The sequence below is a fragment of the Athene cunicularia genome (genome assembly GCF_003259725.1).
Source record: "Athene cunicularia isolate RWA chromosome 6 unlocalized genomic scaffold, athCun1 chr6_part1, whole genome shotgun sequence".
NCBI classification, from domain to species: Eukaryota; Metazoa; Chordata; class Aves; order Strigiformes; family Strigidae; genus Athene; species Athene cunicularia.
In genome coordinates, this window is record NW_020799105.1 from 3968061 (window position 1) to 4026967 (window position 58907).

At 39.5% G+C, this 58907-nt stretch overlaps 1 long non-coding RNA gene across 1 annotated transcript; it reads left to right on the forward strand.

Annotated features, from left to right (window-relative positions):
* Window positions 1-1466: 1466 nt before the first annotated feature.
* On the forward strand, window positions 1467-13956 carry LOC113481609. Its single transcript, XR_003398712.1, has 3 exons — window positions 1467-1598; window positions 9173-9287; window positions 13780-13956. It is a non-coding gene; the product is annotated as an uncharacterized LOC113481609 (long non-coding RNA).
* Window positions 13957-58907: the final 44951 nt, after the last annotated feature.

Genomic DNA, 58907 nt, shown 5'->3' on the forward strand with positions numbered 1-58907 from the left:
GGCCGCGGTGCGCCTCAGGCGCGCGCAGGCGCTGCCTCGTAGCGGGTCCGTAGTCCCAGCGCCTCCTTCCCGTGGTCTGAAATCGTCGCCCTTACGGGGGTTTCACGCTTAATTGGGTTTACTGATTATTGCGAAGAGATGCAGTTTTATTTTCCTCTGTTACTAAAGCAATTCGATAGTCATGAACGCAAACCACAACCCTATTAATCACTCAATGCTAATTAATTAGTGATTAACTCTGCCTGGTTTGAAAAAAGTAGTGTAAGTGGGAATTTGTGCGTAGTACTTTTCCCACCAATCTTTATTACACCTGTTTGACTTGCCAGTTTCTTTCTTCAGTTAGTAAAATTGAGGCAGCATCAATGAGGTGGGATTCATTTATTTTATCCTAATTCTACCTTAATTCTTCTGTGCCATTTCTTAGAAGAATATCAGAGATTTAAACATGGATGTTATGGTGGTGCAATCCTAAAATGTACTGTACAACCCCTTACTTAAATATATGGTAATGAAAAGTGTTTTGGGTCTTGGATGAAAGCACAAACTTTCCAACCTCTCAGGACATTCCTGCTCCTTGATCCATGATTGTGATTATCTTCTGCTTTTAACTCAAATCATGTTCAGAGGTCAGCTTCCAAGTGAGAGGCATTTTGTATACTACTTCAAGACAGAATGTGCTTGGACTGACCTAGCGAAGCAGTTAGGTATGCTCCTTTGCAGGATCAAACCTCGTGTCATTATGTTATATTAAATTCTTCCTGCCTACCCCATGCAGTGAGAACTGAAGGAGTCCTGGTTTTTTGGTTTTTTTTCTTCCCCCGGGGAGTGTGGGGCAGAAGTGTGGCAGTGCTACTGTCCTTTCTGTGTAATCAACATGAATAAGTAACCTCTGGCAGGCAGCCTTTAACACAGTGTCCCTTTGTCTGGTAACTTGCTGCTCCTGTGATTGACTTAAAAGCATTTTGTAACAGAGCAGTGCTGTGCCCTTTAATACCTACTGACATCCAAATAAAATGAAGTATAATGACACTGATAGCAGATAAGTATGAAAGTTCTTGTGCAGGCAGATTTTGAATACGAAATATTTCTAACACTTTTAACAACTAATGTGTCAGTGTGCTCTCTGTTGGGAAAATCATTTCTTTCCCCAGTCACTGTTCTTATAAAATCACTTTACAATTTCACTTCTCTTATCAGTAACCATGTCCTTTCCTTGGTATCCTTTACAGCATGGGTCAAAGTCACCTCTTTCGATACATTTGAGCCCAGAGCAAAATTGCATATGTCCTCAGAAGCATTGAACTAGACCTTTGGGACTGGCACTGTTAGTTATGTCACTCAGAACATGGTGTCTGGAGATGGAATCTTCATGCAGAAATGAAGTAACTAGACTGAAAAATACATTACTTCATTTGATGTTGTAGGGAAGCCTGCTGAGAGATAGAATGGCAAAAATGTTGTTTTGTGAACTCCAAGGATTATATGATCACCAGAGTCTGACAGTATTGTCTGTCCCTTCACAGCTCTGTGCTTTTTTTCCAGTATGAGGCAGCTGCATCATGATGTGCCGGATGAATAAGCGGGCAGTAAGGGAAAAGGTAAGAAAACAATTATTTACATACAGAAATGGGAACTGAAGAGGAGCAGCAGTAATGAAATTGATGGGACAGTTTCTGTTTAGGAGCCTGGGAGACCTGAGAGCCCATTGCATTTCTATTACTGGCATCTTGGGTGATGTTAAGGCAAGTCATCCATATAACTGACGTAATGACAGACATGCTTTGGCTAGTGTTTTAGCTCTTTCAATGAGAAACTTTTGATAACAGCTAGATAGTATCATTCTCCTCCTATCTGTGCCACTAACTTTGGGGAAGTCATTTAACATTCAGATCTTGGTTGTTCACTCCTGCAAAATATGACTAATGATATTGTAGTGGCTAGGTGTGTATATAGGACATGCACAGACTGTCTACTGAGAAATGTCAGGAAAGCCCTTACCATTTGAGGAAACTGCTTTGAGAGGAAGCAGAAGAGTGCATTTCCTGATCCAAAGACCGTGCTTTGGAGACAGAGGAAGCATTCAACTAGCCTAAGCAGGAGGAGAACAGTAACTGCCTCAGTACTGTTTTCCAATAATAAATGGAAATAGTTCTTTAGCTGAGGTGAGTTCATGCTGCTGAGACCTCAGGTGTAGCAGCAAAATTTGATTGCATTTTGTATCTAACTTGTTTATCACGAAAGCTTGGACTATACTATAGTATTTGCAAGCGCTGCCTTTGCTAAATGCTGTCCTAACCAATCTGTCTGTAGATTTGAAATACCCCAAGTGCTGACATATAAACTTGCCTTGTATATTCTGTTTGCCAATTTGTCTTTCTGCATCAGAAAGCATGATACAACATTGGGTAGTTTGACTTGTCTGCACAAATTGAGAATTGATTCCAAGCTGCCCAGTACTGCAGCCAAATCAAGCATTTACAGCTCTGCTCAACTTGAGTTATTTTTTTGTGGCAGATAGGGGAGTACACAAACACAATTAACTAGGCTGTTCAAGTGAGATTTCCAGCTCCCTTCTGAAAAGTCAAATTTCTGTTTGCAGCTACAATTTAACAGCTAAGTTCTTTCACCCAGTGTAACGACCTAAAAAGCTCATAATTTCCAGAGTTGTTTTTAGATGTTATGGGGATTTTCTGTTATAATTCTCTCAAACATGTGAAGTTTGCCATTTACTATTCTGAATGACATCCCTTTTCATCTCTTCTTTTTGCATTGGAATAAATAACAAAAGCTGATCCATCACTGAGATACCATCACAGTCATTTTTTTCCATAGCTGCCAGCAAGGCTGCCTTCTGCCAATAGCAAAATTTATGGGAGATATCCCTCACCATGCCAGTCATCTTCCCTTAGCTAGCTCTATCTAGAAGTCTTTCTTTTTCATTCTCTGCCCTCCGAAGTCTAGAGTGGATTCTGTCTTTCTCTGAAAATACTGTAAAGCTTGTCTCCTAGATCTTTTGTTGTTAAGCATTTTCCTTACTAAATATGAATAAATTGCCTAGTTTTTACATGTGCCAGTATCTTACACTTCAGTGGTATACATCTTGAGTTATTCTATAGAGTTCATTAACAGAATGATCATTCAGTAAGTACATCTTATCTTAAAGACAGTGGAAGTTACAACCTTTTGCATTTTTTTGTCTTGTCACAGCTTAGCAAACATGAGAAGCAAATCCCTCATTTCTGAAAGAAAATATTTTTGAATGGTAGGAGAAACGTAGCCAGAAAAAGACATTGCTTTGACTTTCTAGTGAGGTGTCCCAATGGCTTTAAAATATAAGCATATGTAGGTCTTGCAGTCTTACTATTCAGTTTTCATTCCTCTTATACCTCATTTGATGTTTTAAAAATTAGATAGCCAGAAAGTTACTGGGTTTTTAATAACTTCTGGCTAAGGGACAGAAGCATGGATAGTATTTCCATAGTCTATCTTCTGTCCTGGGTGATTGCCTATGTTTGGAGCCTGGACTCTGCGTGTTCTCTCTGTAGCCAGTGGTAAGAGAAGTGTCTCCAGAAAGCAATCCAATCACCTTGATGAAGTCTAACATAGATGCTCATAGTTGCCCTCTTAAGGCAATTGTCACTCTGAGTATTGATTTTATGGAGAGCCTACAGAGCTTAGATGTCTATTGTAAGCATCTAATTTACCTTCTTTATGCAAAACATCTGAACACAGCCCTAACCTGTGAAAACAGGATGACAGCATGAAACAGAGAACTGAGGTGGCACCAGCTTGTGCTAGTGCTGGCCAGCAGTGGGCTAGCTGAATTCTTCGTATTTTGGAATGAAAGGAAGGCTGGCCTAGCAGCTTGGTTTTCTGTTCTTGCTTCTGCACTCTAATCACTGTACTCTAGTTCATTAATGCATTCTGTCTTATTCTGGCTATGCCTTCCCCTATGGCTTCAAATATCTCTCATCTATATAGCTAAAAAAAAAAAAAAAAAAAAAAAAAAAAAAAAAAAAAAAAAAAGTTTTATTTCTATCAAGGATCTAATTTTGGGTGAAGGACTTTGTTTCTGTATTTTTTCCTTTTTAAAAAATATTTTTAGTTTTAAGAATTGAAGAAGTGATTAAAAACAGAAGAACAGAAGCTTAAAGACTCCTTTTGGTGGTAGCACAGCATCTCTCCAGCAAAATGAAACATGCTCTCAGAGTGGCAGAGGTTAGACATACACTGTGCCCCGTGGAACTGAGACAGATTTTACTCTAGCCCCTGCATCAAGTCCTGTATTGGCTGATGTGGCCTTCAAAGATAGTTATCTGTAGGAAACACTAAACTTAGGGGCATGGATGAAATATTGGTCATCTGAATATAGCCTAGATTCTTTCTGCATCAGTGTAAGATATGGATAGTAACACCACCTTGCTTTGCAGGAGAATTATGCTGAGAATTATTTTAGTTTGTTAAAAGCTCGGATATTCTGTCCTGGAAGATGTATGAGGACAGTAGATAGAAGGAGTGAAAAAAACTTCTCCATATTTCTTCTGTAAATCATTTCTGAGACTGGCAGTCTGTAACCTTTCAGCAGTGTTTAAATTCACTCTCTTGAAAAGCATAGCATCTTGCTTTCTGTGGTACTGTTTGCTATTTCCCAGTTTGAAATCAACTAGTAGAACCCCAGAGGGTTTCTCAAACAGTTGACCATTAAACAGTAAGGAACAAAGATCAATTGAAAACACATTTAGATTTAAGCTTCCTGGCCTGCTTTTAATTTCTTCAAATTAGCATTGGGAGTTATTACTGTGGTCAGTCTGGCCTTTTATTTGTTCTATGGTTTATTCATATAAACAATCAACTTCAGGGATGCCCAATTACTTTCTGTTTTTTTTTTTTTTTTTATATATAATTATCTTCTAAATATTCCCAAATTTATCAAAGATTTATAGTCTTAAATGAAGAAAACATGTTAAATAGAAACATGTTATTTGAAACAGAACTATCTGAGTCTACAGGGAGTTTGCAACTCACTTTGCAAGCAGAATTTGGGTCATGGCACTTTAAAACTTCAATAGCTTTCTTGAGTCTGGGGTCTGGATTTGTGGCAGCCTGGAGTATTGTTTCTGTTCAGATGGAGCTGTACAGACACAAAAGGATATATAGGTCCAAAGAGTTTGCAGTTCAGATAGAAATTGGGAATAGTCAGCTGTTTGGCTGAGCTTACTTATGCCTTTAGGGGACAGGAGGGGAATCCTGAATGTAGTTTGTAGCAACCTCTGCACATTAAAATGATTGAAGCACCTGCAGTTCTGTCCATGGATGTTCTGAGTCCTGAACCTCCTGTCTAAGGTGCCATGCTACTCTATTGCCACCAAAAGCATGATGCCAGACACATTGTTTAGTTGCAAATCTTGCAATAATTGCTGGTTTTGGCTTTGGTTTTGTTTCTTTTATTTTTTTTAAGACACACTACTGTAGTCCTAAAGTAAGTGATAATATCAGCTTTTAGAATTTTGTATTGTGTTTTTAATTCTCAGTGTTACAAAAGAAAATTATGACTGTAGGAATAATGTATCAAGCAAATACTGTTTTGTCAATATGCAAAACCTTTCACCTACTTTCACAGTTTTGGGGATTGTTAGAAAAGATATTTGAGCATTGAAAGCTGATGGCAATGTAGCGTCACTGTCAAGAAGAAAATAAGAATTACACATGTATGTTTGTGTTATATATGTTAGAAAAAATACATTGACAAATACATTGCAATGTAGACACACTCAAAATAGTTTAGATATGAGAAGCCCTAAGGCCATGTTAGTACAGCAGCCTCCCTGGACTAATACACCCTTCACAGGGGGGCCACTGAATTTCTGTGCTCAGTCAGCTATATGATTTCCCATACCTAAGCTAACTTGCTCAGGTACCTCAGCTATCACTGTATGGCTATGTAAGTAATGCAGGCATATAACTTCACAGACGGACAAGCACACAGGAACAATCAACATCCCCAGAAGAGATCCCAGGCTCTGAGTCAGTATGCTAAATCTTTTTAAGGGAATAGTGTTAGTGATAGCTTCAGTATACAACAGGGTATTCATTATGAATAATGGTAGCCCAGAGCCAGCTAATTCTATTTGCAGAGTGGTTTCCCTAAAAAGCAGATGTTGGATAGATGGTAGTCAAATGATCAGTCATGTCACCACCTACAGCACGTCCAAGGGTTGTGGGGAAAAAGATAGTGTGTGGAACATCTCAGTTTTGTGGGAGCTTTGTACATTTTTACAGGTATAAAAAGGCTCACAAAGATATTATGTTGTTGGTTAAGAATTGTAGAGCTGTGATGGTTGGCTATGGCAAGTTAGCAAAGCTTCACCTTGATGTGCTTGTTACTCTTGTGTGACTGTAAATCATATAACAGAACTCTCCAAATGTGATGAGATTGCATGCTAGCCAGAGGTTTGCAGAAGCCTTTTTTAGGCTGGAACACTTCTTGCTTCTCTTTTTATTCCTCTTCCTTGAAGACTTTTTAATGCTTTTTTTCAGTCTATTTTCTTATGGAAGTTCTCTATATGCTGTTTTGTTGCATGTCAATAGCACTGGAAGAGTATCCTTTCAACTGAAAACTAGTTCAACATTCAGTCACAACTGAGGTATTCAAAGCAAATACGACTGCCTGCATAGATAGTGACTTGTAGCATAGTCCAGTATTTAAGAGGGCTTATGTAAGGTAGTGTTCAGTCTTTATCATCTTTGTTCAGCATGGGAACTAGATTGTATTTCCTGTGTAATAGCAAGCCTTTCCCAAGACCTAATTCTGACCATGGGTTCATAACAGATTTTAATGCATCTTAATTTTTGCTAAATCCGTTCATTTTGCCAGCTGAACTCAAGTTAGAAGACACATGCTATGCAAATAGAACATGGTACTTAATTGTATTAAGTGGTATGTCCAGTTTGTGTCACCACAGGAGAAGCTTCTTCTGGGTCTTGGGTATAACTTTTGCAAAGGCTCAAGACTGCTCTATTAAAATGAAATCTTTGGTTTCCATTGCCCTTTAATCAAACACAAACCAGAGCTTCCAGGGATTGTAAAGGATTGTAAAGGATTGTAATAATGTCTCAAGTTGAATTTGGCTCTTTTGCAGCCCATCAAAAGAAGTTGTCCTTGACAAAAACAGTATTTTAAATATCTGCTCACAAGCACTGGAGCCAAAAGGTTGCTATTTCATTTGGCAAAATACCTTCCCAAGAACAAGACTAAGATCTGAAGCTGAGCCAAAATAAGCTCTAACAGATGCTTAGCCTAGAAAGCACTAGACTGAATGGCTAAAATTGTTGATAGAGTGTACAGGAAAAGGGAAGGACAGCTAGCTAGTTCTGCTTCTGAGTTACTGTGTGGGCAAGCTGCATCCCCTATGTCCTAGCGCTCTGCCAACCAGAGGACCTATTTCATCTGTCTGCCACCTCACTTCAGCTTCTGGGGCTTAATCCATTTCTGACTGTGAGTACTGCTGTAGTTAACAATAGACCTTCATAATAGCTGAGGAGGCTAATCTTGTTCTTTCCTAATGGACTCTGTTTTAGCTTGAACAGGAAAAACCCTTTGGATGAAGAGATTCTGCTGTGGCCTTCCACTCACACTTTCCATACCACATCTAATACTTGAGCTTGCAAAAAAAGAAGAGTTTCAGATCCTAGTGAGATTTGAGAATTGCAAAAGCTGTGCTCCTGTGGTGACTGAGATTGATCTAATTGCCCACACTTTCCTTTCCATTTGCTGGTTCCGGCCTTGATCTGTCCTCATGTAATGCTGTCTTTGCTCTCAGATCTGGTGACAAAGTTATTAACTTTCTTGGTGTCTTTTCTGTTAATGCAAAGAAAGGGTGTGGAACTCTGAGGCAAGGACAGAGCAGGACTGTAGTGGTGTTATAAACGATCACATCCAAATTTAGTCATAAACAAAATTTCCAATTTATTAAATAAACAAATAAAGATAAGCAAAAACAGCGCTAGACGGACCGGGAGCCCCTGCTCTACCTGGCCCGCACCGACCGGTTTTCCTCCTCAGTATTTATTCTCTCTCTTCTCATACATAATTATAACCTTTAATACATATTCATAGGATTTCCGGGAAAAGGGTGAGTTTATGGAGCTCTTTCTCGCGAATGCTCTCCTTGTTTGTTGGGGTCTTTTTTTTCCCCTCTCTGGTGGTCGTGGGATGAAGTAAACACTCTTCCTTTGCCTGTCCTTTTGGTGACCCCGAACTTCGCGAATGCATCTTACAAACAACTTATTTTTGGGCCCGGATAACTGTAAACAACACTTACAGAACCAGTTGGACCGGCCCATTAGAACACGGAGTCAGGATGGCTTTGCAAAAAACAAAGAGAGCTATTTACACATTATGTCACCCTGCCCCCTCAAACCTGCAGTTATACAAAAACAGTTCAGTCAAAAATATATATAAGAGCAATATTTTAAACTTATTTTATACTGTGCAAAACCATATGCTGAGGTAGGTGAAAATGGACTAAAAAGCCCTAACATTATTTTATAATAACACGAATCATGCAAACTTATTTCACAGTGGCCAGCAGTTGGAGTGATTCAGGTTGTTGTAAAAGTACAGCTTGATGATGCTGCTCTATGGCAGTTTCTGTGAAACTGCAGCTTAAGTACTTGGTCATTCTCCAGATCCTGGCAGCGAGAGGAGGTGAGGGCAAACAAGCTAAACAGTTTTCCTGAGGTACAGAGATGCCTGATCCATAACCAGAACTGAAGTCCTGGGTTCTTAAGTCAGACCACCAGGATATAAGTAGCTAATTGCCGGTCTTCTGGAAACAGTCAGTCGGTCTAGATCGCTTTGTTCAAGTTAAATACCAAGCATCAGTGCTTAAGGGAAAAGGTAAATAAATCCTGGTTGTGCTCCAGTAGAGGTTGGGACAGATTCTTATCTCATTGACTTTGATGCATGTCTGGAGTAAGCCTTCTATCTGGTGTAATTGATACTAGGGTGTCTTGTGAAATGAAAATTTTCTAGAGCTTGAGGTGGAGAGGAGAGCAAGTGCCAAGAATACCAACCTTGTTCATAAATCTCTAAATTCAAAGAAGCAGGTATTTGTTTGTGTATATGGCTTTATTTATTTAGACTGACTTTGACACTGCGTTTCCTCCGTAGGCAAAATTCAGAAGGAACTTTGCCTTAACTGCTCCTGTGAAGCCTGTGCCCATGGAAATACAGTATGACAGTGCTCCTCTCCATAAACTCCAGCATGGATGAATCTAAGGAACAGGTAATCTCATCCCATAACTGTAACACCTAACATCTGAAATCCAGGATCACAGTGGAGTATAGTGGTGGGAGAAAGACAGACTGCTTTAAAAAAAGTTATTTGCACTTAAAAATAGCCAGCATATGTTTTCTCAGGATCATGCTGTGCTGTGCTGTAATATATAACGAACTGAGATAACATTATAATGAACAGGAAATATCCTTTGGAAGGTGTTGGTTCACATTGATTTCAGTATCTTTTATTGGACAAAGGGAGTTCCAAAAGCACTAACTTGGGTTTGTCACAATCCTAGTAAATTATTATCCTGATATTATGCTAATGAGGTGGTATGAACATGGTGGTAGCAGGCAAAGCTTCTGGGAAGTTAGGACCCAGGGGAAGCCATTGAAAATCTCGACTAAGAGCATCTGACTCTCCCTAAAAGACTGACATAGTACTAAATATGTGGCAGCACTGTGTTACCATGGGTGCATCTTGAGAAAGAGCGCTGCCAGAAAAATTTTTCCCCTTATTTCCTAGGAGTCAATTTGACCAGGTCTTGAACAAGATTGCTGCACTGCAAACAGCTTGGTTTGTATGGCTTGGCTAGAGCTGCTTTTGGGGGACATGTGAGCTTTGATTTGCTCACTGGTCCAGACCTTGTGAGGTCTGGTAGAAGAGGTTTACTCCATCCTATTTAAAGAAGCCTTAGTGGGTTGCTCTAAAGAACTGGGGTATTGGCATCAGCTTCAAGTTAATGAAACCATAGCAACATGCTGTGGGATGCAGCAGTTGACAGGCTATATATTAAGAATTGTTCAGTCTCTGTGAAAGTGGGAATAAACCTCCAATACCTGATTTTAAAAAACTACAAGTTTGGCTAAGACTGTGAATTTAACAGTGAGGGGTCTAGGACATAAATAAAGTATTCAGGTTCCATCTAGTAGAAGCTGTATGTTCTTGCTTTAATGTAACTGTAAGCAACTATCTTCACAGAGAGACTAAGCATAATCTGAAACCAGTTGTCTCTGTGAGCATAGACAAAGTCACAACAAGAATGACATGCTGATCATTGGCTAGAAAATGCCATGAAATATTTCGTGGCTCAAGGAGCAGACATGTTATTCTCTGTAATAGGAAAATTAAATTTTTTTTCAGTCTGGTTTGACCTCAGATTGTTTGTTCATTCTGCTGTCAGAATTTGGTGATCTGTAAGTCCAGGACACTGTCTTTTAAATGATGCCTGTATAATTTCCTACAGTTTTTCTCTCCAGTTCATCTCTGACATTGTGGAGCACTTAAATTCAACAAAACCTAAATTGCTGAAGTTAACTTCTTTGGTATTTTTATGGGGGTTTTGAGTGCTACCCTTAAAAAGCCCTTTGCAATGCCCCAACCACTTACTGATACTCTACAAAATGAAATTACAAGCAGTGTTTATTCCTGAGCATTATTGACTTGCAGTATTTCTGGCTCATAGGAAATCTTAACTCAAGTTTATCCCAACTCAGAATAAAAACACTGCTTGCAGTAATCTGCAAATCAGAAATTTTTAGGTACTCCCTTGGAAATGGCAGTTACTGATTGAAATCACCTGTTTGCTTATTAGACAATGAAATGTTGAGCAAGGCAGAACAGCGGATTAGAATCTGAAAGCTTTGAGGTTTCCAGACAGAGCTTCTGTTTTGGGAGGAGGAGTACTGGAAACCCAGAAAGTCTGTGCTTTGCCTCCAGTATCTTTAGGCTCTAGGTTACCTTGGAAAAGAAGCCTAAAAGCCCTTACTGTCTGTAGTCCTGGTATAGTGGACCAGATTACTAGACTAGTAATCAGAGTAGGTAGGGCTTGAACAAATTTGATTTTTTTTTAATTTTTGACCAGGACTACTAGTGATGTCCTACCTGCTGTGTGGTCCTCCAGCAACTGGCAAAATGCAAGTATTGTGTATATGTAGAACTATAAACAGTGCTGTCCAAAAAGGTAGCAAAAATCTGCTGTGATTTTTTTTTTTTTCCCCCCTGCCAAATTCAGAGATCTCAGACATTTGAGGATCTTTTTTAAAATCAGATCTGTACTCCAGCTCTGCTGGTGCTTTTTGTGTCCTGTATGTGTTTTTACTTGAAGAGGTGCTTGGGTTTCTCAGTCCTGAGATTGGGTTGAAATTCAGTACAGACAAGTACACTGTCAGCTAGAGAAGAGTTAAATACAACAATGCCCCTGACTTGGGATGCATGCTTGTATCAGGGATCTATGATCCTGTTCTACTCTCTGATTTTGGTGTTTGGATTGGTACTGAGGAGGTTGAGGACACTGATGCATAAACAAATATAAGGGTTGCTTTGGTATTGCAGTTCATAGCAAGGCAGGGTGTGCTTACAAAGTCTAGTGTGACACAAATTAAACCAATTTGTTTCTCAGTTAAAGAGAAACTAATAACAAATGTGCCTATAAACATTTTTTCTGATTATGCAATTTTTGGCTGTATGTGGGAGATACCTACATAAAGTTAGCTATCATGAATAGGTAGTGAGGTCCTTAGTGCACTAGCAGCTGATGTTAGTCCAACCGATAGCAGAGTTTCAACTGCTTTTGGTTGATCTAAGACTTGCCCCTTGTATGAAAATTAGTTGTGCTTGGAAGTCCCCAAAACCTTACTTCTGAAGTATCTTGTTCCAATATTAGGATTTTTGGAGGCCTAGGCTTACTCATCTGAATCTTCAAAACATTGATCAGGCTCTTCAAAGTGTTCCTTGAGCACTAACTTTGTCAAAGTTCTCCATGTAAAAGTCAAAGTTCTCCATGTAAAATTGCAAGTGTGTTTTCATGAAAAGCTATCATACATCCACCTGGCTATGTGAATACAACACCAGGGTGAGTCAACTGGTGGCATTGCATGGAAGAAAAAAGCTATTCCTTATTTAGGAGGAACTTATCTTGAGATTTCTGGCACTTTTTTTTTTTTTTTTTTTTTTTTTTTTTTTTTTTTTTTTTAATGGCACTGTTTGTGTTGCATCCTCTGTTTTAGCTGACATTTTATGTTTTCAGTTTTGCTGATGGACTTCAGTGGTATTTCTGTCCTACAGGGATCAATTAAAGAGTTCACTTTCCTTTATATTGTAAGTAAACAGCTTCATGTGGTGGGACTTTAAGTCACTAATAGTTGTAGCAGGAAGATAATGAAGGTTATTTATCAGCTGTCCAGCTGCCTGTCCATGTGACTGAAATGGACAGCAGTTGACGGCTTTGTATTATAGTCATTTTGGGAACTTTATTTGGGCAAGTGACCTTCTTTGTGATTCCTTGCATCTGACAACTGTGTGCAGAGCAAACAAGTGAATAGAAACTACCACATTTGGTTGGTTTGGGTTTGCAGGCCAACACTCTTATCTCCAGTAATACATACTTGCAATTCCTTCTTGGCCATTGAAAGGGATGGGAAGATACTCTGCACCATGAAGATGTCTTCCCAAAGGAGTAAAAAAAATGTTATCTACAGTGCCAAAACTAATAGACAATAACAAGTTCCTCTGTATGTCATCTGTTGCCTTTTCAAACTGAGGGGTGCAGCTTGAGAACTGGCTCCGTGAACATCTAAAAATTGGTAGATACACCCTCAATCCAAACAGCTCTGGGTGGTTCTCCTGTGCTCAGAGGGAGGGAATCAATTCCAGGAGCACACTCCCCAATCTGTTACACAACCTGAGCATGCAGACATTCAAAGTATTTGCCATAGATGATTCTGATGTTTTAAATTCCCTAAAGAGACCAAACGTTTTGCCTCCACTTTGAAGAACTCTGGCTGCCTTCTTTATGTGTCAGGGAGGGCAATGGGAGTGGCTTCTAGTCTCTTCTGCAAAGCACTGTGGAACACCATAGTGTATGGCACTGTTGAGGTCCCCCAAGAAGAGATACTTGCAGCAGACAGTGGCAAGGCAGAGCTGGCAGATGTAATAATGAGCCAGAAGCACTGAGAGGTTTGATCTGCAGCACATGAAGAACTTATAAACTGTGCTTTATGTGTGTTAACAGGCTAAGCTGTTTATCCACATTTTGTGTGGCTTGTTTTCAGCTACAGCAGGCACTATTAGAAATATTTAGACAGCTCTTCATCACCAGCTCATTGGGCCTCAGTTTTGTTGAGACGGTTTTTGACACTAATAAAAGTCAATACATGAGGGCATGTACACCACAGAACACAGCTATGACAGTAGAAGGGTAGGATGTTGCTGTCTGTCAACTTTTTATGTACAATGCCATTGATTTGAAGATGGCTACTGTAATTTTGCTTCCTAGTAGGCCATTTCTCTTCTTAGGATGGAGAAGGGACAAAAGGGTTTCCTGGAGAGCTGGGGTCTAGGATCAAGCTGGGAACTGGAAGAAGTGTGCCCAATCTAATGGATAACTGAGGTAGAAGTGGTAATGCTAGTGTTAAGACATCAAAATGAAGCATTCTTGGGATTTGTCTGTGAAAGGTCTGAATAAATCTGGTGAGAAAGCTTTCTTTTTTTGTTTCAGTGGAGACCCAGGTGCTGAGGAAAAAGCAAGAGTAAGAAAAGAGATGAAAGAACTTGTAACCAAGGTTGCTTGTGTCAGATTCTTGATGAACAGCAAGGTTCAGTTTCCATTGCTGTTGGGAATCTTTTAACAGCAAGAAAACAAATCTGTGAAGAAGGAAACATACAAAGTTACAAGATGGAGGTATGTGAGAATCCTTGACATAGCTAAGGATTGCAAAATTGGTCTTAGTGTATCTATTTGCTAAATCCTCTATTAGGATTCTTGCTGATCCTCAGCCTCTGTCAAACCATTTCTGTATGCAGGAAAGCGTTGTGTTTACAGCTCTTTGAAGAATTATCTTAATTTTCCTGCAGACTTGTAAACCAGCTGTTTATTTCCTTCAGTCTTAATCTTATGCTTACAAGAAAAAGTGTTTGGAGCTTGAAGTTAGGCTGAATTGTCTTCTCATTCCTTCAAATTATGCTCACAGAAGCTAGTTCTGATGCTTGTTGCTAGTTAACTGTGGTATCCTAACTGCTGAGTTTGTCTTGTTATCTCTTGTTGGACTGGAGAAGGGAAGGGTTAGGCAAAATAGTTTGAACAGTTGTGTTGGTTTAAATATTTATAGCTAACCAGCAACTTCTTGTGATTGGGTTGTAACTGTGTGGTTTTATTTGCTTCCATAAAATACGACAAATGCTTTCTTCTTCCCATCATATATAAAATTATATGCTCTTTAGGGTAGTGACTTTTCAGTTCATAAGGCTCAGAGGACCCCTTGTGACCCTTAAGCACACCTATACTGTCACCAATAAAATGATCTTAAGTCTTCAGCCATTGGTTCATTATCCAAGCCAAGCAGCATGGGCAGAGTTGACACTTGCAAGGACCATATCCTAAATAAGCTCTTGGTGTAAACCAAAGAACTATTTCACGCTATTCTTGACATCAGCTAAATACTAGTATGGTGTTTCGGGAGGGGGTTGGGTTGGTGGGTTTTTTTTTCAACCAATCATTTTTGAAGCTGGGTAGAAGGATGTTTTCTCTATTGTGTGCCTCTTGACTGAGTATCTTGCATAAGCAAGTAAAAAAAAAAAAAAAAAGAGACTCTTATCTAGTTCAGAAGTACTGTTTTGGAAATGCAGTTTCTACTGGCATAAATTAATGGGCTTCCAAAAAATAACTATTGCATAGAATATACAGTTCTGTTTTGACATTGCATATATCTAGCACTATATGTTTATCTAAAAGATAACTTATGAAATTAAAGTAGCTTAATATCATCTCCAGCTGAAAAAACACAGCTTTTATACAGCAGAGCCCTTGGGAAGTTTAGATTTGTGTTTTTTGGATCAAATTACTTTTCCAGGTTGGAGACCACTTTGGAATTTTGGATCCTCTTTGTTGAGTTTAACATGATCAAAAAAGAAAATTTGGCATGTAGGTTCCCTGTGTCTACTGGTTCAGAATTTATTGGTCGGAGTTCTTCTAAGAATCATTTCATTATAAATTCTGGAAAATAATCTGATGTTAATAGAATATTATGCAATGAGAATACACATGGGTAATTCTGTATTAGACCCCTATGTGTCCTCAGAGGTGAATTTCTAGGCAATTGTCTGTGTGCTAAAGCAACTGACTGGAGAGGAAATTGGGTGTTTCTGTCATGATACCTGTCTGAAGGAGGTCTGAGTCAGTTTTGGTGGGATTTGGAATATCTTCAGTAAAAATACCAGTAGTCACTGCAAAGATGCTTGGGCATGCTGACAGGAACTGCACAGTTAGGTGTGTACTGTTGAGCACAAAATTCTTCAGAAAATCAAAGCAACAACCATAGAATTGAAAACCACTGTATAAATGCACTGTGGAAGACACAAGGCTATAAACTTAGTATCTAGTCCTTCCCTTCATTCCTCATTTAATCTTCCCTTAGGGTGAATACCAGTAAAGTTCAGTTTAAGTCATTAGTCTGAAATTTGTCCAAAGTACTTGAATATTTGATCAGTAAATATAGGTCACCTAGAAGATAGAGAAGATGGTTTGTGATGGGCAAATGAGAGATCATACTGTGTAATATGCAGTTCATGATATTTGAGGTTGACCTTTGGTTTTTGGCACTGCAGAATATTTTCCAAAATAGGCACAAACCAGTAAGTTCCAATTCAAGAGCTCTCTGTGCTATGAATCCATTCTCAGCAAGGGTTCAGATTTAAAGCATCCAGCTTTAATTTGTATTGAAATGCAGCTTCTTATTCTTTTCACATAAAGAGTTGTGTTATTCTCTTGTAGTGGATTAAAATGACTTGGAAAGAATGCTTTTTATTTTTATTTTTTTAGAGTTCTGAAGTTCATTGCTAAGTTGATAAATTGTCTTTTTCATTCCTCCCCAATCACCATCTCATTTTTCCCCCCACAGATATTCAGGCTTTATTTTAATCATTATTTGTCTAAAACCTATGTAGTTATGACCCTGGAAGAAATAAATAAAACTGATTACTTTACACTGCCAAACTCTGTAGTAATTCTTTCTCCCATCCCAGTTAAGATTAAAACATGCAACGCAGTGGCAATAAGGAACATCTTGCATCTTTGAGAATTACAGAATAGCATTTTGGTACACTGGCTTACAGGAGGACCAGGAGGTAACTTTGATGGAATAACTGAAAACCAGTGGGGCCAGATATCCACTTGGTGGCAACCTCTCTGTTTCTGATGAAGTTTATAAGGTTTTGAAAGCTACATTTGCAGAAAAGGTAATGTATGTCCAGATAGGCAATAGTTTGATGCTTCCTACCACATGGAAGACTTGTGCACAGACTACTTCCATGAGATAATATACAAGCAGAAAGAAGATGGCTTTCAGTTTTTATTCACCTTTTAAAAGCATCCACTACCTTTTAGCTCAAGGGAAATGTATGTGAAAACTTTCAGAAAATAAGGAAAGCTTTGTTGTTAGTAGAAGAAATTGGAGGACAACAGCTAAGAGAACTCTCCCCTGTTAGCCAGTTTCAGTCTGACTATTCCCTACATGTGTTTAGTCCTTGTCCCTGTCTTTTTTGCCCCACAGATGCGGAGGACAGCATGACATAAATGCCAATCTGAACACATAGTTCACACGTAATGTTCTTGTAAATGTCATGTCCATTAACCACTGCATAATGGGAGTTTTGATCCAGGGCTGGAGACTATAGCTGACTTTAAAAAAAATCCTATCTTTTGATGGCTGGTAGTTAGTGTTAAATGATGGCAATGGTGCTCACCTGCTTGTCAGAAAAAATTAATCCATGCTGTGGACTCCTACCAAATGTAAATGGAGAACATCTAGCTTGGTTCATATGATCCATGTTTGCTGTATAAACTGTGAAGACTGATTATTGTTAGAGAAATGATGGGTGTAGCAATTACCCCCAAACAGACTCTGTTAATCAAACAACAGTTTTCTCCCCAAAAAGGCACTTAATGAGCAAATGAAAGTTAGCAAGTTTGAAGTTGCAGGACCACTTTACCATTTACGGCAAATGCTTCTTACTAGCAGAAAGAAGCTTCTACAGCAGTATCAAATTTTGTTGCTGGTGTCATGAATGACGTTGAGTAAACTGGCCATGACAAGCAAAACCTCAGTAGGCAACATGCTTTGTGAGCTTGTGTTTGTTTCTGTATTGCTCCATCGTTCACATTATGCAATGGACAGTGTAGAAAACTGCCTAGGGTCATCAGAACCTGATGACCTTCCTCCTGTGGCTCCATCTCTGCTATTTGCTTCTTTTTGTAACTAACTGGTTTATTCTGGTAGCACAGCGCATTACAGGGCACAAACCCAGAAGGTTCTCTGCTGCTTCCTGGAAACCTAATAGTCTATACTCTTAACTTTTTAGTGTTTGATTCCTTCTTTTCCACACAGACTTTTCTAAACCGTTAGTTCATTTGCATTCTGCCAGAAGAAGATATGTTCCTCCAGGCAGTTGATAGAATAATCTGTAAGTATTGTGGTTTTAGCTAGTATACCAGAAGTGCTGGCTCGGGCCAGGTTGCTCAGATGGGCATTCCTGTGACTGTAGAGCAGTCTCAAGGGCATAATAAGAGCAGCAGTTATAACAAAAGGCAAAGGGCAGTAGCTAGAAATCTAGAAGTGTCTCCTCCCCATAGATTTTTTAAGGTAGTGCCAATGCAGAGAATAAGAGATTCCCATTTCTCATGAGCAGGCCCGCTGTGAAGAAGTTTATCTAGGATAGTTGGTAGTTGCATGAGTTGAGAAAGATCTTAAGTTGCCCAAATTCACAATGTGAGTGAAAGACATACGACAGAAGTAGCTTAAGTTGTAATTTGTTCTTGCCTTTCCTTCTAATTTCTTTTACCTTTAAGCTTCCCCTTATCAAACATCCCAAGATGGCAGCTGGAAAGGAATGAGAAGAAAATATAGAAATAAAAGCTATGCATCGGATGCTGAATAGCATTGCCTTACTGATATCTATGCTCGCTTAGCATAGTCTGAAGTTTTGAAGGGGGCTGTGTTCTGTGTAGGTTTTGGGGGTTTTTTTATGTCACACCTTACATAACATTGCACATAATACATAATATTATTCATGTTCTACAGTTTAAAGAAACTCTGGTAGAGTGATGACTCTATTTGTGAGCTACAGGGATCCTAAAAATGTGTTTTTTTCTATTTAACACTTTCCAGAAATCTGTTGAATTCTATTAGAAAAACTCATACCATTTGAAGGATTTTTTATCTCCCTCTCTTTCCCTTTTAGCTGGGACTATCGAGAACACTTAGTACAGCTAGTTACTGATACTCAGAATCTACTCCCGTTCTCAGAAATGATGCTTCCAAACTTGTTATGCAGCATGAATTCCAACTTGCTCGTGAGCATAAAATTGCCTGGTTCCTCTATAGCAGAGAAGACCTTTTGTTTAGTGATTTCTACTGTTACTGGGTTCTCAAGTATTTTTCAGATTGAGGAGAGTCTCTACAGAGCCTTAAACTGCCAGATTTATTTTTCATTCAAGGATCAAATGCTTGTCCTCAATGGGTAGTTGTATGTAGAGAAGGAAATTGAGAGGGAGAGGAGGGGAAATATCAACTGAAAATATTTGCTGTGAATTAAACATCCAAAATTATACCAAGACTAAATAATCAACTGTCCATTTTAAATTATAAATGCTATTATTTTTCTAATGCAGTTGATCAGGTAGTGAACAGCATTCATTGTCTTGCGAAGTTTGCTGGCAACTGCAGAATAATATCACAGTATAAAAGCACAAATTAGTAGTTGGCACAACAAAGTTGATTTGCAAATTGTATAGCTCTTTTGTAAAGCTATATGAGGAATCCTTTTCCCACCCCTCAGTTCTGAAGAACATTTTTTCCATTTTTGCAGTGTGACTTAAGTTCTTAGGTTTTGGTATTTAAAGGATGGGTGCTGCGTGCAAAAATCTGAGCATAGAAATATTGGTTTTGGAAGGATATTGTAGTTGGAAATGTAGTTGGAGAGGCACTGAACTAAAAGGGCTATGGCAGACTAGGAAGGAACAAAAGTACTGAACCTTGGATTTATTAATGTAGTTTCGACTTCGTGAAAATAAAGCTGTCCCAGAAACTTAACTACTGTTCTGAATAGACTTCAAAACCGATCCCCACAGCTTTAATCTGGCCTCAAAAAGCCCTGTATTTTGAGGGATATATCTTATTCATATGCTAAATGGATGACTTAACTGTTCAGTAGCTTGAACTCTGCAGAAAAACACTAAGAAATACAGTTTCTGAGCATATTCTCTTCTTAGTGTGGATTTCTACCTGAAAAAGCCTTATGTTTGATCTTAACAAAACTAACTATACTAGATTCACGTATTCCTCTTATGTTTTCTGAAGACTACACTTGAAAGAATAGAAATTGTGTGGAGGTAGTAAATCATGGACATATTTGAGACTTAGCCATTGGAATGACAGGTCAGGATAATATCCCATTTTGTACTTGTGACTCATACAAAGAAATGGCATACTGTGTACCAACTCCTGAAAAGGCTCTTTAATGAGTATGTAAACAGCAGGTAGACACTGATATGTCTTAAATCTTTCAGGTGATAGTATGTCCAGGATAGGGCTTGTTGAAGGCATGGTTTTGCAATAACTCATCTGACTGGGCCAGAGTTTCTAGTTAGAGGCCTTCTGAAAACCCCTGTCTGAGTCCAGAGGCTATCACAGAGGAAGACTCTAGGGGACCTGTTGATATAATACTGACAATAAGTGGCCTAAGGAAAAGGTTGAGGGTTAAGTGATAAAACTGGAAAATGAAATTGCTTCTTCCAAAGTTGAGCTGAGCTGAGAGTCAGACTTGGAGAACATTCAGAGAAGCAGGCTTTGTGAAGGTTTTAGAATGATGGAAGTACCAAATGCTTAGTATCCAGAATAATTTCTGAATGACGGAGCCTCTTTGAAAGCACTTGACTGTGATCTCTAATTATACTTCACTTTGCAGGCTTTGAATATCTAGAAATGATGTGTGTGTGTTGTCTTCATCCCTGCTTTTCCCCCCACACCCATGGGGATCTCTTAAACGTTGTAGCTGAAGGGATGTGAGTGTTTTCCACTGCTTAAAAACATTCTTGTACATTGGATAAGGATTCTATTTGAAGCTAAGCTATTTAAGGATTAGTAAAATGATAGGCAAACTATAATTATGATACAAATACTAATTGTTGGAAAAATGGGACAAGTTCTAATTTTAAGACTGCTAAATATTCAAAACCGCTAAATATTGTTTTTTCAAGACTGAGCTTCAAATTAGCTTCACTTTTAATTTAAGCAGTCTTACAAAATCGATTACAATGTTTTGGAGTGTTCTATCTGGTGGGCTTTAATAGTTTAAAATAATTTATAGTTGAAAGCAGATAAAGACATTTGAATGCTGAGAAATAACCATAATTCCTTAAAGAGAGTACACTTGCTATAAAATATCCCTTAAAAGAGATGCAGTATCTTTTATTTTTAAAGAAACGTGCTTGTACTAGAACAACTTCTAGTGACTGACCTTGATATGGACCCAGGCCTTGATCAGCTCTGTGCATCCTTTGCTGTTCCATTCACTGTTCCATTCTACTATAACCCCTGGCATTGCTAGGAATTAGTTGGAACTTCAGCAGTTTGTTGTGAGGTGCCCATTGATGCCTATACAAGAAGAAATGAGTGGGAATGTAAGAGCAGGGACACTCTATGCACTCAATATCACAAGTACTGAGCCTGTTTGCTTCTTTTAAATTGTATTTCAATGCATTACTAAAGTTCTGTTTAAAATATTTGGGTTTTCATCTTTGTAATTAAAAGAAACAGTGTGTGGGGAAAAAAAATGTTATCCCTGCAACCCAGCAAATGGCACTTTATATCCCCAAACAAGGAATCAATTAGACTTAAATTGATAGTTTATGAGGTTTGTCAAATATGATCTGTAACATGAATTGGAATATAAACCACATGGATTAACAATTTGCCATAGAAACTTCTTCTGCAATTGGAACTGAAACTTGCTGAAGAACACAGTCCATGACATTTTGTTAGCTCTAAACCTTTACATGTAATATTCGCTGTAACAATAGCTATGTGATGTGATTTCTTTTTTTGTCCTCCTAACTTCCATTAACACTGGAAATGGGTTGTTTATGGTTAACTCTGCAGTTGCTCAAGTTGTTCTAGCTGCTAGCGTTCACTCCAAGTGTGATGACTCCAAATCCTGATGCTGCAGGTATTAGGTATGGAATAATAGGCTGCAATTATGTATTTAGTATTTGCATCCAAATGGGTTTGGCAGTTACAGGCTAACTTCAGGAATGTGCATGTACCTGCACAGTAGCAGTTATACTCCTATATATACTGTTCACTCTTTAAAAGCTATCTATAGCTGAAATCACCAGCTTCCACAACTCAGCTGCTAAACTGGATCTAGAGTGACCCTCTATGCAGTAACAATTAGCTGATTCAAATTGTGGATGGAGCATGTAGACCTTTCATTTCTGGGACAGTATTTTAAATCTTGGTGTCTTCTCACTGCTCTCACCCCTGGGTTTGTTCAGCTCAGTGCATCTGCAAAATAGACATCTATAGCTTTTGAGAGAGACTACCATTACAATATGCAGAGAGACCTATTGATGAAGTTAAAGTCCACATTTATATCCACCATCATGGTTAGGGGAATGGAAGGCTGCTCTGCTACTCTCCTGTGTTGTGTGCTGTCTGTAGTCAGGTTTTTTGTCTTCAGGGCTGTTAGTCCAATACTTCTTGTGCTAAAGTAACTTGAAATAAAGATCTGGTTAAGCTTCTAGGATATAAAACTAAAATAACTTTGAAGTGACTTAGTGCAAGAGAGAATGTCAAATCCTTGTTCAACTGAAAGTGAAGGGATATAAGACAAGAGTTTTGATCCAGCTTTTAAGTGAGCTTGAAGTAAATCAACAAATATCCTTAACTGTAACTTTGTTCAAAGTTGTTATTTTCAACAGTTTTGTCCTGGAGAAATCTGAGACTTGGCATGAAAAAAGACACCAAGAACTTTAAATTATGACTAGACAGCCAGGTCTGGCTAATCCAGATAGCTTTTAAAGCCCCTATTAAATTAATTGAAAAGCCAAATTGTTGACTTTTTAGTTTGCTTACACTTTAAGGCTTTGGATACCTAGACATCTGGATGAAGCATCCATGGAGTAGCGAGGTCTCTGTGTAGTAATGGCTAACTGAATCCCTCTTTAAGCTTTAGCCTGCTGTTTAACACATATTTACAAGTGCTCAGTGTTTTGTGCTTGACCAAACTATAATATATATACTCGTTCCTATTAATCAATGCAGAATCATATTTGAAACAGAACTGTTTTGTGCACTCTGATTCCTCAGTCAAACCAAGTTTGAATCCTCCATTTTCAGCATTTTTACAATTAGTAAGATCTAGCCTTTTGCTGCCATTTTCAATCTGTTCTTTTAGCACTGTTGTTTAGTTTAGATTTTAACTATTTATAATGACCCTCTGATGTGCATTTTGGCTGTTCTTAGCTCTTACTGGAAACTGAGACTGAAGTATTATAAAAACATAACTGGTGCATGCAGTCTTGGGTTGTGTGCCAAAATAAAGAAGGGACTGGGGGGCAGAGGGAGGTAGGAATAACTGAAAGAGGTCATGTTCTCAAAATAAGTGGCTGCAACTTGGCATCACTTTGGAAATTGCATCTGTTTATGCTAGTGAATAATTTGGCATAAAGTAGTTGCCAGTTCTCTTCAATCTAGAATTTAGTTCTCTAGCCCTTCTGAATATCATTTGGAATTCTAGTCTTGACCCCATGAGTCTTGTTTCCTTTATTTCTCTAAAGATGATGGAATAATAAGGTTGGCTGGCTAGGTCAGAAGATTGGAAAATTATTTATGCATTTAATGGGGGTAAAATCCTAAAGACTCCTAAAGTGAATGCAGTTATAGCAAGATCCTTTCATAAAGATTTTGTAAAAGAATAGTAGTGCTAAAAAAACCATTAGAGCTGTAGTTAGTGGACTGATTTATCAGTCTCTTTTGAGGCCATATGTACTGGGTCTGGCTGAACTGGAATTAGTTTTCCCCTACAGCAGCCCTCACGGTGCTGTGTTTTATGTCGGGAGCTGGCAGGGTGTTGATAGCACCCTGGTGTTGTGGCTACTGCTGAGCAGTGCTTACACAGCACCAAGGCTTTTTCTGATATTTCCCCCAGTGGGACGGGGTGGGCAAGATCTTGGGAGGGGACACAGCCAGGACAGCTGACCCAAACCGACCAAAGGGATATTCCATACCATATGACGTTTGCTCAGTATAAAGCTGGGAGAAAGGAGGAAGGGGGTGGGGTCACCCTTGGTCCTCCGAAGCAACCACTACGTGTATTGGAGCCCTGCTCCTGAGAAGGCCCAACATCGCCTGTCCATGGGAAGTAGAGACTAAATCTGTTTGCTTTTGCTTCCGCGCGCGGACTTTTGCTTTGCCTTGCTTATATTAAAACTGCTTTTGTTTCACCCACAAGGGTTAGTTTATCTTCTTTCCCCTCTTTACCCTATTGAGAAAACAAGGGGAAAAGGGGGGGGGAAGTGATAGAGCGACTTGGTGGATACCTGGCATTTAGCCAGTCAAACCATCACACCATAGTTCCACTTAGAACATGAATCCAGAAAAAAAGTGGGCTCTACTATATAAACAACTGATGCAGCTGAGCCTTTGATTCTTTATGAAGCCTTGCAGAAAATGTACAGTTTGCAGCAGTGGGACATGGACTTCTTAGTGTATGAAACTGTTGTGGTAAATACCCTTTTAGGATATTGCATCTTACTATTTTCATGGATCTGATAATCTGCATAGCAATAACAGTAAGCACTCATGCTACTAGAGTTAGCAAGTCTGGACTAGTTTCTCTTGTTGTGACAGTGCTGCTGTATTGACAGGAGAAGATTCAAAACCCTTTATTTATTTGCAGTTGGGTTTTTTTTTGTTTTTTTTTTTTTATATACTGTTCAGTTGACAGCCCAGCTAGTTACCATGCAGAAGAAAGGAATATAATTCCTTAGTGCCTAAAAGCTAGATAATTGTTTACATAATGTATTTATACTTGAATTTTTAGCAATAGTGGAGTCAGGGGTGGGGGAGGGTGTGAGGAATTATGTAACTGTAAAAGCAAATATAATTGCAGTGATATTTTATAAAAATATGAAGTAGACCAATGGAAAACTACAGATAAAATGTCAGGAAATGTACACAAAACCTGATTCTGTGGGAATCACTTTCCACAGCCCTTCGCTTTTGACAGCATGTAAAGGGGTCTCACCATCCTCAGTTGGTGTTAATTATCCCTCAGCTGAGTCAGAAGAGCTGCAATGATTACCAGCTTAGGCTCTGACACAGCCCAGTTGACTTTGAGCTTGTATTTGTGCATCTGATAATACTTCTATTGGTGTAGGATATAAACACATGCATGGCAGAAATAGGAAAATGCCACAACTTTTCTTCTGCAAGAATGAAGACTGGCAAACACCTGCAAATCATTCCCACACACTCCCCCCAGTCCAACAACCACCCAACCCACCAGACAGCCCTTGAATCTTACTCTGTTTTCTATTAGTATATATCCATTCAAACTTTTGCTTACAAGCACATTTCTAGAAAGAGAAGACTAAATTCTTCACAAGAAGCGCTTCATGAGTACTTGTGCATGATCTTGTGTAGTCACTGTGATTTGAGTCGTGCAGTGTGACACAAACCAATATCCGTATAGGATCATCTCATATCCATATAGGATAGGAGGATGAGTGTGAATGGTGTGTGATTGATGTAAAACAGCCTTGAGTTGGATAGCATAAAACTGTTAATTTACTTGTGCTATTAGGAGTTCAAAAAATTAATAAGGATCATATTTCTAAATTAAAAGTCTGGTCAAATGTTTTTCTACAAAAAAAATATAATAAATGTTTGTTGGAAGTTTCTATTGTCATGAGCAATTATTTAAATCAGGTTTCATGCACGCTTTTCAAAATTTATTAGAACCATGACTTCACAGAAGAACACACTTAAAAATCTGAATCAAACCAGCTTCTGCAAATAGATTTATACTTTATTATTGTTCCCAATGCAGTTGACCACTTTTCAGGAACAGTTCCACTGAACTCAACAGGGTTATTTATGGAATAATGAAAACAATGCTGAGACTTCAGTAAGAAAATGTTTCAAATGCTGTAGCTAAACACAGGTCTGAAAACATCAGGTTGAGGCAAGTGTTGCAGACATAAGAGGGTGTTGATCTTCTGTAATCCTTGCGTCCTCTATATTCATTACAATTTATTATAAACAATTTTGGTCCTGTCCATGCTTTTCACATAAAGCACCTTGTAACAGTAACATTACAGTCTTGCTGCTACTTTGTCACAGCATGTTGCTTCCCAACTTTAAGAACTGACCTTACTTTTTCTAAAGCTGAATCTTAAGCAGCACAGATGTCTGTCTTTACCTGGTCATAAAATATCTGTGCACAAGAATGATACAAAAGTTCTGAGAAAAATCTTTCTTACCTGCTTTATTGAGATTCCCTGAATCTCATTTTCTAGCATCTTTCTGCAGCTATAAATAGGAGGCCTAGAAAGAGGGTCATGTTGTACTCAACTGCAGAGGCAAAAATAATTTCACAAAAGACAGTCTGTGAAAAATCAGTCTTTTGTACAAGTAGGTGTAAGTTTACCAGAAGAAAGGATGTGGGAGACTATAAAGTCCATAGACTTCCTGTAGTACTACCTAATGCACACAAACTAGCAGTCACATAACACTTTTACAGTCATGCTGCTGCATTGCTCCAGTCTTCAAAGTGTCTGGATCCAGCTCTGTCTGTGGTTTGCAATGTTGTCTTTCTTTGCATGATCTTGCACAAGTATGGCTAACTGCATAAAATGATATGAATGTTGCCTAGTAACATTGATTCGCAAAATAACTTCCAGAGTATTCTCTACAGGGATTACTTGCTTAAGGCTTACTAGACTCAGGGAACACTTAAAATGCGTATTTAAGAAATATGTGACTACATTAATATGCTTACTCATTCCTTAACTTCTAATGTGAGGTAACACTGAGATGCTGGTAACATTGAGATTGGCCTCATTATCTACAATATGTCACTCAGACTGGCTCAGTGCTAATAGTCACTATATCATTATCTGTGATAAGGGTAAAATGATGGCCATTTTAAATTTTAACTTTTATTTGCAAAAGATGTTCAGTCAGCGCTGTCTTACAGATTCGCACAATGCAATAGATTAAAACATTTTTCTTGTCTTTTGTAATGTTTCAAGCATCAATTCCTTTGCCTGTTAAATGTGTTTCTGAGCATTTGAAACACTTAAAAATGATTAAAGAGTAAAATCCTAAATAAAAAAACTCCTTAGATCATCAGGTTCATTTTGTCTAGTAAGCCATGATAATCACCATGTACCCCAGGATTATTTCTCAAGAAGAAAATTGACTTAAACATCTTGCCTTCACTGAGTTATTAAGACCTGGCAAGTCATGTGTAACTGTGTTATACCATGCTTTGGGTAAAGCTTCTAAGCAGACCATGGTGACTAGTTTAATTTTTTTAAAAGTGCAAACCAGCTGGAAGCCTCTTACTGGTCTGATGAAGACACAGCTGAGGGTTCAAAAGCTTAAGGAGAAAGTTTGAAAGGCAAGTGATGATTGGACAAGGTAATTGTATTTAAAAAACCAACCAACCAACCAAAAAACCACGCATAACTATAGCACTACTCTATGCATGGGGATATGCAGTCAGTAACATTTTCTAATCTATTGCTGTTATCCAGCACCAAATTTGTCCTGTTTGTAGCCATTCTACATCCTTCAGGGGGAATTATGGTGGTGGAGTCTCTGAAATAAGACAGAACTTAGTTTCTCTCTTGCTCATGCAGCTGAATTTACCCCCTGATAAAGAAAACAGTTGCTCTTCAGCTATCTGTCATTGTTCCTAGTAACTGCTATTAAAAATATAATGAACTGAATATGGCTTTCTCAGTAAGGCTCTGAAATTTTCTACAGTAGGTACAAATCTGATGCAATCTGAATAATGAAATATTCTTGGGGTTCGTGGTTTTAGCTGAAGTTGGCAAAGTGAAATATCTCACAAAGGAAAAGCAGTTTAGGTAGCTCAGACTAAAGCACAGGTAGATGGTTGTGGTAAGTGGAAGTCAGCAAATTTAAGCTAGAAATTATAGGTAAACTGTTAATACTATGGATAAACAAACAACTGCAAAATGTGCCTAGAATGTGGTGGACTTTATGTAGTTTGACAGCCTTGTAATAAGACTGGTTGTCACTCTAAAGTTTTCAAACAGTTGAGTTATTGTCTTCCTCCTTAACAGGGAGTGCATGGTATTCTTGTGTTGCAGTCATGGAACAGTGGCTCACTGGAAAACAGTGTCACTATCAGCATTAAAGGGGTGGGGGAAGGTGAATCCCTGAAAGATTAAGTATTGGGTCATGGTATACCAAAGCAGTGTTGTGGCTTGGCTCTGGTAATTTTTGTTTGCCTAAGTTGATGCTAACCATGGAAAACTGTGCATTAGTCTTCTCATTCAGCTTCGTGCTTTGTCCCTAGCTACTTAGCCTGTGGTCTCCTGCAGAAATAGATGTTCTGCTGTTTGAAGTATAGGAATTTAGCACACTTTTTGGAGACTGCTTAGTGTTTTTGTGTGACTTACATGCACACTGGGGTTCTCGGTTGCCAGCTGTCAGTAGTGGTTTGTAACCAAAACACAGACCAGAGGGGTCAGAGTCCTAAAGTAAGGAATGTCATGGCCTGACATTCACATGGGGTGGGAAGCTGTCTAGGCAAGGCAAACTCAGCGCTACCTCAGGCTGCAACTGTAGTTGAGTTGCACACATGGAGAGGATGCAGTAAGTTATAGTGATAGATTTCCTTTTTCTGGCTCCAGTGGGAGCAGGCTGAACCCTCTGCTAAGGATGCGGAGCTGACTTTTGGCCCTTTCAGGCAATGGATTCTGACACTCACCCTCATTCAGATCATTTTGACAAGTTCAGTCTGTTAGAACAGGTGATTACATTTAAGCTACTGGAAGTAAGGACTTTGCCTGCTGTCACTATGTTTTGCCTGCAATGAATAGCAGTCCTGCACAGAGCACAAATCCATTTTTGTCTTGCCTTCTCTGAAACAAGATTACCTTTGTTTCACCTTAGAGTGAAGAACCTGGTCCTTTAAAATACCTCATGGTAACACGGACAGTTTCCCTTACCAGTACTTTCAGCATCTTTAGCACTGTGTGCCATTTTCCAGATGCTATGCTCATGGATTTATTAATGTACCAAAGATGATAAATTTACTTGGGGAACTATTTTCAGCCCAGATCACAGTGCTGCTTTTATTTGCTGATGAGCCTCTGTATTTCTTTGCCAACATTCCTGCATGTTTCTGGTTCTTATTTATTTTTCTAATGCTAGTTTACTCTCATTAATCACTCTAAACCTATACAAAAGTGATTTTCTCATATTACAAGAAATCTCTTACAGGGCATGGACCTTATGTTACTTCCTGAATATATTACAATATCTTAATTAGGCTACATATTAAATAGCAAAATACTTGATTAGATAACTATTTCTGTCTATGGCAAGCTAGTATCTACAAGCTTAACCGTAGAGGCTGATTCGGGCTAATCATATAGCGCATAAATTATGCATGGCCTCAATGTAAGCAGCTTTGTAATACCTCAGTCTCTCAGCCCTGATAGGACTCTTTCCTGGAGGACAAGTCAACACCCGATTATTAAGTATGAAGAGACAAAAGTATCTAAGGTAGATACATTTGTCTCCCTCTTTCTGAGCATAAAATGATCTGGCTAGCTCTGATTTTTGGGAACCCAGTCTGGGACTGATACAAATTTGGGCTTTTTTAGCATTTGGTGACTTAAGTACATAAAGCAATCCCTGCAGCAGAAATATGTGTCAGTTATAATTGTCATCTATGGGGGAGTGGGGGTGGGGAAGAGGACTGACATGGGTGATTTAAGAGAAAGTTCCTCCTACACTGCATTATTTAGTGAGACTGGGGGTGAGCCTTGCTGCACTGCAGTGGTTTTTACATCTTTTCTATTTCTAAGGACCCAAAAAGTGGTCAGCAAAGAAGTGAGCACCTAAGAGGAGGGGGGTTATAGGGAAAGAATCTAAGGTGTACTTATCAAACTCAGTACATCTGTGTTGGTCTGTAAGGTCTGGGACAACTGTTTTGGGAGGATGGTCACTGGAATTTCAGGAACCAGCCCTTGTTGAAGTGGAAAGTGATTTCTTATGCCAAATTGCATCTTCTGCTTATTACTCATTCATACCTGTTTGAGGTTCATGCAAGCAATTTTGAGAACTAAAACTACATCACTTCTAAAACGCATCTTCTTATGCTGGAAGAGCAGGTATTTTGGAAGGTGGAAGGAGGAATACTGAGGGAAGAATCAATCTCATTCCCTGCACAAAGCCTTCAGCACTGCTTTGGGTTGTACCTGCTGAGCTTTGGTGCACAGCTGTTGAGTTTGCTCAATACAGCTTTCAGGAGCAGAGAATAAACACTTCCAGCAAATTTACTCAGGAGGACCCTGTCTGCCAAGTGGAGCCAACTCCCTCCTTGGTTGTGTTTATGAAAATGTTTAAATGGGGAAAACAAGAGAAGAGCAAGCAGATTCTTTGTCCCACCCAGCATTTCTCTTTGCAGCACAGCCACTCCTGCTGTGTGGGATCTATCACATGATTGGGAAATTCTTCTGGGAGCTGTTATTTTAAAATATTGGCAGCATATCACTGGGTGGGACTGCTCTATCTCTTATCTTCTTACATTCTCCTACTAGCTATTTTTCCTGTTTTATAGATCTTCTTGCTCTGGCTTTATCAACTATAACAACATAATTCTCATTTGTCCTCTGTGTGACTTTTTTCATATGCTTTGAATGAAGGTTGTTCTGTGGAAGGTGTTCCAAAGACATGTCACCAAATCTGACACTTTTGAGTGTCTGGAACCCTAGTGAGGGAACAGTCATCTCCAAATGGCCTGGATGGCTTTTCACACTGTATTAATGCACCTGCGTGGGCCAGAGTCTGTCTGTACTCAGATACATGAAGAGGCATCTGTGCAAAGTGTCATAAATGTCATTGTGTGTCCTTGCTCCTTGGTACAGTAATGCAGTCAGAACTTCAGTCTGACTCCAGTTCCTGATTCGCATTTTAAAAAAACTTGCAATTAACTCTGAGCCTGGCTTCAGGAGGTCCTGCCTTACAATATGCTGTTTCATTCACTAGACAGAAACCTCCTTCCCTTTTATTGTTTGGACAGTGATTGTGCGTAGGGAGAGGGAATGGCAGAGAAGTGATAAAGAATATGTAAGCTCTCGCATTGTGTATTTCACTGCCTTGCTGTTTTGAATGGTAGCTAATGATATTTGCAAAGCTTCTTGCTGTTACACAGGATTGTTCCATTCCAGTGAGGGAGACCCTTTGCTTCTTGCTGGGTGTTCAGAAACAATGGACCAGTCACAAAAGGATTTTGCTTTAGCAGTTGTTTCTGTTGGCTGGCCTGCTCCTGATAAGATCTCCTCCTGCTGTGTACAAAGAGTGCTTGAGCTAAGGGCTTTAATATCTTGTATGGTCAAGGTTTTGTTTTAAAGGGTGTAGTAGTTTATTTTTGGAAGGAACTGAGGAGCGGCCACATAGCATTGAACTCTCCTATCCTGTTTATCACCTCCAAGTCCAGCCCTTCTCCCAAAATGAGTTTCCAAGATGCAGCACTGTGCTGAACTACAAGATAAGATTTGGCACTTGGTTTTATGCTTTTGACAAAGTACGAGTTGGCACAGGTTTGAAAATGGAAATTGCTTATGGATAAACTACTTGGGCTAATTCACACCTAGAATAATATCAGACACTAGTGGAGTTCCTTTACAAGTGAATTTGTTCTCTCTTCCCCATGTGTTGTCTTAAATGTGCTGGAGTGTGACTGCCATAGCCACCATGGAAAGGCTGATTAAATCAAAGAAGGGCTAATCACCTTTGCTGAAAGCACTTTTTAAAAAGTCAAATTCTTGAATTTTCTTGTCCTTTGTATCTTGTCCTGTCTAGTGTTTTGCTTGTGCTCTTGGCAGAATCCTGCACAGGGCTTCTTCTGCATTGCAGGCAATGTAAGAGAAGAAAGTAGAGGGAAAATTGCTACTAAGAGAGCTGTCTAAGCTAGACAATGGATACCAGCAACCCTAATTTGCAGAGTCTTGGAGTTCCAAATAATCTAATTTAGCTGTCTGAGAAGTATAATTTTGCTAGACTTCCAGTTGTGTGCTCCATGAGCATGACTAGAATGCTGCAGCATGAACTCTGGTGTGCCTAAATGCATCACTTGTATAGTTTCTTGAATGAATGCTCATAAGCAAAGCTGCAACAGCCCAGCTGCTTAGATCTGTTGATGTGAACAAGATTTGAGCCCCTTCTTCTCAAGCGCCCATCTTGAATTAGTGTCTGACTACTCCAGTCCAGTTGGATCGAGTCAGGAGAACTAAGAAAACTCAAATTAAGCAAAGCCCCACAACCTGCCTTTGTTAAAGCTGAGTGTTGAATATTCATATTGGAGTAACGGGCAGGAGATGAGGAGTACAGAAGACTGTAGTGGTTCCCTATTGCTGTATTTACAGCATCTTAAAAACATTACCAAAATCCCCTCCCTATCACTTTGATTGATTAATAGAAATGGGGCAAGCCTTTTTTTGACTGCCATTCAGCCTAAGGTAACGGGGCTTCTCTTTGTACAGGCATATCTACAAATGCTTATGTACAGGGTTTGAAATGGGTCTTCCAATTTTAGAAAAAAATCATGAGAGTTTTAATCATATTCTGCTTCCCTTCTACAGAAGATCTTGGCATATGCATTTGATATGGTAGTTGAGCATAGAGCTCTGTGCCAGCCACTGTAACAATGAATAGATATTATCTAGAGAGGTTCTGAATTAATTGGAAACACCAGCTCCCTGAAAGACTTGCATCCTACAGGACTGTTTTCTCAAATGTAATTAAGTGCTAAATGCAGATGAAAATAGGGCTGTGGACAAGGTTAGGGATGTAGAGAACACAGTAGTTTCCTAGTTTTCTGGCAAACTGTGCTAAACTTATCCCATCAAAATTTGTCAGTTTGTACCTTTTCCAAAAGTTATACAGATAGTTGCTGACCTGTTATTCTGGAAGCTGGGAACAGAGGAACTGTTGCTGTCCAGTTTCTGACTTTCCCAGCTGCATTTCCTATAGCAGGAGCTGAGGAAGGAACAGCTGCAATTGTCTTACACTACAAAAGGATTCCCTCTCACTGGAGAAATCACCTGCTGCATGGATTCACTAGGCTTTAAGCCTGCTTGGTGCAGACTGTCAGACATAGAGCAGCTGTAACAGCTACATAACTGGGTCTTTCAAAGATAACAGTAGATATAGAACAGCTCATTTCTGAGAAGTGGTGTTAGGATACCTTTTCCGATATTCCTCCGTCATGGATTTCAGTAAGAGGTCTTGCACGTCCTGTTAGGCACTATGTATGTGGCTTGCAGTTCTCTCTAGTTAGCACCGTTAATCCATAACTGTGAAGTTTCTGGGCTTTGTAAATAGTACCATCTCCAACAGTAATGCTCTACTGTCCCCCAGAAAGGTTTTATCCTTCTAAGTACAGAGTACTGTATGAAACTATAACTACTTCCTGAAACTGTTCATCTAACTGTAAGTGGTCTCTTTCAATAACTTAATGTATTGCCTTTGCCTTCTCTAGATCCTGTGTGACCATCTTATTCCTAACAGTGACAGAAGTAGCTATCCACATGCACTACATAAGTATTTTGTCTCTCCTTCCCTCAATCTCAAGGATCTATTCTTTATTAAAAAAGAATAATGTCTGTTTCACAAAGAATTGGAGAGAGTAGTGGAAGAAACTCAGTGCAAAAGCAGTTTCTGTTTCTTGAAGAGGTCAGTTTGGCTCGCTAGAAGTGTGAAGCCTCTAGCAGTACCCTTACATCCTTGCTCTTTGGGTACAGACCCTTGGGCTTAGAAATGTTTAGCAGAGGCTTGGTATTAGGTTAAGAACAACAACTGTGATGAAAATAGAATATTTATGAGTATTGGAAAACATTTTAACTAGCCCGCACATTCTAGGAGACTGGTCAGAGCAATTGAAATGGCTTGTGCTAAGTGTTGCAATTTTATTCTGTTTTGAACAACTAATGTTTTAATAAGTGTTTAAATACACATCACGTGGATAAAAATTATCACTAAATTTCCATTCCTTTTAATAAAATAAACCGCTGTGGCATCTGTCTCAACCAATACTGCACTACTTCCTTTTCTGGCTGGAGGTCATCTTGTTCCTTGAACACAATTTACTTAAGCATAGAAAATTCCTTTGTGTTTCCTTATAGTTTGCTTGGAAAGCAGTAGTAAAATCTCAGTGCAAGCTGCATAATTATTGTGACAGTAAACTGTGATATGATGCCCACACATTTTCTGGTATTTGATTCCAGTGAGCTTTTGTTATGAAACACTTTGTAATGCAGATCAACACATGCTAGAGCAGAGGTTCCTGAACAGACTTTTGCTGTGACACCACATGTGGCTACGGAAAGCGCACAGCGGATGGAATCCTGATGACAGCACTAGTAGTTACTTGAAACTGTGCTGGCCTTGCACAATGTTTCTGGTGGCTTCATTTGAGAGATGCTGTGACAGGCCTGGTCCAACCTGAAGGTCTTTAGCACAGTAATTTCATTCTATTTTTTGTCCTGTGAACAATGGAAGACAAATGAGCAGGGGCAAAGGGTCTTGCCTAAAACAAGACTGTAAGCCAGCAACAACAGGGAAGTACAATAATGATGGTGGGAGGACTGCAGTGAATCACCTCTCCTGCTAGCTTATCTGCAAGATCCTTCATGACTGGGGGGGGAGCAGATGGGATCGCTACAAAACCACTGACTGCCCCTTTGCCCAAGCCAGACAGCTGAAATGAAATGAGACAACATTTGGCTAACTGCTGCAGAAGCACATAGGAACAGTATAGGCAAGCTCCTAGCTCACCCATTTGAAAGAAAGGCAGGTATTGTTTCTGAAGGTTTTATTTGGGGCTATATCTGTGTTAGCAAAATAGAAAGTCATGTTTCTCTTTTAAAGTATCCCAGGCAGGATTCCAGGTTCTCTTATCACCATGGTATCTAACATTATTTTGATATCAGTTTTGCTAAGGGAAACACAGGAAAGATTGCCCATGGTTTGAACTCTTATCATTGTTGGGCAGACCCAGGGTCATCTTTGCTGAGGAAAGCCATTCTCCGCAGCCTCCTGGGACATGCTGCAATAGAAAGAGTTTTAGTCTCTGGAATTCCCATAACAGAGACTTGGCTGTCACCTCTTCATCAATGCTAGCAGTCTCATGCTGCAGTGATTTACTGCTCTGAAAGCCTCAGATGATTTTAAGCTGAGATTGGATATGCTCTTTAGCAAAATTAGATAAACTGTAGTGGCAAAGTTCATGTCATCTATGCTATGACTTTCATTACTGCTGAAGTTGCTTATGTATGGACAGATTCCTAGAGGATCTATAAATAGCACAGCTTTCAATGGGATAGAGCTGATTTACTAAGGATTTGGTTCTTTTCTTCTGGAAGACACTGAGCTATGAAGTTTCTGTCAGAGAGGAGGTCTCTGTCTGCGGTGGCTGTGTTGGCTGGAGCACTAGAAGCTAAACCATCACCTAATAGGCCCTTGAGTAGCTGCAAGAAGCATTCACTAAGAGGTAAACCCTGAATTTGCCAGGCCAGTACCATCCATTTAGATGCACTCAGACCTTCACTGTGCAGCCTCCCCTCCAGGATTGATACTGCAGCATCAGCATCACACCAGTGATGCACTGATTTGGGAGACAAGATTCTTTTCCTCTGCTTGTTCTGAAATGGATTGTTAGAGTTCATTCAAGTACTACTGCTCTCATTCAGAATCTGAAATTCACAGAAACTTGCAAGAAATGCAAGTTTGCAAAATGCGTTTTTTTACTTTTTAGCCAGCAGTTGGAGAACAAGTTTTCTTGTTAGTTGCTGTACTCAGTGTGGATCAGCACAAAGCAAACAGATCAGTGCTTGATCTGCTCTTTGTTGTGATTAAAGGAAGTTTGTGCTTATTGTGAGAAGCCTTGTGGGAGATATGACAGCTAAAAACAGTTACTCTTTCATCTGTACAGTCCAGTCATCAGTCATATGTGGTTTGGAATATAAAAGCATGTGCATAACAATCCCCTTCCCTTGAAGCAAGACTTTATTGTAGATATTGATCTTTCCCACTCCTATTGTATTTGAGAGACTGTCCTGGTTCAGCTAGGATAGGGTTAAGTTTCTCCCAAGCAAGGGTAAGGGATCTCCAGCCAGGTTATTCATACCATGCTGATGACAGGTCCAGTGGGAAGCTTTCCTGTGTGGCTTTTGTAGTGGGAAGCATGCGCGGTGGGCTGGCTATGCATCTGGGAGGTAGGGGTGTGTGGTGATGGATTACTGGGTGACTTTGCCTTTGATATATAACTTTAACATTAATTTTAAACATGATTAGATGAAAATAGGTTAGCACTGGAGATTTCTAGCTTTTTCTCAGCACTCACCATAACTCAAGAGATGGTTCTGTGAGACATACACTCTGCTTTGTGATCAAATGGCATTTCTGGGGAAACTTCAATATTCTCCTTATAATACAGCTTTGTGTGATGTGACCTGAAGGCTGTGATGAGGAGACCCTGTACTCTGGCACTACCAACAAGTGCCCTTGATGCTGCCTTCAGCAAAAATGCTAACAGAAATTATTTCCTGAAGTACCTTTTACCAGCTGCCTTGAAATAGAAGAATCTGTGAACAGATACTGTGTGAGATCAAGCTCTATCCATAGAGGGTGATGGGAAGGGAAAAAACAAAAATTTCCTGTCAAGCATTACAAAGAAGGAATAAATCTCAGCCAGCACTAGCAGAGGCAGGAGTTGAGTCAGGGAAGGGCCTTTTTTGTTGTCACCCAAAAGGCAGAGACAGATCAGCTTTGTTTTCCCATTCCATATTAGCTGTGCTGAACTCATCCTTGGTTTGTTTTACAGCTATTTAGTTACATAATCAGGGAGACCAAAATATTGTTGAGTACCAACTAAGTAATTCCTCTTTGTCAGAGAAACTAAATAAATAAATGAGAGAAATTACTGAAGATGGCTTCACTGATGTTAGAGGTGAAAAAAAGAAAGCAAACATTTGAATGAATGCTTACCCTTGGTGTATTTAAATTGAAATCCATATAACTTAAAGCTGTTTTCAGAAATGCTGTATACTGCAGACACTCAACACTTATGAGGAAAAAAGTACAGCCCCAAGAAAATTCAAATTGGCACCTGCAATCAGCAATCACTTAAAACAATTTCTACTCTATTTGCTGCTATCCTCTATAGTCTTACTGCTTTTCCTTACACAGTACAGCTCTGTTCTTAACTTCCATGCTACTGCATTCCTAATGCTATGCAAAAAATGCTGCAGGGCATGTTTCTACCTCACCTCATTTAATTTATTTGACATTTATGTCACTGGGATACTTGATTTGTGCATTCAGAGTGTGAGCTTTAAATAAACATCTCTCACTTTAATACTTTGTAGAAAGCTGTGAGTGTTATAAAAAACCTCATTCATCAGCGCTGATTTTCAGAAAATACAGCCATTGAATCATCCTGATATGCAGTTGTTGAAAAAGAGAGCCCACTGTGCATAATACTTTTTGCAAACTAGAAGTATAATCATATGTGGTTATACTTTACACTCTGCCTGCATATGCTGACCTGCAGCTCAGAGTAACCAGAGTGTGTTTTGAGGTTCATGATCAGAGGTCAGGAGATACTTGTTGCAGCTCTGCTATTTACTGACGCTTTGAACAAGTTTCACCTGTCTCTTCAAAGACTTACTCATATTTCAGCAAGAATAATTAACAGAATCTTACCTTATCTGTGATTTACAATAAAACATTTGAAAGTTGAGGTGCTGTAGAGGCTCTAAGTTTCAAGGTGCAGAACTAAGAAGACCTGCATTTATATTTTGGTAATAGGGATCTATAGCACTGGCAGCTTCTGAAAGAGATCTGATAGAACATAAAAGGAAGCCTACATGTGATAGATCACTCTCTTCTTGTGTGCTTGACCCTACACTGTGTGAAACTTTTTGCTTTAGAGGGTGAGGGTAATAAGACCTCTCTATTAATGTAAAAAAGAAAAACCTCTTGGCAAGTGGCAAAGCCATCCCTTCATGCTGAGTGCTTCACAGATGCCTTGATGCAATTGCAAGAGTATGTAGAAATGTTTGTCAGAAATGTGAATGCAATTATATTACACAGATCTCCGTTTTGCAGAAATAATAATCACACAGAGCAGAGAGCAAGACTATTCCATTTAGGAGGGTTTGCAAATAGATACAAAATTGTTTATTCAAAATAAAGGAAGTGCTGTTATGTAGAGAAACACAATGAAAAAGCCGGAAAAGCCAGTCTAAGGAAACCAAGCAGTGGAGGAGAGCAAACATGCCTTTTGGTATAGAACAAGAAAAAAGAAAGATGAAAGAAAGAGTCAGAACATGTGATTTATATAAAAGCAGTTAAGACACTTTATTATTTGATAATTATATGACTGTTTCTACTATAGGGAGGAAAAAGTGAGCATTCACTCTTTGAACTTTTCTCTTGGGATTCTTGAGGTCATTATTACTTAGGTTCGTTAAAACTGTGAGTATTGAGAAATAGGGGCAGGGGAGATAGATAGACTTAAACTTTTAGGCCCCAAGGACCTACAGGATCCTCTCTCACTGGAGCAGGAGGGAGCAAATAATGTATGTGCCCCCCAGGCTCCAAAAACCTTGTGGTTGTTTTGTTTACTATGCAAGTGCTGACTACACCCCAATAAAGTCCTTTAATCAATGTTTCCCTTGTAGCAGTAGATCAAGTAGCAAGGAAATAAAGGTAATATGACACAGGAAAACAAGACATTCTGTCAAACAGAAAAGGCAACAGCTTCTCTTAAACAGGTAAACCAAGATTGCCACAGTCTGATCACTCTGTGGCATAAAACCCAAAGCAAACCCCACAGCATATGTCAGACAGAGGTGAGGGAAATTGCAGACTAGAAAGGGCTTGCAGGGCTTTGATGGAAAACAACCCTTCCACTTGGATTCTAGTCTCTTAATGATTTTTCTTAACAGTGCTGCAGTACTACACTAGGCATGGTTATTTCTGTACTGGACCATTGGTTCACGCTGTGAAATTTGGTATAGATGATGAGGCCAAGGCACTTATTTCAGACTTTGATAAGAAAATGTTGATGCTGGAAGACTTCATACCATGGCATGTTCACAAACACTGTTAAATAGCATAGCATTCAGCTGATGGAACTTTTGGGTACATTAAACTTAAAGAGTTGACAAAAAGGAGAATATATACCAGCACCTCCAGTCAGTGTTGTCAAAAGTTGACCAAAACCTCACTAACTGTCCCAGCATCTTTTCACATTCCACCGGGATAATTTTCTTGTCTTTACAGAAATAATATCATTTAAGGAAAAGGGAAGACTGAATAATTTTGATTTGCTTTCAGGCCATTTGGGATACTAGTTTGGATGCAGAGAAAGACAAACTTACTGAACCAGAAGGTAGAGTACATTTAGCTTCCAAATTCAAAGGAGTTACAAACTGTCTTCATAAACAATTATTTGTTAGTGACAATTCCATTTTATTTAAATTTCCATTGGATAATAACTGTAGTGAATAAATATGGTTATGTACAGATAATTTGGTTTAAACATATACATTTTAGGAAATAAAGCAGCAATACTTTCAAAATTATAGTTTTCTGATTTACTGATGAGCATTAACCAAAATAGGAGAGAAGAGAAATGAATTATTAGTGTAGTCTTATCTGTTGTTATGCAGCATGATGACAGTATCATTTATGCCTTATTTAACGTTTCTAACAACTCCTGCTAAATGTAGTTCTACTAGTGATAGCCCCACCTTTCCGTGGCCTAGCAGCTTTGGATAAACACACACACTCTGTAGCTATGTCCTGACCTTTTCATGAAGTAACAGAACGGGTTTGTGAAGACTCTTCATGTTGGTTTCAATGGCTTTGGTTTCTTCCCGTCTGTCAGAGATAGACCAAGAAAGTGGCATCTGAATTTGGTAAGCTTTTGGCAGGATTTGGATCAGGATTTTGAAGACCTTACGAACTGTGGCTTCAGCTGCTTTTTGGTCTCAGTAAGAGAAACTTGCTCTCACATGATTCCTGGATTTTGTAGTCTATAGTTGGAAAAAGTATTAGCCACGTCAAAACTTCTGACACAAACTCAAATAGCCAAGGGAGGGGAAATAGTAGCTAATGTTTAGATTTACTTCATGGATACATGGATTGATTAGAAGTTTTGGCCTTGTCCCAGTTTGTGTGTGAACCTTGCACAGCATTTGCGAAGTGCTCAGCATCAGTTTGGACACACCAAGTGGAACAGGGACCTCCTGTGTTCCCCTGCCTTCCTGCTCTATCCCCTGAATATGTGAGAGCAGCCTGTGGTTCGGCACCCTTCTGAGGAGCTCCTGCTTCCTCCCACTCGAAAGAGACCAATACAACAATCTGTCACTCCTCTCCAGGATTAAAAGTGCTGAAGTTAAGGTTGGTCATTAAGTAACAACACCAGATACGTGCTAGTGGAAGAGTCTATCTTACCAAGTCACTAAAGTTCAGGCACTCTCTCTTCTTTGAGTTTGTTGTTTGTGTTGGTTTGGGGTTTTTTAGGTAACAGTGTACAGTGTATATATTTCAAGAACCGTGAGCTTGTTTGAAGTTTCTCTTTGAAAAATAACACTCCACTGAGGCTCTAAACAATCACTTTCTGAAGTCAGATGCATGCCCAGAAGCAGAATCTTTGTCTTGCAAAGAAAGAGCTGATTCTGTAGATTAGCTTAATACTGAGACAAATCGATGAGACAGTGAGTGGCTCCTAAAACTGTAATGTTTTATGCTTGGATACTTGCCCTCAATACATGGCACTAAGGAAGGTGTGAAACTTCTCTTTGCCTTCCTAGAAATCTAAGGAAATAAATTAATAGGTTTCTGTGGTTCTTTTCTTCCTTTCTCTGCTGATTGAAATTGAGTAATGGTTTGCTAGATCTTCAATAATACTTGAATGGTCTTTGCAAGTGATCCCTCCTCTTGATCACGCCCAGATGCAAATAAAATGCATGATCTCTGTCAGGACCTAAATAAGCTGGGATCCAGGCTTGCAAATTTGTCCTAGAATGATGCTTATTTGGAACATGAGATTAAGGGTCCTCAGACAGTATGTCCTTAGGAAAAAACTTTCAGTGAACAGCCCCTGGCAATAACAAATTTGATACAGGAGTAGTCTGAACATGTCCGTGTCTTAACCAAGACTGTATTATTCTGTATAGTTATGTTACTAGTAAGTTAAATGGCATATTCAGAAGTTTGTGTTAGAGGGTCAGAGAAGGTAAATCTACTGGGAATTATGGAGTGTTTCTGTCAAAGATTTAGGAAGCAGACATCACCAGAAGCTTGTCTGTTTTTTCTCAACTGGATCAGTTAATTTAGAAAGAGGTATAATCTTTGCCTACAAAACTTGCTCCAAAGGATTTTACTAGTAACATAACAGCTAGCTAGGATTCAGTAAGAATCACCCAAACATGGTATTAGTAAAAGATACTATCATTTTAAGCAGGGATACGAACTATTAATTTCTGTTGTGTCAGATTGATTTGCTGTTCACCTTGTTTCTTAACAATACACTAATATAGTTGCCCTTTCACCATTCTCCCAGTGAAAGTTCTCACTAATTTCAGAATGTGGGTGTTCATTATTTCTCCAAGTGGAAAAAACCAAGCTTGTTAAGGTATTATAAGCCAGACACTTCAAACCAAAAATCATGTTTTGTTAGATAAAATACCAGCTTTGGTACTTATAATAAAGCTAAAGGAGCAGTTTCTTTCTCATTGATAAGACTTCATCCACTATTTAATGCAATACCAGATTTTTCTGTGGCTCTGCTTTATTCCACCAATCTTCATCTCCTTATTTGTTTGCATTTTTCCACTCAGGCACTTTCTCTTGTAAATAGAAGGAACTCTTCTGCCAAACTTCAACTACCCCCTAACTGTCCTTCAGAAGCCTCTTCAAGGCCTGTCTTTGCTGCACTGCCTACAAATCACTGTCACCTAGCAGTCTTGAAGCTGGAGGCCATCTGTGACCATGGTGACTGCTGATTTATGCGAGCACACCCATTTTCATTGTTATTCATGCCACCTTCTTTCACACATTTTTCCCTTAGTCACAAAATTGCTTGTCCTGGGAACATGGAGTGCAGAGTCTGGGATGGGAATTGCCTAAAATAATGAATATAAGGTGCAAAATAGACTTAGAGCTTTGTGAAAAATATATTGAGAAATAATAATATGTTTGGATTATCTATTTGTCAAAACAAGATTGTATCAAATATAATTACAGAGGAGGACATATCTACCAAAGAAAGTAGGCCAGAATCACTGATCCAGACAAAGACTGGAATGATTTAAAAAAAGAATTTACTTAAATCATTCACAATCTTCAAGGCTACACAAGCCTCCATCTAACTCAGGGTAGCCTCGAAGCTTTTCTGAATCTTCTTGTCTTTCACAGCTCTCAGGGTGCACCAGAGCTTTGACATTTTTGGGACATATCCTCTTTCATATGTCTAAACTCCTAGCACTGATGGCTGAGAATGAGGCATGGTGTGACAGAGATTTTTCTGGTAGATCTGTCGCATGTGGGACTCCTCTGTCCCATGTGGGACTCCTCTGTCTCAGAGACTTCTCAAGGGACACATTAGAAAAGCTTTATGGCTGCCATGTGTCTCTGGAAAGGAGCCAGACAGTTACCCTTTTATAAAACTATATTAGGGCAAGATAGGAAAATATGTAAGTGGGAAGCACATAAATCTGTGTAAAGAAAACTTGTTATATAAATTAGAGGAATACATTGTTTAGGAAAGCCTATGTCTAGTAAGCATAAAATTAATTTAGTGGCAGTTCAGAAATTTTAGAGGAACATCCTATATTCAACAACAGGGGCCCAATCCTGCCATCACTGAAGCAATATTAGTGCTGATGTAGTTAGGACAGAATTCCCAAGGTGTTAAGTGAAGATTACTTCTTTTTCATAGCCATAGATGACATGTAATCTCTACATTGCACCTATCCTGCCTTTCTACATTTTCACATGCCATAGCAGCAATCTGAGATGACTCTGGAAAAAGCTGTTTTATCTATTGCACAGAGCTGTGCTGCAGAATCAGCCTAGCCTTTTTGATTTATTTTTCAAAGCTCTTCTGCATGGTTTCTGCCTTGATTTTCTTGTCAACATGATTTAGTGCAAATCTCTGGGGATCTTTGTGCATTATATGAAACTGGTGTTATTGTTGTCTGTGTAGACCCAAGCAAAGAGCTTCTGTTTGTGGAACTATTTTGTGCTACATGCATTAATAATGTCAAACTTCTGAAGGAAAATCTCTTGAAACAGTCTAAAGCTGCCTTTGCAGAGCAATATCTTCACTCTTCCCTGTAGTCTAAATTTTTCTCCATTCCTTGCTTCCCCGATGAACTGTTTTTGGTTTGAGACTTGGCTGATTAATAGCTTCATGTCAGTGCTCTAATTTGAGCCTGATTCGCTAGCAAGGTGCTGAGCATATTCAGTGAGTCAGTGGGAGTGGCTGGTATTCAGCACTTTTGTAAACCAGGATGCTTACTTCAATGCCTCAGTATGGGTTCAGGAGCCTGATTTAGGCTTCTATTTTTATAAACCAGAGTCATGACATCCAAGTGTATTAACTGATGTGTTCTTTGAATAATTACAGCTAGTATTCTTAACTCAGCCAATTTTTAATGGGATTTGGGTGTCCAGTGCCCTGAGCTTCTCTGAAAATCCTGTTCCGTCCCTTTTGTTCAGCATAACTCCAAGCCAGGAGGAATTTCTTTCTTCTATGTATCAGCTTTGTTGAATATGTGTTTAGTTCTGCTTGCTTGAAACTGCATTACAAGTGTAATTGGGACATGGTAGATGCCTTAAAATGTGGGGACAGTCAAGATGCATAGATTACTGTAACTGATTTCGAGTGTACTGAATGTGTTTGGGGTTGTAAAGGGTGAACAAAGAGATAACAATGAGAGTCTCCATGTTATGCATTTCTCCAGAAGGTCATGTGAATCTTTGGTCCTACTGAATCTCTCATTCCATAAATTGACCCAAGGAACATGTCAGATCCTAAAACATAGCAAGCTTTTCCAGGTGGTACCTGAAGTGAGCTGCAAAACAAGACAGCCTTTGATAGGTGTATGAATTTGTATAAGTGTATGAGGAATTGCTCACATAAATCCCTGTGCTGCCACGGTGATTTATTACATGTGCAAACCTCAGAACATCAAAATGGAACTGTAGCTGTGCTGGCTAACAGCTGGACTTGGAATGATTTAATACAATATCATAATTCACTAAAGGAGCTCTGCTTGTGTCACAGAACCAGACAGCAGTATATTAGTGTTTTATCACCCTAGCAGTGACCTAAGAGTATATAAACAAATATGTAGTATATACTGCTATTCTATCCATTATCCTGTGCATTAAGACATTATTTCTGAGGCACCATACTCAGATTTAACTAATAAATGCAATTCAGGTGGTACTTGGATGAGAACTATTTGGTAGTACTAACTCATGCTTTAACAGGATAATTCTTTCAAAAATAATGTATACGAATTTCTAAAATTACCCTCCAGAGCTCTGCACAACGGACAAGTCAGTAAGTCTATACAACTATTTCCACTGGCCTTCAGCTTCTGACAGGACTTTTTGCCCTGTCACCCAGAGCTTCCCACTTTTTCTCTCTGTCACTCAAACCACTCGCTTGTCAAATTAGACCAAACTTGCACCTTGCCCCAGAAGCCAATGTGCATCTGTTCTGCTGATAACTAGAGACACTGATGGGTCTCATCCAGGGGAGTCTCCTTTCTAAAATACCCTCTCCCATGTTTATATCTGAGCAATGCCCTCCTAAGCATTTCAGTCAGTGTGAAAACAATGCTGTCACACAGAGGAGGTAGTACATAAACTAATGAAAATATTACTCCCATGCAGCACTGTTCTCCATTAGTTAAAATTTCAGAGTGGTGTTTCACTAGAGTGTATTTCACTAGAGTGATTACAGTCTATCCTGGCTGAGAGGCAATGTATAATGTCTAATTGGAAAAGGAACAACTTTTGCCTCTTACCTCAAAAACTGATAAATGAAATACCATTGACTACTGCTGCTATCTGAGTGTGTTAAAGGAGCTAAAGAACTCAAAACATACAGCTAATTGCAAATGTCAGTAGAAAAAAAATAGAAAGCAAGTATTACTTTTGCCATTTCCTTTGACTTTTTTTATAATATCGTATCATCTTCCCTGTCTGAATTAACCAATACACATGACCAGATGAATCAAAGCCTCTTTCTCAGCTAAGCATTAGGAAAGCTGCACAAGGTGGATGAAATAAACTCTGGGACTGAATAGACTTCCTTCTTACCACAGCCACTACAGAGACAGTGAAGTGGTGTAGGCTGTGATGTATTGAGAAGCTTACCTGTAATATATATTACTTATACTTGTTGCTGTGATCTATAGAGATTTTCAGGCAGCAAAACGTGGAAACCCAAGTTGTGTGAAAGCTTGCTTGCTTGCTTGTTTCAGGTTACTTGTAGTTTTGCTCCTTACAAAGGCAGCCTGCTTCAGAAAGGTGTATGATTCTATCTCTCTGTCCTGGTTCAGCTAGGATAGGGTTAAGTTTCCCCAGCAGAGAGGGGGAAGGGATCTCCAGGCAGGTTATTCATATCATGCTGATGTCAGGTCCAGGTGCTGGAGTACAGGGAACTTTTTCCTTTGAGGCTTTGCTGGCGGGGAGCATCGGGAGCGAGCTGTCTGTAACTATTGCGGTATTTCTCTGTATATCTTTTGTCTTGTTTATGTTATTGCTGTTTATTGTTGTTATCATTGCTACTGTTGTTGTTCAGATTGTTTATCACACTGTTGTATTAAATTTCTTCTTATTTTAACCCGGGGTTTGTGCCTCACTGCCAGCCCAACCAGCTGAGGGTGGGGGAGGGGCCATGGCAATGTGGTCTCTGGGCTTAAACCAACACACTCTCCTAAGACCCATCTGTGCATTGGAGAAGATGACTGACTGAATGGTGCCTTGTGCCCCCATCCCAGAGAAAATTGTGGAGTCAGCAGGAAATTACCCCATGTTTTGTACTTGATCAGATCAGACATAAGAAAGAGGAGGTATTTCAAGGACATTTCTTTCTGTTCTGAGAGACCCTAGAGACTAGTCAGTAGCACTTAATGGTCCTTGGAGTAAAGGCCATAGGTCTGATCGCTGCATTCCAGTTCCCATGTTTTTTCTGCAGACTGGGGCAGCTGGGAGGGATGGCAGTGCTGTAGGGTTGGTCTACACTACACTGCTAGCAGCATGGCAAGCAAACTCAGCAGATGTGAAAACTCATCTATCCCCCAACTATACATATAGATAAACATAACATTTGCCAATAAATGGAAAAGGGGCATGGCAGAAGGAAAAAGACCATGGTCAAGACAGCTTGAAGACTGCTAATCCCCAGCCTTTTGGCCTAGGCTAATATATTATTTTGTCCTATATTTCCCTCATAAAGCTGCTGGCATCTTGAGCAGCTTCAGAGCCCTCTAGTCTAAACCTGGAGAAAGGGCCAGTTCTCAAGTATTAACAGAAAAGTAAGCCTGAATCCTACTTTTCTTGTCAGCTATGACACTCATATCACAGCACGTATTTTTGTGCACAGCTCTGTGTTCTTGTATATATATATCTCGCAAACAATTTGCAGATATTTGTAGGTGAAAGATGCAATCTGCAAAGTAATATCACAGAACTCTATAGGTTAACATAAAGGATACTAATTTTCTTACTCTCCCCTTATTTCTTTATCAACTGCTGTTTCAAGCTCTCTTGAATAGTCTAGTAGCCCTGCTGCCAGTTTAAGAACTACCAGGAAGCTGATGCTTTTATTATGATCTTTCCAGATACAGTATTTTTCATTTTTATTGCATTATAAATCCTGATCATAATTTGTTTGTCTAATTTGTGCTTCTAAGAGCAGGCACTAAGTTATAAATGCATTATAAAACTTGAGGGATGCTTTGTTCTACTCTACTCTGTGCCCTTTCAAAGCTCCCCCCACAACTTGGGCAGTTCATTTACTTCTCAGCCCTCATTAATCATTGCCATGTGTGCCTCATTTTGCAGCAGATACTCTGGGCCACTCGTGGCTGTTGAGCAAATGTGGCAGACACATGAGTTGCTGCTGGTCATACTTCACAGAGTGAACAGACCACACACAGACACAACTTCCAAAGGCTGAGAAGTCAAAGGTGCCTGTTAATTTAATATGGAGCAGCTTTTTACAGTCAGAGAGAAAGAGGGGGAACACTGACTTTTGTTTCTGCACAGGAACTGATTACATGGTGATCTATTTTAAAGGGAGATCAAGTCAGATCTCTTTTGATAATGTATCCCTAGGAATCTATTTTAATATATATCCATTTTGAAGTTAACCTCATCAGTTTAATTGGAGTTTCACAAGACAGGGATTTGGTCTATTGTTCTTTAAATAAAATATGCTTCACATAGGGGAAATAAATCTATTTGCACATTCCAAGATGTGTATAAATAACATGTAGTTGCTTTGAGCTGTTCAGTTGTTTCCAACATTCAAGTTGCTTAATTGCATGGTTCTTCTAGGTTTGTAATGTGTCTGGGTGCCGCAGCAAAGATGGAACAACAATAATAAAACACAAAGAAATATGCTGGTGTAGCAATGAAAAAATATTTCCACACACCATGTAATTAAGGAGTAGAACTTCCTACTGATGAATGTCATCGAGGCTGAGGGTTTAGCAAGATTCAAAGTGACACTGTTTTTTTATAGGCCCCTCCTATAATTATGTTGCCTAAGCACAACAAAGACCTTCCTATGGTGCCAGTGGTGGCTTGCCTAAAATCTGAGTACTGGTGGTGTCCCAGTACAGACTATTTATCCTGTTAACACATCCCAGTTACTTTTTTTGCTATGCTTATACTCCTGTCTAAGGGTTCCTAAAAGCTAAAGCAATGAATTGTAGAGGATTAAGTCTGTGCAAAAATACTACAATTAATGTGTTGTGTAGCATGTCACCAGTGCAATTGTGCTATATAATGATAAGTTGACTTTTTTTTTTTCCTCTTTCCTAACAGTGGTAACCCAGATGACTGTGCATGTAATAAGACATTGTTGTGTTTCAGGAATATACACAGCTTTATAAACATTTAGAAGTTATAGAAATATAAATTTATGGAAGTGTCCAACATAAAATGAATAAGGAAACAATAAAGTCTTTCCCAATGTTTAGTGCATGCTTTGCATGCCCCATTGGGGACCCCAGGGAAGTACAATTCTGTATTGCCAAATACTTACTTTTGGAGGGGCCTTTCGCAGTGTGCTCTCCATCCATCTATGTTCTGAAGGTGAAGGAAACTCAGGTGCCAGTATCATGTGCATAAACCCATCAGGGCCCTGTTCAGCTCGTAGCTCACATAATGTGTCGGGCCAGCACTGTTGCTAGCTTGGTGCTAGAGGTTTGGAAAACCTTTTGACTCCCTCTCCTTTCCTGCTTCTAGTTTGAGCCTTGAGACTTTGGGCGGCACAAACAGCTCAGCCTACAACCCTGCCATGACTCAAAGGTATGACAAAACATTTCATTGCATAATTGTGTGTTCCTAGCATCAGGTTTCAATATGTTTACAAATATTGCTCCATCAAAAATGCTGGCATCAGTGGCAGGAGTTGTACCTTGAGATGAAAGTTGCTCTGCAGAGTAGCTATCAGATCACCATTCCTTTTGCCAAGGTGATCCTTTGGCATCACCTTTTCTTCTGTGAACCTTTGAAGGTTAATCTTGTAAAACTCAATGTAGCAGTGTTCATATCATTGACCATAGTCCTCTGAAAACATCTTTCTCTACACCATTACCATCTAGTCTAGTAACTTCTATTTGCATGAAAGGTACATTTGGATTAAGTTAACATCTGACATTTTATGCAAACCATATACAATCCGACCTCTTTCTTATTCTGCTGTGGTAGTCTGTATTGCACCGTTGTCATGCTGAAGACTATGTTTGCCTAGTCAGGGAAGACATGGGATGAATCTCTTAATGTACCCAACTCATGAAGGGTTGCATGTCTCTTTTTCTTTTTTTAAGTGCTGGGAAGCTAGTGATGGTATTCCTCTACTATATGCAGTTCATTTTCCATAGCCACCAAGCATCTTTTACAGACTCAAGCTGCAATGATATAACAGAAAAATGGATTAAATTTTCCAAGACCACATTCATTACAATCTGTCTATCATAACAGCTAATATTCAGACAAATTAAATGCTCAGTGGAAGGCAGAGCAATTTCTTTATTCTGTGTAGCTTCAAGCATCACCAGAAGATGATGTTCACAAAGTATAACAATTTTCACATAATGCATTGTGTGGCATGGGAACAAGAATATACATATGTACATACATACCTACATATGTACATGGGTTTTCACACAAGAATGTACCTGGCGGGCTTATATTTGTCCATGACTGTGACTGTGTCTGACTATCAAAATTGCTAGTGAACGTGTCCTTATATCAATCACAGCAAAGCTTGTGTTGAAGATAAAATGGCACATGGCAATGTTCCTAAAATGGTTGCTACAGCCAGTAAAGCAGGAGTGGTCCTGATGCCATATCCAAATATAATTATTAAGTCAAGCTGTATGGTGGTTTTAATGCTTGTTACATCTGCATATATTCCCTTAGTTAATATGCAGAGGACAAAAATCTGTCCCCAAGCTTCTGGGTGTAATGGTAATCAGACTGACTTGGCACAGGAGATTCATCATTGTAGTCCAGCATCTAAATCAGTACCCCAGGCTTCGCCCAGTGGTACCCAGTGTTGTTATCCTCTTGTCACTTCTGGAGTGTGTGTGCTAAATGATACTCAGCCTCTTTTCCTTTTTTCATCCCATTGGGGTCAGTCAAGCGAGGTGCCAGCTACATAAGGAAGCTGCTTATTTGTTAGGAATGGTCTCAAAACAGTCTGAGCACAAAGACAGTGTTCCAAACACACCACTGAAATACTCCAGTAGTAGCAATCTGTGTCTCTGTTTAACTCAAGGAGGTTTCATATTCATAATACTTAGGTAGAAGCTCTGTATCTCCCTCCTTCAGCTGTACAGTATTACCTGTTTTAAATGGCTGTTGATTTATTTGTCAAAGATATGGTTTCAATTGATAAATATTCTCAGACAAAAGCTTTTGTGTATAGATAGATTTCCTAAAATACTGTGCAATCCCAAAGGAAAGCACTAGTTTAGCAACTAATGGAAGTGCTGGGATGGCAAAATAAAACTGATTCTTTTAATGGCTTGGAGATAATGAAGGAAGTTTTCAAGGTAATGCATAGGTATGAAAGGACAGTTTTCTGTCTTAATAAAAATATCTTAATTTGTGTTAAGAGCAATGATTACACCTTGCAGTCAATGTCCTGTGATGGAGCATTTGGTGCACAGGACCTGGGAGTCTGACTGGGACTCAGAACAGTGGGATTTCTGTCCCAGATCCATGGCTCTATGCCACTCATTTAATTTTCCGAGTCTCAGAAATAATGAGCTTTGCTTTCCATCTGAAACTGCTTTGCCAGCTTCAGAGGAAAGTTGATTCCCAGCTTGGTCATTAAGGGTATCCCAAATTAAATAACAGCAGTATTTCTATATGCTTATAAGGTATATGTCATAAAGATGTGGCTCTTTGATCCTTTGTGTTTATGATGTAAAGCACTGACACTCCTAGAGTGGAGTGGTTTATTCAGTAAGCAACAGTGAAAGCCCAGTGATTTGGGGTATGTCTTTCAGTAATTCTCTGTAATTTGTATGTTTATTTCAAACAAATGCTAGCACAATGACTTGATATTATCTAAACATTTCAGAACATTAAGGATTCCATATACACAGCTTACTTCTTACTCATCAGTTTTAAGCCTCAAACTGACACAGACATAGACAATGTAGCAGAACACAAATCTAAGGAATCAAGAATTTTGGTTGACTAGTTGTGGTAACTTTTAAAACAGCGCTGTCCTCAGTTTTCCTTTTTGCCCCTTAACAGGAAATAAACATCCTGTGAAAGGGGCAGCAGAGCAGAGCAGGATTTGTGCTCTGTCCTAGGACTTTAATACTGGTATGTTTGCTTAAGCCACATGGTAGATCAGTTGGGAAGCAAGTCCATGTCTAAGGTTTGTGGACAGCACTTAACTTACCTCAGTGGGATGGTGGCTACTTAGAAGACTAGAAAATCCTGACTTTCAGAGTGGGGAATACATTGATAGTTTTGGGAACTGAAAAAGAAAGGATATGAGTCAACAAGGCATTACACTTAAATCTGTCATGAAGAATACAAAGGCCTAGAACTAAACTGGGTCCTGAAAGCAGGCTACACGTGACAGGATGGGACTTGCAGGAGTTAATATTCCCAGGTTCAAGTAGATTGGTCAAAGGACAAATACCTGGAGTTATTACTTTACTCTGTCTCTGGCATTATACAGGTTTCATGTTAAATGTCCGTTCATTATGATAAGAGGCTGCCCCTGTGGGGAATGAAGTTACTTTGGGAGCTTGGGAATGGAGAGGAACTCTGCAGCTCTAAACAAGTCCTCTAGACAATGGTTTGAGTTGGGCTTTTGAGTGAAGCTTTCCAGGTTATTTTAACTTAAATTTTAAGGCGGAGCGGGAGGAGTACTCACACCGTGTTAATTTATTCTTTGACAAAAAAGCAATTTTAAAAAAAAAATCTGTCTGTACAATACCTGGACTGTGAATATTAGTTCAGTGATGCTCCAAAAATGCTTTTAGAGCCTTTAACGGAAAGCAAAATTCTAATTATAATGATTAGTATTATTATTTCAAAATTTGGATGTTAAATTTACCACTATTTTTTATGATTCTTTATGCAAGATAGATTTTAACTTAGATCTAACATTCTGTACAAGCTTAAATATCCATGATGAGGAGAGATGAAGGAACCTGATTTTTCTCAACTTTAGATATATTTCTGTTTTTGTTTCTGTTTAATGTTGCTGTACTCTATTCCTTCACACTGCAAATGTTTTAGGCTTGTTATAGATAGATAGAGATTCCTTTGTGGTTGACAGAAATACAGACAGAAAGCAAATTAAATCCCAGCACAGAATAAGTGCTTTGCTCCTCTCCTAAATTGCTGTCAAGACTTAAATTTGACAAGTGAAAATACTGAGAAATAAATCTGGCTGTCAGTGGTGCTGAGAAAGAATCCACAGGTCAGAGACTGGGTGATGGGCCTTGGTCTTAAGTATTACAAGCTTAGGTTCTCTTGCTTTATTGTTTTCCAAAGCTGTTTAGATTCAGCACATCTCTTGGGTTGTTTCTTTACCTATCTTTTGGTTAAAAACAGGTATAAAGAAATGCAAAAGAAGCATCAGATTTTTTCCAGATCTGTTCAGTTCAATTTGCATTTAAAATTAAAAATTAGGCTACAGAAGCTGTATTGGAATTTCATCCAAAGCAAACAGCCTTAAATAGTTCTGAATGAAGGAAAAGATCTGTCATCACCTGTACTTTTGCTCTTCCATTTGTCCATGTAAACAGTTAAATCTGTCTCTAAACCTACATTCTTTCAGCAATTTCACTTTTAAAATCTGCCCCCAAAACCACAGCTCACCTTCTCCTACAGGTTTTTAAATTTTATTTTTCCTTCACTCTCCTTTCCCAAGGTGGATGAGGCAAGAATGGGCAGAAGGGCCTTTTCAATTCTTCCATGTGTGGAAGGGAAGAAATTGTCCCGAGCCACAGACTATTTCTGCTCTTTTAAGATAAGAATATTATCAAATCTTGGAAAGGGAGATCACAGGAGAGGTGGCCGATCTGAGGAAGATATTTTTACAGCTAGTCATGGACATTGCATAGTATTATTGATTGCTTAGCATTTTCCTCACTATTTGCTTTTGAGATCTGGCATACTTTTGCATTGTGCTAGCTTGAGTTTCCAGCTCAATAAAGGTATTTTGCTACTTGTAGAGATAGATGGGAAAAGTCTCCTTATCAATAAAGTTTGTTGTTCCCTAGGTTAGATCTGATCCCTCTTTAGGGTGGGATGTCTGTATGAATTCTGATTAGAGACAAGAACATATCAGTGAAAGAAAAAACATGTTTAGAATTGTTCAACCCAAAACCTGAAATGCATTTGGACTCTGTTCATTCCCCTTTAATATTATTATTATTATTTGCTCATAAACATTCTAGTCTGTTGTCAGAACTATGTTTCACAACAAAAAGTTGAAGTAGTCATTATAATGCATTTATGGAAAGCATTTCACATTCATAAATTATTACTATTTGTATGGAAAGCCTTATTCTAAGCATCATCTATATCTTATCAGGGAATACAACATTACCTGTTAAAATTATTAGCTGTGTTTAACTAAGATGGCTTTATGTTCTCTGTGTGTACATGTGTATATGTGCATGTATGTATTAATAGATATGAATGACCCTGCATAGTCTGCCAAAGAAGAATCGGTTGTTGAAAGGGTTTAATGATTAATTAGGCCAGGCAGAAACATATGCCCACACACCCTGTCACAACTGCACAGCAAGACACACCCGTTGTGGAAGCATGGATTTCTTGCACATTTGGTCTGCAGTAGACTCAGACAAATAAAAACTTTCTTGACTTTCTGCATTAGGGACAGGGAACATGTCTGTGGACCTGTGGTATGTGTGACAGCCCCTAGTTGAATCGAAGGGGCTGGAAGTACAGGCAGTGTGACAAAGTAGACAAGTGTTTTATACTGGACTGCATGCAGTAGTGGCAAAGTTGGAAACAGAGCCAGGTCTCTGATTAGGTCTATGCATCTTCCTCCATACTACCCTCTCTGTGGTGGAATAGGCTGTGATGGTGGAAGACAGAGAAGGAAATTCAAACTTTATCTCCATTCAGGAACAACTGTCTTGGTTTGCAGAGCCTGCTTGTTCCTGTTACACAGTTCCCAGCAAGAGAAGTGTTAAACCAATGTTCAGAGCCCTCATTCCTCCTGGGATCTGGACTATAACAACAGATGCCAAGGTTATCTTTGCCCTATCTCTCCAGTGAGGCTCTAGAGCAAGCACAAACAGAATGCTGATTTTCCCCCTTTTTTTCTATCAATACCATCAAGAACCATAGTTCTTTACAGTGATTTCATTTATATGATAGAGGATAAAGGTAGTAGGACTCTCTAGAGACTCTAAAATGATTTAAAAGCAACTCAGAGTCTTTTGAGGACAAATAAAGACTGCTCATTGAAGGAGTGCAAACCTTTTTTTCTAAAGGATTTCCAGAAGACAATGCTGTCTTGACCCCTCCCATATCAGCTGGGAGCTTGCAGCATTTACCACAGCCAGGGTTGAAAACCATGACACAAAATCCCTGAGCTGTTCAAGATCGCCTCACAGCTGAACCTTTCCGCAGTGTAGTTTCTCTGCTTCTCTTGTTTGTCTGTGCAAAGGTGGTATATATCACCCATAATCCTAGTTTAACAATTTGTAATGGTTCTGATGCAAAAATAAGGCAGTGCTGCCTCGTGGACACATGATGAAATTTGGACTAAGAAAACCTGAGATCACTTCTCTGCTCTGCTGCTGGTTTGTGGGTTATCACAGTCACATTGCCTTTCTCTGCCTCAGTTTCTCCATTTGTAAAATGGAGGAAATTTGTTCATTTGTATTTGCTCACCATGGCTATGAGTGGTGGTCTGTGATGTAAATAAGGTGGATTCTGGCTTTTAACTTTTTTCTGTATGTTTGTCCCTTATCCTCAACAGCTTTGTACTTCATGCCATAATTTCCACTCTGTACTTTTCATATACGACTAAATGGGAGGGGACTCCTTCCTTGATGGTAGCCCATGTGCATTAGCCCAGATACAATGTTGACAGAAAAAGCAGGATGGTGAAGATCCAGGCCATTCATCCTGACAGCAGAAACAAATGTGTCTCACTTCTGCCCTACTATTTACTCAAGCAGAAACCAAAACAATAGAGATGGGAAAAGATCTGAAAGAGCTGTCACAGAACAAGTGCACCATGCCAATAATTTGAAGGATTAAGGACCCCAAGCCGTATGTACTGACACAATAGCTGGTGCCATCCTGTTCACTGGGTTCATGGATTAGAGGGATGTTTCATATGATTCTGGTTTTCTTTTCAACTTTGGTTGAACAAACATAGCCTGTGTGCTTGCAAATCCCTTGATAGCAATGCAAAAAGTCAATACAATTTCCCTTTCAGTACACTGTATGATTTTGCCTTTGGAAAATGTTGCAGTTGCTCTGTCTGGATGCCTTCACAGAATCAGCATGACTTTGTGTCTGGTTTAAATAGTGTGATGGTGAACAGTGGGAGCCCATAAGAGGGGCCTGGAGTCAATATACCTGCATTGAGGCTGTGACACGGAGAGACTGACCTGAGTTACCACACTTGATTTGCTTGTCTAGGCTGCTGTTTTACAAAGTGGGGTAGTTCACCCTCAAAGCACACTTATGCTCACACTATGGCTATAGAAATGGCTGGGTTTGGGATCAGTGGTGTCACAGATTTTATTTTTTAAATGTCTTTATTTTACAACTAAAAAGATGGTGTTGCTTTACTTCAGTGAAAAGTTTATGTGGGTTTGATTCAAGCAGGGATTTTTTTTCCTCTCACATCAGCATGCTGCTAGCTAGCTCTGTCCCATCCAGTTTCTGTGCCACCTCACCCAGGGGATCCCCATTCCAGCACTAAATGGCAGCAGTGGGCCTGTTCATGGTGAAGACCTAATGTGTGCCACCTCTGACATACCCTAGAGACAGAGTTTGATAATTTCATGGTTAATGTGATAAACTGTCATCATCATGAAAGATGATCACAGAAGTCCCACAAACTTAGGGAGTTTCAGTTAGGAGTATTAATGCCTATATATTTATTACCTATGAACATTTGTCATTAAGAATCTACCAAGTTAAATGGTTTGTGGGAGCACAGAAAAATTTCAAGGCAGATATCACAGTTCCTGGAACCAGCATGTGGACTCAAATGCTAGCTGTCTAGTGAAGGGTCACTTTTTTTTCAAACTCATAGTTCAAAATTTCAGTGGAAGGGGGGGAAGCAAATGTGTGGTGTTGCCAAAGTCTTCGTAGTAAGAAGGAGCCTGATATATTTTTGAGTGCTTTTTGTGTTGCCCTGTAATCCATTTATCTCTGTTTTCTCATACCAGTTACATTTATCTTGTTTCAATGAGGATATTTAGATTAGCATTAAAATTCCAAAGCACCTGGGTAATGTCTCAGGCTTGTAAATGTGGTGCAGTTTTTGTATTTGCACAAAGGACAAACCCTTTAATGAGAGGGATGCCTGTCAATTGATAATACTGTGAAGGCTATTAGGCAGTGGTTCTTATAGGCCTCTACCTGAAGTATTGGCAATGTTAGTTTCCTCCTTGTACTTGTCCTCAAGAGATAGCATTCACAAGAAAATAGAGTTCAGTCCCTGCTCTCTGAGGCAGTTTGCTGAGAATGCAGTCGCAGTGGGGAATATTCATTCATTCAGCCTGAGCTGCCTCTGCATCGGATTCAAACTAGTATCTTTGTGATGAAAGATTTGCTCCCTCTGTTAACATAGCTCCTCGTAGGAAGGGCTGAGTTCACTTCCTAATGAACCAGTTGGCCCTGCTACATACTTGTGTTCATGGTCTCATGTTCATGTGTCATCTTAGACTGACTGTTATGTTACAAGCTTGGCTGCTAGTAACATAGGAGTCAATTACATGCCTTTTTTAATACAGCAGGGGCACAAGCAGGAAGGTAGGCTTCCTGCTTTTGAGCAGAGCAGGAAGATGGGGCATTTCAGGAGACAAGTGTTTGCTATTTACAAAACGTTTTAGCAAATGGGCATCTGAAAAGTCACCTGGTGACAGCACTAAGGTACAAAGCCCTCTCCTGTTACAGAGGAAATGCTGGCTTCTCGTAGATAGAGTATGGTTGATGTGGGTTTTATCTGTATGAGCTAAATGGTGCAGGCTTGGTTTTCGCACTTTTTTGGAAAGATACCTGGTCTTATTTAGGTGGATGGTCAGAAAAGCTCAACAGGTTTTGAAAATTTGCTCATGTATTTAAGTACACTTTCACTTAAAATCATAGTTTCTTGCCTGCTGCTGTCAGTGGGACTAGTTTGGTGGCCATGTCAATGCTAAACTTAAATTGTAACAGACCTGATTCCTGTGCAGATCTGTTATGCAGAAAAGACCTTAATTCTGCATTCTCTGGGACCCTGTCAACTCATTTGTAGTGCTGCACAGGGTCCATAAGCAACTGTGTAATCTTTCTAAGGGTAGCAGGAGTGGTACTTTAACAGTGCAGGTAAAAAATATGGCCCAGGACTTCTTGCACTGAGAGGTGCTAATGCGATACAAAGGAACAGCTAGCTTTGTTTTGTGCTGCTGGTGGACCTGCCTGGTTGATGAACCTGTCCTGCTAAGCACCTGTCTGCCTTCCCCACTCAAGAGCCTGGAACAGAACAGCTATTCTAGATTGTCAGATTGACATTCCTGGGACCAAGGATGAAATAGAGAATCCCGTCTACTTAAATTAAAGGTACTTGATCTGATCCTTAGAAGCACTGTTTCAAGAGCAGAGACGAGCAAACAACCTTTACAGACCCTGAACAGGTCAGGAGAGATCGAGGCTATGATGATTAACTGGCTGTTTACCTACACTGACCCTGGGCTCTGCCTTTCTTGCATGGAGATGCACATACACACTTGCACACGTATTGCACTTCACTAAGTCTCTAAATTGAAAGCGAATGCTTCAGCTATTAAGTCAACCCCAGGCCTTGCTTTCAGTTATTCTCACAGACTGCTCTTATGATGATGCAGGGAGTCTTTTGTTTGGGAGGGGTGGGAATATCAGTGAATAAAATCTCAACCTTTTTTTTTCTTCTTGATGATATTCAGCCTGGATAATACAAGGCTTTGTGCCTAAGTGGGTTCAATGATTTTGGCAGAATGCCACAAATTTTATCACCCTTCTCTCTGTTGGATGAGAGAGAAATACAAATGTGGCAAGAGCAGTTGCCACACGATTTATTTTCTGCCCCAAATAATTTTCTGCCCCATTTTCAGCTGGATTTCAGATTTGAGATTTCCCGGCTGTCCATTCTGCTCTGAGATGAAGGTCACGTTCCTCTGTCCATTCTGCTCTGAGATGACAGTCATGTTCCTCTCTCCTGGGGATGGCAAGAAACAGAGGGTTGCTTGGGATCATCGCCACAAACTTCCGGTCCCCATCTGGAAGGCAGCTAGCCTGCCTTTTGTATGTATTCATCTCTGAAATGAAGGAGGTTTTTCCAGCTGCCCTCAAGAGATTAGTGTGCTTTTAGAGGGAGCAAAATTTGGTGCTAAACTTCTTTTGCATCTTCTGGCAATTGTAGCCAAAATATGTTTGGTCCTTTATCAAACTAATTTACAGATTGATATCTAATTTCTTTTGGCATTTGGTTCGAATTATTTTTTTGTGTGTAGTATTCAAGTAACGGCAAATAAACAAGATTCTTACGGCTGTAAGTATATTAAAAAGAACTTTGAAGGTGAAAAAGAAAGGAAATAGAACTGTAACCGCTAACACGTAATGTCATGAGTCTGAGAAGGATGAAATTCCCTCTGTGTCCACCGTCTTTCCTCCTTACAGGAAGGTGACAGTCAGGCCTGATGTGGGTTGGTACCTTATGTGTTTTGTGCATATGCTCTTGAGTATGGACTAGCTTTCCCTTGCTTTTGCAGAGCACCTAAGCTGATCCAGGAGTAGCACCCTAAGTATTAATGAAACTGAAATGCTAATACTCATCCCATGCAATGCAGGGTAAATGAGACAGGGATTTGTTAGGCGTTTCCCTTCTCCTCTATTTGGTCTTTTTTTCCTGACGAAGAACTCAGTGATTATCCATCAGTCACCTCTGCCCCCTTCCTTCGTCTCTTCCTCTGTATTTTTCTGTGATTTGTGTTACATATGATCAATACAACGATGGCTGCATTGAAAATCCCTTCGTTTACCGCTTGCTAAGCCCGGTGCCTACCCGCACCGATGAAGGGCTTTCCCAGCCCTCACCCCTCAGCAAATTTCACCACCCCGGGAGCCAAGAGCGACCGACACACGCAACAGGTCGGGCGAGGGGCCGCCGCATCCCCCCGCCCCTGTGCTGCCAGCCGGGCGGCCGCCGCTCCGCTCACGCCTTCCTCAGGGTTCGGTTTAGTTCATTGTCCCCGATCGGGCAGCGCAGGCCCTTCCTCCTTTTTTTCGGTTGCGCCGGTGCAGAGGGCCCGCTCCTGTCTCTTAT